The sequence below is a fragment of the Diplotaxodon limnothrissa genome, linkage group LG12 (genome assembly GCF_057381915.1).
Source record: "Diplotaxodon limnothrissa isolate DT_005_m linkage group LG12, D_limnothrissa_male_GT1.1, whole genome shotgun sequence".
Taxonomy (NCBI): Eukaryota; Metazoa; Chordata; class Actinopteri; order Cichliformes; family Cichlidae; genus Diplotaxodon; species Diplotaxodon limnothrissa.
In genome coordinates, this window is record NC_140607.1 from 31,434,117 (window position 1) to 31,503,476 (window position 69,360).

At 40.7% G+C, this 69,360-nt stretch overlaps 4 protein-coding genes and 1 pseudogene across 6 annotated transcripts in view; all 5 read right to left on the bottom strand.

Moving 5' to 3' along the window:
* Positions 1-6,951: 6,951 nt before the first annotated feature.
* On the bottom strand, positions 6,952-25,058 carry LOC146621633 (UDP-glucuronosyltransferase 2A2-like; annotated as a pseudogene). The gene is made up of 6 exons (XR_014906621.1): positions 24,316-25,058; positions 24,012-24,160; positions 23,715-23,867; positions 23,359-23,446; positions 21,678-21,897; positions 6,952-7,422 (listed from the first exon to the last, which is right to left on the bottom strand). The product of XR_014906621.1 is annotated as a UDP-glucuronosyltransferase 2A2-like (transcript).
* A 7,766-nt stretch (positions 25,059-32,824) lies between these two features.
* Positions 32,825-35,487, bottom strand: LOC146621634 (UDP-glucuronosyltransferase 2A2-like). The gene is made up of 6 exons (XM_085367484.1): positions 35,163-35,487; positions 34,855-35,003; positions 34,583-34,714; positions 34,216-34,303; positions 33,533-33,752; positions 32,825-33,110 (listed from the first exon to the last, which is right to left on the bottom strand). The coding sequence occupies exons 1-6, from the start codon at positions 35,470-35,472 to the stop codon at positions 32,825-32,827; spliced, it is 1,185 nt and encodes a 394-aa protein (XP_085223610.1). The 5' UTR covers positions 35,473-35,487.
* A 5,365-nt stretch (positions 35,488-40,852) lies between these two features.
* tal2 (T-cell acute lymphocytic leukemia 2) lies at positions 40,853-41,930 on the bottom strand. Its single transcript, XM_085368681.1, has 2 exons — positions 41,747-41,930; positions 40,853-41,205 (listed from the first exon to the last, which is right to left on the bottom strand). The coding sequence occupies exons 1-2, from the start codon at positions 41,928-41,930 to the stop codon at positions 40,853-40,855; spliced, it is 537 nt and encodes a 178-aa protein (XP_085224807.1).
* Positions 41,931-45,785: 3,855 nt separating this feature from the next.
* Positions 45,786-59,648, bottom strand: shoc1 (shortage in chiasmata 1). The gene is made up of 29 exons (XM_085368557.1): positions 59,626-59,648; positions 59,174-59,249; positions 58,971-59,100; positions 58,510-58,600; positions 58,260-58,429; positions 58,002-58,164; positions 57,805-57,919; positions 57,598-57,739; positions 57,402-57,506; positions 57,113-57,242; positions 56,779-56,873; positions 55,849-56,094; positions 54,823-55,245; positions 54,452-54,487; positions 54,107-54,292; positions 53,504-53,698; positions 53,304-53,396; positions 52,697-52,878; positions 52,509-52,581; positions 52,278-52,341; positions 51,735-51,910; positions 51,551-51,650; positions 50,122-50,233; positions 49,264-49,385; positions 49,008-49,095; positions 48,689-48,820; positions 47,961-48,110; positions 46,886-47,594; positions 45,786-45,871 (listed from the first exon to the last, which is right to left on the bottom strand). Exons 1-29 carry the CDS (start codon positions 59,646-59,648, stop codon positions 45,786-45,788), a joined length of 4,413 nt encoding a protein of 1,470 aa, XP_085224683.1.
* A 6,477-nt stretch (positions 59,649-66,125) lies between these two features.
* The window catches only part of krt1-c5 (keratin, type 1, gene c5), a 9,845-nt gene continuing 6,610 nt past the window's right edge, over positions 66,126-69,360 (bottom strand). Inside the window, exons 6-8 of one of the 2 annotated variants that reach the window (XM_085368684.1) lie at positions 68,924-69,141; positions 67,739-67,770; positions 66,126-66,238 (exon numbers count right to left, since the gene is read on the bottom strand). In XM_085368684.1, coding sequence (XP_085224810.1) covers positions 66,126-66,238; positions 67,739-67,770; positions 68,924-69,141 — 363 coding nt within the window. Of the gene's footprint in view, positions 66,242-67,738; positions 67,771-68,923; positions 69,142-69,360 lie in introns of both variants that reach the window. The other variant, XM_085368682.1, reaches the window with a different exon arrangement.

The window sequence follows — 69,360 nt, forward strand, 5'->3', positions numbered from 1 at the left end:
TAGGGAGCGTGAGGAGTGCATTAAGTAGGTGTCTTGCAAAATAGAGCATGAGGTATCGTCAGCAAAATATGACCTGCAGAAATATGAACATGGTTGCAGTTTACAATACAAAATAGCAAAGAAAAAATCCTAAAGTTAATGCGATAGATATGATAGATAACCTAAATATATAAGAAAATATATAAGAAAAACAGCTTCAGTCGTCTTCTGGCCTGGTCCCAGGTTCGAGAGACACAGAATAAGCGTCGTATGATGACAATGGGCATTTCATTTCCTCCATGATCAGGATGAAATGAGTCTAGCTTTATCAGGTTAGACATCATGTGGTACTTCCGGCTTTCTGTTCCTGCTGGATGTTTGAGTACCTTGTTGTTGTTCTTTCAGGCGTTGTGTGTTAATCAGTGATTGTGTGTGTGTATGTACATTGGATCCTGGCGCTGGCTCGCCGGAGATGTCGTCTACCCGTGTGTTTATTTGCTCTGGTTCCGGGCGTTGGCCCGCCGGAGATGTCATCTGCTTGATCCGACGCCTGAGATGGTCCGATTGGGCTGGTCTTAACCCTGCTGGCATGAATCCACTGAGGTTGTCCGTCTGTGAGGATGCTGGTTCTTCGTCACTGCCAGTACAGTCTGGGGCTGGAACACGCGCGGCCTCCCAGAGTGTCCTTGGTTTTAGCGGCTTCACCAACACGCATCTCCTTGTCTCCACTGGTGGAACTGTGGAGGGGAAAGGCTGAGAGAGACAAACTTTCTGATAGTTATTATTCAGTGTTTCTACCAGATTGTAGACATAGTCGGACAATGCAATATCTACATCACCTTCTGATAGTGGTGCCCCTCTGGAGGCTGACCATGGTGTTGGAAACGGTCTTCCCATGATTATTTCAAATGGAGATAATTTGGTTGCTGCGGATGGAGTCATTCTAATCTCGCAGAGGATTTGAGGAAGTAATTTGACCCAGGTCATTCCTGTTTCTATCATTGCTTTAGTCAGGCGATTTTTTATGGTCCTATTCATTCTTTCTACAACTCCTGAACTCTGAGGGTGGTATGGCACATGATATTTCCAGTCTATTCCTAGGGTTTTGGCACACTTTTGAATTACTTCTGATGTAAATGAAGGTCCTCTATCACTGTTAATTTGGTGAGGTATTCCGAATCTGGGTATTATTTCATTGCTCAACTTTTGACAGACTACTTCTGCAGTTTCTTTTGAGGTTGGATAAGCTTCTACTCATTTACTAAATTGATCCTGGTAGTACTTGATGCTTCCTTGTGCTGGCATGTGTGTAAAATCAATTTGTAATGTATGAAATGGAAAATCTGGTTGTGGTAAATGCTGATGTTTTGCTTTTGGTTTTCCTACATTAGTTCGTGCACATGTTAGACAGGTTGCTAATATGCTTTTTACTGCATGTGATGTTTTTTCAATTACAAATCTTGATTTTATTGCCCCTATTACCCCTCTTTGTCCGACATGACTCACACCGTGAAAATGTCGGACAAGGACTGGCAGCAGGGAAGATGGGAGGGCAATCAAACCCTTAAAATTTTTGTATAGGCCATCTCTGTCATCTAAGGTACAGTCATTATTCTCCCAATAGGTGTAATCAGATGCAGAGGCTTGCTCTTGTATGAATTTTAAATCAACATTTGTGTCTAAATAGTCTGGGAGTGTAACAAGTGGCAGCTGTACGGGCACAGATAATACGTCCTGTGGAGGTGGGAGCTGTGATGCAGCTGCAGCCTTGGCTGTCACGTCTGCTAGGGCATTACCTGTTGCTTCGTCTGTGTCAGCTGTACTGTGTCCTTTCGTTTTCACAACTGCAATGGCCGATGGCAGCTGTATAGCCTGCAAAAGTCTTTGCACAAGATCAGAATTAGCAATCGGTTTTCCATCAGCAGATCTAAATCCTCTTTGTCTCCACAATGTGCCAAAGTCATGTACGACGCCAAATGCATAGCGGCTGTCTGTGTAAATTGTCACACGCCTATCCACATGTAACTCACAGGCGCGTATTAAAGCCATGAGCTCTGCTTTTTGTGCTGAGTGAAATGGTAATGAGTGAGCCTCTAGTATGACGTCAGGCAATGTCACCACTGAATAGCCACAAAGAAATGAGTTGTCATTCGGCCTTGAACAGGACCCGTCCACATAAACTGTGGCTGAGTCTGAGATAGGTGTTTGCTCTAAATCTGGACGTGATGCTGTGGATTCCTGTATACGTGTCATGCAGTCATGATCGTCAAGCCTGTCTTAGCCATCCTGTCGGTCAGAAGAACACAGCATAGGATCAATAAATGTGCTGGCGAATTGGGTGTGCTGCTCGCTTTTATGGTGAGGTTTGCTGTGGAGGTCAGTGTAGCGTCATAACCTGAGCGACGTTGTGCGGTCATGTGTTGTGTAGTTATGTTTGCTAGAATGGTCGTGACCTGGTGATTGGTGTGTAGAATAGTGTCATGTGAGAGTGTGAGCTTCTCGCAGTCCCTTATCATGATAGAGCAAGCTGCTACTGCCCTCAGGCAGGCCGGCATTCCCTGAACAATTCAGGCAGCACCTTTGAGTGGCGGAGGTCAGCACTCCCTTTAATGCATTGAAAGAGGCAGTCATTTCTGTGGACCACAGTATTCGAGGAGGCTTGTCTTTTTTACAACAGTCACGCAGAATGTGGTCATGAAAAGAACAGTCTGGTATCCACTGTCTGCAATAGTTCACCATGCCCAGGAAGGACAACATTTCCTTCTGTGTAGTGGGCCGAGGGACAGAGGTCACAGCTTTGACCCTGTCTGCAGTCATGGAACGTTTTCCGTGAGACAGTGTGAATCCCAAATATTGAACAGAAGTCTGACAGTACTGCATTTTCTTTGCCGATGCTTTGTGGCCAGTCTGTTGGAGGTGCTGGAGAAGCATGTGTGTAGCAGTTTGACATAGTTCCTCACTCGGAGCACAGAGGAGGAGGTCATCCACATGTAGATCAGGGTGCAGCCCTGGAGGAGTGAAGCTGTCCAGGGTAGCACGGACCACCATTGAGAAAGCAGCAGAGCTGTCTATCATGCCTTGGGGCAAACGGGTCCAAGTGTACTGCTTATTTCTATGTGTAAATGCAAATAACGGCTGTGTGTCTTCATGCACAGGCACTACTCCTGTAGTCAATAAATCTCCTATGATGACATCTAGAGCTGCGGCTTTTTCAGCGGAAATGGGACATTGCTTGACATATACTGGCTTGTTGTTTTTCATGAGCTGTGCGTGATTAGGTATAAAGCCAATATAAGGTATAAGGTAGATCTATGTGTCGACATGGTTTAGTTATCGTAACCTATGTCTGAGTTATGTGACAAAATCACTGTTTGACCTTCACTTGTGTGAGCAGTTATCATGTTGTTGAACAGTGTGAGAGAAACAAAAGTGTGGCTTGTTGTATTTGTACACGTTTTTTTTTTTTTTTGGGCACAGTGTGTGACGTGGAATACCAGAAAAAACGATGTTGAGTTCATTCTCTGCTGAGGCGTCCAGCTGACACAGAGTCTGTTCCTTCTCCATCATGTCGATGCAAAGGGCAGAGAAAACATAAGCTGTTATCAGTGTCAGCAAACATTTCACCCTTTATGTTAAATGAAATACACAAATTCATTTTTGCTCTGGGTGTCTGCGGCTGCTGGAAAACTGAGCTAAATTTGCACCTCTAGCTTGTCCAACAGTGCATAAAGCGTTTTATGAATACTAGGATAGATTCATCAGGCTTCTGTTTACACATAGTTACTGCATTTAAGTCAATTTTGTCTCTGGACATTGTTAGCAGGAATTTCTTTAGATTCTTAAAGAAATTGGTGATTTTGTCATTATTTACCCACAAAAACTCTGCAGTTGTGGATGCTTTATCATGCTTTGGATCTAATTCACCTATCTCTCTTATGAGTTGTGACTCGGTTACTCCAGGAATGCATTGACACAATATGTACCTGTAATCCGGACCACCCAAATGGTGATATCTGGTACTTCTCTGTAGTGCAGAGACAAAGGCTGTAGGATTTTTAAGAGGATCGGGAAGCTCTTTAATAGTTGTCACTAATTCTGAGATTTTAGGGGGCTGAATACAACACTGATCTCCTATTATCATAAAGGGGTAAGTGTCATTGACCTCACTAGATTTTGGTTCTGTTTGTTTACTACCGCGAGTGTTGGCGTGAGGACCTTTGTCATTCCGGCTTTGTTTTTCCTTTTAGATAAGTCTTTATTAAAGTTCGGGTAACAGGTATTTCTTTAGCTACCTCTAAACCTCTAGCTACGATATCGTGGCGTTTCATGTGGGTGTCTATCGTGGACACTGCCTGATGCAAAAGTTTTTCTTCATAGTCGTCTAAATTGTTTTTCATAAGTTCCTCACATTCTTCTTTCAAAAGTTTTTCTCTTTTTTTTATGTTCTGCTAATTCTTCCTTGCGGCGTATATATTGTTTTTCCTGATCTTGTTCAATTAGGTGTCTAAGATCCGTTGCATGTGATTCAGATTTTTCGTCACTTTCTTTTGAGCTGGTTGGATCAGAATGCTGACATTGTTTACGTGCAGCTGCTACAGCGACTATTAATTCGGTCTCATCGTAAGGGTGTGGGGCTGTAGGCTGAACGGCTGAACATGCAAGACTAGCTTTTCCTGCGGTAGGTTTATGTTCTTTGCTAGAGCCTGCACTAGTTTTATTTGATGTTAAAGCATCTACACCTGGTTCCGGTCCCTTTTTCCATAGTGGTAACATTTGATGTATCACGTCGCGGCATTCTGTCATATATTTTCTACAGGACTTTTTAAGCAGACTACTTTTCTTATCGCAAATGGTATTCAACATTTCTACTGACCTGGTTTCTGGCGATAATCGTTCGGGATAGGGCTCCGAAAAGAGATTAGAATGCATTGTACTTACAGTCCGTAAGTTGTAAACAAAGTCAGTCACGTAAGTACTTCCGCATGTTCTGGATACGTGATCATGGACGTCTTCACCGATTCGCGGACGTGGGTTACACGTAACCGGAAGTGGGAGGCGCACTGAGCCGTTATTTGTGATTTTATAGTTTATTTTATTATTTTGTTTTACAGTTAATTTCGATTTTTTATCGGACCTGTCTGTGGTCTTTGAATTATTCTGACCCATGTTCAGTGATTTCCAGAGGGGTTTACACGCTTGAAGGATTTATGTTAGTATTTCGCTGCGGCACAGCTGAGGTTACTTTAAATTTATTGCTAGCAATTTTTGTTTGGGTGAGCAACTCTCACTTAACGAGCAACTTCTCACTTAACGAGCAACTTCTCGCAAAACAACAGGCAACTTCCTGTGTCTTTCTGCTTTTAATTTACTGCTTTTAACCCTTGTATGGTAATCGGGTCTGTGAGACCCGTGTTCAGTTTTCTTTTCTTTCGTTTTTTTTTTTTTTTTTTTTTTTTAAAGAAAAGTTAAACAATTAATTATTCTTTCACGTGTAAATGTGTTGTGTCTTTCCACTTGATTATAACTGATTTATTCATAACATTTTATATAAAAGAAAAACGAGAAGCACATTAATTCATAGTAATTTAACATAAAATTGTTTGATAGTGTTAATTTGGAAAGCCACAACTCTAGCGGGTCCACCAACACCACACAAGGGTTAATTTACTTTATTCGGGGACTAAGGAAGTCGTCAGTGTATCTCTCTGGATCACTAAGTGAAACTTCGTCAGCATATCCCGTTTTTTTTATGGATCGATCACTGAGAGAGGTATAATACGGTCTTTATATAAATATGAAAGACGCATATTTACCTTCTGTCAGCCAATCCCACTTCTTGACACCAAATTGAAGAGAAAATCTCCGTCCCGGTTTCCCTCCAAGGCACGAGCACCGATAAGCAGAGTTCTGTCCTTTCTTTATTAGATTCCTAATTATTCAAAGTAACACTCAAGTATGCCGTTCAGCTGGGTTAGTTACAGCGCCGGGAGCAGCTTGGGAGAACAAGGAAACACAGACTGCTTCAGGTTGCCTTCCCAAATCAACTCAAAGGTTTATTTAGTACATAACAGCTTATATAGAGGAAAAAAAGGTTCGTGTGTCAGCAAGTTCTCAGTTCAAACCAGTACAGACCAAATAAGGAAACGTCTTCCTGCCTTGTGAGCAAAGAAGTATCCTTTGTGTAGTTTATCAGTTCAGCTACAATTTATGATCATCCCAGCAAAATACACTCCTAGACATAGAATACAGAGTTCTTTCATTAGTGAATTCTGAAACAAACCACCTGGCCTTTAACGAGCCTTTTTCTAAGAGATAAAGAAGGGAGGATGGGAGTAAGGAAGTGGTCTCGTCTCTGTGGTATTTTCGACCTTGGGGTACCAGCCTGTGAGTCTTACACATCAATTCTTGGGTCAGAGAGAAAGAGAAAAACAACTAGTAAATGGGCCTTATTGAGTAACAGTTTTCACTACAAAGCAATATCCTGTAAATGCTACCATGGTATCAAAATATCACAACACTGTATATAGCCACATTACATTACATCGTGTTCAGGACACCAGGATGTAGTGGTTGCTTTTTCATATTAATTTTTTTATCTTTTCATATTCTGAACTATCGTCAAAAAAAATGGAAAATTGAGTTTTAGGACACCGCAGCACTTTAAGTAAAAACTTATTCCTGTACTTTTCAACATGTTCATACAAAGGAAATGTTTACGAAGTTTTGTCATCCAAATGTATCAGCTTGTATCAACCTCTTTCATAACATGATTTAGTGTTTTTTTTGTTTTTCCTCATAATTCATAATAACATAATTTATGTAAAATTTTAATTTGAACCTTTTATATCTATATAACTGTTGATGGCATGGATGTATGCCTAGATTACTAAAAGAGAAACTTGTGTTACTCAGCTAAAGGCATAGAATGAATTTTCTTTTCTTAAAAAAATATACTCAACAGCCAATCAGCATTTGGTTTTTAATGTGAGATTAAATTCAGGTACATTTATGCAAATTAACACACTTGTAATTAGTTAAAGTAATCAGTGGTGATACATAAAGAATAAGATGGTGGGAAACTAAACATACATGAAAGAAAATCTCATGTAAGTAACAAATACTGCACTGGTCCCACATCTCTGTTTCAGTTCAGTCTGTTATTTAGCCTTCCTTTTCTTTTTTTCTTTCCTGACACAACACCTGTTCAAACAGAAACTGCAGGTCTTGATGAAGATGAATATGAGAAGTAGAACTATAGTGAGGAAGAAGCCCAGGACATCCAGGCTGTGATACTGGTACCAGGTGAGCTCATGGGCCTGGACCCTCAAGTGCTTGGCCCCTTTATTTCTCAGTGTGAATTCAATCCAGAATACTGCCTCTTCCAGAGCACTCATGGGTCTGTCGTGGTGGATGCTGGACAGCTGCATAGCATTTTCTTTGTACCTGTGAATGTGTATATGAATTAAAAAACATAATCTGAATTGTTACATTTTTATTATTTTTTCCTCTTTATTTATAGAATTTTTACATGTAGCTTGACATATCAGGGCTAATAAAATAAGTACCAAATGATACAAAGATATACCTCATTACAGTTCAGGCAATTACAATTTTTGAGAACTAGTGAACAGCTGATAACCAGTCCTGATCCAAACGTCCAATCCAAATAAATAAATAAATAAATAAAAAATAGGCAAGGCTTGAGTGTAACACTCAAAACAGGAGAGAGCAGTGCAAAATAAAAAGTCCTGTATAACTGAAGTGTTGTGCAGGTAAAAAACACATGAGTTAAATACGAGGTGGATGTGTTGCCACTGTTACACAGGTCAGGAATGTCGGGGTATATTTTAGATAGTCTAGATCAGTCTTTCTCAAACTGTGGTATGCGTACCACTAGTAGTACTTGGGTTCTCTCTGGTGGTACATGGGAAAGCTCCAATTTTTTTAAAGATTAAATAATGTGCCATTGTGGAGGCTCCCGACGTTTTCGGGTTGACTCCCGAGGCTCTTCTGTGAGCCGGAGTGAACCAGAAAACGTCTCTCCAACCGCGAGTCCTGTGTGAAGAGCAGCCTGCCAGCGGTCACGGCAACTACAGAGCGCTGGCAGGCTCGTTTCCCTGGGCCTTAAAACTGCAAAGATGGAACGGCACTGATGGTAAAAACACAGCCCTTTTCCGCAGTGCCACAATCCTAGCCACAATCGATGAGTTGGAGAATCCGTGGCGCGGGAGATGCCGTTGGTGAGTCGGGAACTATCACCTGGATGCCGAAGCTCTTGGTAGCCAGGAGAAGGCAACCTGCTTCTTCTGCGAGTGAATGGTAATCCTTTGCGGCCAGCAGTGGGGACTTGGCGAGGTCACCTCGCAACGGAAACTGTCTGAGAAAGAGGAATCCAACGTCATCCGTTCCTAGCAAGGGCAGCATGCCCTCCATGAGCTTGAGAGCTGTACCATCACCCAGGCCTGAGAGAGGGAGTTTATCAGCAAGCTCTGCATCGGAGAGGGAGTAGCACCACAGCAGCAGTGCCTTGAGAGGGGTGTATTTCCCTTGGGTGGGGGGGATCACCATCATCATCATGGAGGGTCATCACACAGCGGGTGGACAGCGGATCCAGCGAGGCCACCACACGATAGTAATTCATGTTGTCAGCTGAAACGTCATGGAGAGCAAACTGAACTTCGATAAGCATGAACCACAAAGGAGGGTCGTGAAGCTATAATTCCGGCAGCTTAACCGCAACAGCAAAAGATAAAATGTACAGCTCTGCTATCACTTCCAACATAAATGAAGACTGAAAAATAAACAGCAGTGGCGTTTGTAGGGTTACTGAAGTTGGGCTAGCTGGTATATAATTATGTGCTGCACGGTGGCTAGCTGCACAGCTATGTTAGCATAACATAAACTCAGTGAAGCTGGAGTATGATAGGTAACTTTTTACAACTCGATAAAAGTTGACGCGAGAGTTCCTGATGATTAGGAACAGATTTAATCGAATAATGGCTGGATGCTGTAAACAGACCAAACTTCAGTCAGGAGAAAAACTGAGATAATCCATCCACAATCCAAGGTTAGTCATTAATATTCTGCTGCATGGGCTGGGGTGTAGTTACATCGTAAGGTTTTAAAAACTGAGCTTTAAAATGATTAGCAGTAATAAAAACCGAGAGAGGCCGACAGTGATCACTGACTGTTTTTAGGGGCTTGTTCAAAATAAATAGAACAAAATAAAAAGCATTAAAACCGCTTTAATAAATGCAGAGTAGTTTGGACCCAGAAGCAGGATTCATCAGGTAATCACTTAAAGATTGGATATCCCACCTGCTGTGAATGTTTTGATGCAGTACAGTTGTTATATTATCACTCGTCACATCTTGTTTATGAAAGTTAAAATAAATAATATTCATATAAGACATAAAATTGTCTTGTGTAAACTGTATGTAGGTGTTAAATAGGCCTATACTACTGTACTTTAATGTCGGTCATAAGCATGCTACTTTAAGAGCCATATATTTTATGAGGTGGTACCCATTGCAAAAAGTTTAGATCTTGAGAAGTGCAATCTGTACACCGTCTTAAACTGAATAAGAGAGAGTCTTGCACATGAGGACGAGGTATGAATTCTGTCAATTACTTTGTCCCAGTAATCTTTCCCAAACTTAAGGCCCAGGTCCTGTTCCCAACTTTTTTTTTTTTTTTTGGGGGGGGTTCAGTAATTGCCCCATGTCTTAATTAAGGTATTTAATAATAATAATAATGGATTGCATTTATATAGCACTTTTCGGGGCCCTCAAAGCGCTGTACAATTCCACTATTCATTTACTCTCACATTCACACACTGGTGGAGGCAAGCTACAGTTGTAGCCACAGCTGCCCTGGGGCAGACTGACAGAGGCGAGGCTGCCATATCGCGCGATGGGCTCCTCTGGCCATCACCAGTAGGCGGTAGGTGAAGTGTCTTGCCCAAGGACACAACGCCGAGACTGTCATAGCCGGGGCTCGAACCGGCAACCTTCCGGTTACAAGACGAAATGCCAACTCTTTGAGCCACGATCGCCCTTTTTTGTGTTATAAGAGCCTTACTGTGAGACTTCAGCTCAAATAATTCTTCCTACCATTGCTTAGGGGGCTGACTTGGAAACTCTGGCAAGATAGAAGATGCACAGTGTCTTATTTGACAATAGCGGAAGAAATGATACAAGTTATAATAATACAAATTATACAAAGAAGACAGGTCACTAAAGCTTAGAATAGTGTTATGTTTAAAAAAAAAAAAATCCTAAAAACATGTAATACCCATCCCTCGTGGACTCCCATATACACGAGTTCACGAGGGATGGTGGCAATAGGTGGTTGTTACAGATTGGGGCCAGAGCAGAGGCAGAGACTGAATTGAAGTGACACTTTTTTTGGATATATGGCGCCCTCCAGTGATTACTTACCTGATGATCTGAGGAAAACTATAGTGAGAGGGGCAGCCCCATTCCAATGGCAGGTTGGGTTTGTCAGGACAAATGTGTAAATGGCTGGTAGACCCAATTATTTACCATACTCCATTAGTTTTCCTTTTACATGTCTCAGACTGCTTATTTGTCATGGTTGACTGTGTGGCAGGCAGGCAGGAGTGGTGGACCCAATACGCAGGACTCTTGGAGACAGGACTTAAACTGAAAACGCAGCTTTATTGCTGGAAAAACTCCTCAAACTATGAGTCACAAAACTGAACAAAAACTTACAAACAGTGGTGCTGGAGAACTGGAACATGACAAACACACAGCATGGAGAAGGTAAGAGGATGAACAGACGTTAACGACACAACACCGAGTAGGGGAAGACACAGACACTAAATACAAGAGGTGAACGGAGCGAAGAGGAAACAGCTGGGAGACACGGCTGACGCTGATTACACTGACGAGACAGGGAGAGCACAAAGCTGAACGCACTGACATAGGACACAGAACTACAAAATAAAACAGGAAGCACACGACAGAGACACAGACGCAGACTCATAAGCAGGCATACCGAATATAACACATAGAACTCAAACAATAATAATCATCATCAACAAAACACCAGAGAAACAAAACGTTCATTCAAAATAGATCAGAACTCAGAATGCTGGGTCAATACTGACCCAGAACCGTGACATTATTGTGTTGTTTTTGTTGTTTGTTGTTGTTTTGTATCAAAAAATTCAAATAAAGAGATACATTTAAAAAAACAACAACTTTGTGGTACTTGAACTTTTATGCTCATTAGACCTTTATTACGGTGGCCCCGGTGTACAAACTCCAAAAACACTTACAAATTCCAAATATCATGCACAAACTCCAAAACACATGCAAAATCCAAAACACTTACAAAATCCGAAACACTTACAAAATCCAAAACACATGCAAAATCCAAAACACTTACAAAATCCAAAACACATGCAAAATCCAAAACACATGCAAAATCCAAAACACTTACAAAATCCAAAACACATGCAAACTCCAAAACACGTACAAAATCCAAAACACGTACAAAATCCAAAACACATGCAAAATCCAAAACACATGCAAAATCCAAAACACGTACAAAATCCAAAACACTTACAAACTCCAAAACACATGCAAACTCCAAAACACGTACAAAATCCAAAACACTAACAAAATCCAAAACACATGCAAAATCCAAAACACTTACAAAATCCAAAACACTTACAAAATCCAAAACACATGCAAACTCCAAAACACGTACAAAATCCAAAACACGTACAAAATCCAAAACACATGCAAAATCCAAAACACATGCAAAATCCAAAACACGTACAAAATCCAAAACACTTACAAACTCCAAAACACTTACAAAATCCAAAACACATGCAAACTCCAAATCACAATGGAAGTGCTCCTGGACGCTAGGGGCAGTGTTGAGCTCGATTTGCAAAATAAACGGCAAGTTTGTTGGGCTGTATGGGACGGTATAGTCTCCGTCACACTGCCCAGGTTGCCTAGCAACCATGATACTAACCGCTGGAAACGTGTTATACAACTTTGTTTGACAGAAATGAAGGAGAACATATTTTGTTCGTTTGTTTGTTTCTGCAAGAGCTTTGTGTGATTTGATAAGTATCTGAGGCTGAGACCACAGGACAGTAAAACATGATTTTTGGGCTTCATTTCTGTACTGAACAGTCATTTAACATTAGTTAGTAAATAACAATTAGCTAATGTTGTTCATGAGACTAAAGTCATATCACTTTGGTAATGTAAATATAATATGGCCAATATTATAGTTATTATATTAATCATTATTAGCTATTACAGCAGTGAACATGAACTCTGTGTCAAATACTGAGCCTCAGTACAGATTCAAGTTGCAGTTATTTATGTCTTATCACCTTAAATCTTCACTCAAAGACAAGTATCTTTGACAGTGCATATATAGGTGTATCATATATGCTTCAGGAAAAACTGCATATATATGCATATATATGCTTCAGGAAAAACTGAACAGGATGGAGGTGGACCCCTGCCTGGTCGCTTGGATCTCCGACTACCTCACCGACAGACCACAGTACGTCAGGCTGAAGGACATCACGTCTGACACAGTGGTCAGCAGCACAGGAGCACCACAGGGAACTGTGCTGTCCCCTCTTCTCTTCACCCTGTACACCTCTGACTTCTGCTACAACTCTGAATTATGCCACATTCAGAAGTTTGCAGACGACACAGCCATCATGGGGTGTATCTGGGATGATCAGGAAGAGGAGTACAGAAGTCTGGTGAGGAACTTTGTCGCATGGAGTCACACAAACCACCTGCAACTCAACACCTCAAAGACTAAGGAACTGGTTGTGGACTTCGGGAGGTCTAGAGCAGGTCCACTGCCGGTTCAGATAGAGGGGGAGGAGGTGGAGGTGGTCAACAAGTACAAGTACCTCGGGCTGTGGGTGGACAATAAACTGGACTGGTCATGCAACACAGAGCACCTGTACAAAAAAGCCCAAAGCCGACTGTACTTCCTCAGGAGGCTGAGGTCTTTTAACATCTGCAGGAAGCTCCTGAGGATGTTTTACCAGTCGGTGGTTGCTGGAGTACTTTTCTATGCTGTGGTGTGCTGGGGGAGCAGCACAGCAAAGAAGGACTCATCCAGGCTGGAAAAACTGATCAGGAGGGCTAGCTCTGTGGTCGGCATGAAGCTGGACACTCTGGTGACAGTGGCAGAGAAAAGGACATTAAAGAAACTGATGGACATTATGGACAATGCCAGGCATCCTCTGCACACGGCCATTAACAACCAGAAGAGTCTGTTCAGTGACAGGTTGCTTCTCCCCAAGACAAGAACCAACAGACTTAAAAACTCCTTTGTCCCACACGCCATCAAACTGTTTAACTCCTCTCTGGAGGGGAGAGGGAGGGGAAACAGGAGGACAAAGGAGGGGGGAACAACTAAGCTGTAGTGCCTCTTCACCTCACTGTGCAATACCTTTTGTGCAATACTTTTGTAAATAGTCAACGGTGCAATAGACTCAATACTTGAAATGTGCAATTCATTCACTTGTATTTTTATTTTTTATTCCTATTTATTCTATTTATCCCCTTCGTATATTTTATTTATATTGTCTCTGTATTTATATATGTGTGTGTGTGTGTGTGTGTGTATATATATATATATATATATATATATATATATATATATCTCACTGAGGGCCTGAACCCCCTCAGTGAGATCATTAACAAGACTGGCTACGGATACCGACTACGGAACGGAGCAGTTGTCAGCCACCTCCTGTACATGGATGACATCAAGCTGTATGCCAAGAGTGAACGAGACATCGATTCACTGATCCACACTACCAGGCTATACAGCAATGACATTGGAATGTCGTTCGGACTGGAGAAGTGTAGTCGGATGGTATCAAAGAGAGGGAAGGTAGTCAGAACTGAGGGGATTGAACTACCAGAAGGCAACATTGCAGACATAGAGGACAGTTACAAGTACCTGGGGATCCCGCAGGCGAATGGGAACCATGAAGAGGCCGCTAGAAAAGCTGCAACCACCAAGTACCTGCAGAGGGTCAGGCAAGTCCTGAGGAGTCAGCTGAATGGTAAGAACAAGATCCGGGCCATCAACACGTACGCCCTGCCCGTGATCAGGTACCCTGCTGGGGTAATAGGCTGGCCAAAGGAGGAGATAGAAGCCACTGACATAAAGACAAGAAAGCTCCTTACCATGCATGGAGGGTTTCACCCCAAGTCCAGCACCCTGAGGCTGTACGCTAAGCGGAAGGAAGGGGGCCGGGGACTGGTGAGTGTCAGCACCACAGTCCAGGATGAGACAACGAACATCCAAGAATACATTGGGAAGATGGCCCCAACTGACCGAGTGCTCAGTGAATACCTCAGGCAACAGAAACCCAAGAAAGAGGAGGGAGACGAGGAACCATCATGGAAGGACAGGCCCCTGCACGGTATGTACCACCGGCAGATAGAGGAGGTGGCTGATATCCAGAAATCCTACCAGTGGCTGGACAAAGCTGGACTGAAAGACAGCACAGAGGCACTAATCATGGCAGCACAAGAACAAGCTCTGAGCACAAGATCCATAGAGGCTGGGGTCTATCACACCAGGCAAGACCCCAGGTGCAGGCTGTGTAAAGATGCCCCAGAGACAATCCAGCACATAACAGCAGGGTGCAAGATGCTAGCAGGCAAGGCATACATGGAACGCCATAACCAAGTGGCCGGCATAGTGTACAGGAACATCTGTGCCGAGTATAACCTGGAAGTCCCGAGGTCAAAATGGGAGATGCCCCCAAGGGTGGTGGAGAATGACCGAGCTAAGATCCTGTGGGACTTCCAGATACAGACGGACAAAATGGTGGTGGCTAACCAACCGGACATAGTGGTGGTAGACAAACAGAAGAAGACGGCCGTAGTGATCGATGTAGCAGTTCCGAATGACAGCAATATCAGGAAGAAGGAACACGAGAAGCTGGAGAAATACCAAGGGCTCAGAGAAGAGCTCGAGAGGATGTGGAGGGTGAAGGTAACGGTGGTCCCCGTGGTAATCGGAGCACTAGGTGCGGTGACTCCCAAGCTAGGCGAGTGGCTCCAGCAGATCCCGGGAACAACATCGGAGATCTCTGTCCAGAAGAGCGCAGTCCTGGGAACAGCTAAGATACTGCGCAGGACCCTCAAGCTCCCAGGCCTCTGGTAGAGGACCCGAGCTTGAAGGATAAAACCGCCCGCATGGGCGTGCTGGGTGTTGTTTTATATATATATATATATATATATATATATATATATATATATAATATTCTGTAACTCTGTAACTTCTGTCGGTGCTGTGCTTTTTTGGAAATCGAATTTCCCAGAGGAACCCACCCGAGGGATTAATAAAGTTCTATCTTATCTAATCTAATCTAATCTAATCTAATCTAATCTAATCTAATCTATATAAGAGACAAATGTTGTTCCTTCAGTATGTTGGCATTACTAAATTTGGCTCATTGTTTACATATATTTATAAAAAGAAAATGTACGAGCTGTGAAAACTGTTTCTGATAGAATGAAGAGTAGACTGACATATTAAATATTCCTTTATGGACCATGACCATGTCATAACTGCTTTAAGTCATACAGAATAGATATCAGAGCCTTAAACAGGCTGACTTCTGCTAAATGGGTCAAACTGGGCAGAAAGTATACAAACACATAACATCCTTATAGAATATGATGTAACAATATAGATCAACTTACCTCAGAATATATAAAGCATATAAACAATTACAGCAATATGATGCAACAAACACAGCAGTACTACTAATCCAAAATACTCAAAGCTTCATAGAACTGGAACAAACATTTGTTTTTAGCTCCATTCTGCTGCAGATACATACTTTAGGTTTCTGAACATTAAACTTGTTGCTGCCTTTCATGGTGTGTAACTTGAAGGCCCTGAGTACTTTCTCCCACACTGAAAACACTGGAATGATAAAATTATTTGAACATAACCTAATAAGACTGATTTAGGACAGACAATTAGTTATGTTAAACTTTTCTAGCAGTCCTTCACAAACAGGGAACAGTCTGTCTATTATCTCCATCTGTCAGCTGCTGCTGGCTCTTCTTCCTCCTCTTCCTCACACACTGCTGAGTTTGTCCTGGTGGATCATCAGGGGTGCAAAGCCTCACAGATGATGTGCAGCAGTGGGTCCCTCAGTCTGTCCTCACTCTGGACACTTGCAGTTGTCACACATGGAAATCAAATGTGTGATAAGCTGCAGGATTCAAACACAAGTGTAACTTATAACTACATGTTCATACTTTTATTACACAACCAGAGAGAAAGAAAAAGAGAGAGAGTGCAGGACGGACAGACAGGTGACAGTCTCAGGTGTATACACTGCTACAAAACAGCACAAGAGAAGGAGGATTTAGTATTTGTGTTATTACAGTGGTAAACAAGAAGAGTTCCCAGATGGTGCAGTGGACACATGTGTGACTCCTGTGATTAAAGCATCTTTCTTTCAGCTTAACGAGTGAACCGTCAGCTCGTTCAAACACACGTTAAAGTGCGTTTGGCTCGACACCACCGAACAGAGGCAGCAATACAACATAGCTAACATTAACAGTGCAGTGAATCCTGCTTGTGCCGTGATATTCAGGACTACAAACCGAGCAGCATCACTGACTTTCAGCTTGTTGTGTTTGTGGATATATGACTGACTTTAATTATCCATAAAATCATCACATTCTCTGTAAGATTAAAGTCAACTATTGAACAGCGTATATTTTGAAGTAAAGGCTTTAAAACCAAGTTAGTACAAACATCGCTAATGTCACATAACTTTCCCGACATGTGGCCAACAGTAATGTTTTAATGTTCTCCATTATAAAAACATTCGCGCATAAATAAGTGACATAATATTCAGTACTTACTTCTGAAAGTTTACTCTTCGGCCGCTCCGCTTCCGCCGTTTTTTTCGACAAAATTATCCACACCGACTGCCACGCTATGAAGTCTGGGATATGTTGGGCCATGAAGGCTACACCAAAATCCTTAAAATTCAGGGAAATGAAGGACGCATTTGAGGGCCGCATTTCGAGCAGCCTTTGAACTGGGACAGCCTTCGTCGTGTCGCTGTGACGTAATCGGCCTTAAAATGCGGCCTTTAAGGCTGCAGACCCTGAATTGGGATACAGCCCAAATCCGGTCATTGGTACTTCCTGGCTTGTGTAGTTACTATCTAGAATATACTAGAATATCTTTTTATTCACTGCAAACCGTTTTATTCTCCGCGGGAGTTTGCTTCATTCATCCTGGCCGCTGTTTACATCCCGCCAGACGCGGATGCGCAAGCAGCTCAGTGCGCACTCGCAGAGCAGATTCTCCACACGGAGCGGACATACCCGGACTCTCTCATCATTGCTCTTGGGGACTTTAACAAAGCCAATCTGAGCCACGAGCTTCCGAAATACAAGCAGTATATTAAATGCCCGACCAGAGAGGAGAGGCCATTGGACCACTGCTACAGCACGATCAGCGGGGCCTATCGCGCGGTGCCGCGCGCTTCACTCGGACTTTCTGACCACGTCATGATCCACCTGATCCCCACGTACAGACAGAGGCTGAAGCTCTCCAAACCTGTCGTGAGGACCAAAAAACTGTGGAGCAACGAGGCTGTGGAGGAGCTTCGCACGTGTTTGGAGACCACAGACTGGGACACAATGAAGGCTGCTTCTAACAGCTTGGACGAGTTTACGGACACCGTCACCTCCTATCTCCACTTCTGTGAGGACAGCATTGTGCCATCACGCACCAGGGTGAGTTATAACAATGACAAACCCTGGTTTACCCCTAAACTCAAAAAGCTGTGGCTGGAAAAGAGTAAGGCGTTCAGAAGCGGAGACAGGGACTGCTACAGAGAGGCCAAGTACAGGTTCACTAAAGAAGTGGACATTGCCAAACATCAGCACTCTGAGAAGATGCAGCAGCAGATCTCAGAGAATGACTCGGCCTCTGTGTGGAAAGGTTTTAGGAATATTACAAACTACAAGCCTAAAACCCCCCACTCCACTGATGACTTGCTCTTAGCCAACACCCTCAACGACTTTTACTGTCGTTTTGACGAGCCATCAGGCAGCCTTCACACCTCCAACGACCCCAACAACAGAGGCACTTTGGACACTCATTCCCCCACCTCTCCCCCCTCCATAGAGCCATCACCACCTTCAAACTGTTCACCTGCAACACCCGCCCCCTCACCCCACACAAAAGAGGATTTCACACCACCTCCTCCGACCACAACTCTTCATATTCATGAAGCAGATGTGAGGAAGCAGTTTAAGAACCTGAATGCTCGGAAAGCTCCCGGCCCAGACGGTGTGTCTCCTGCCACCCTCAGACACTGTGCAAACGAGCTGGCCCCAGTGTTTTCTGGCATCTTCAACTCCTCACTGCAGGCATGTCATGTGCCTGCCTGCTTCAAGTCCTCTACCATAATCCCTGTCCCCAAGAAACCTAGGATCACTGGACTAAATGACTACAGACCCGTGGCTCTGACATCTGTGGTCATGAAGTCATTTGAGCGCCTAGTTCTCTCCCATCTCAAGACCCTCACGGCCCCCCTCCTGGACCCCCTGCAGTTTGCATATAGAGCCAACAGGTCTGTAGACGACGCCATCAACATGGCCCTACACTTCATCCTGCAGCATCTGGACTCCCCAGGAACCTACGCCAGGATCCTGTTTGTGGACTTCAGCTCTGCCTTCAACACCATCCTTCCAGACCATCTCCGAGGCAAGCTTTCCCAGATGAATGTGCCTGATCCCATCTGCCGGTGGATCACTGACTTCCTGACGGACAGGAAGCAGCACGTGAGGCTGGGAAAGAATGTCTCGGACTCCCGGACCATCAGCACCGGCTCCCCTCAGGGCTGTGTTCTTTCTCCTCTGCTCTTCTCCCTGTACACCAACTGCTGCACCTCCACCCACCAGTCTGTCAAGCTAATCAAGTTCGCAGATGACACCACCGTCATTGGGCTCATCTCGGACGGGGACGAGTCTGCCTACAGGAGGGAGGTTGAACATCTGGTGTCTTGGTGCAGCCACAACAACCTGGTGCTGAATGCCCAGAAGACAGTGGAGATTATTGTGGACTTCAGGAAGCACACAGCCCCACTCCCCCCCATCATCCTGACTGACACCCCCATCACCTCTGTGGACTCATTCCGCTTCCTGGGTACCACCATCACCCAGGACCTGAAGTGGGAGCCCACCATCACCTCCGTCATCAAGAAAGCCCAGCAGAGGATGTACTTCCTGAGGCAGCTGAAGAAATTCAACCTGCCAACACGGACGATGATGCAATTCTACACTGCAATCATCGAGTCCATCCTCACCTCCTCCATCACCGTGTGGTACGCTGGAGCCACTATCAGGGACAAACAGAGACTGCAGCGTGTTGTGCGCTCTGCTGAGAAGGTGATTGGCTGCAGACTCCCATCTCTGCAGGACCTGTACACCTCCAGGACACTGCGGCGTGCAGCCCGGATCTCAGCTGACCCTTCTCACCCTGGACACAGTCTGTTTGACCTGCTCCCCTCAGGCAGGAGGCTCCGGTCCATTCGCACCAGAACCTCTCGCCACAAGAACAGTTTCTTCCCCTCTGCTGTTGGACACATGAACAATAACCACATGACTGTCCCCGCCACTAACACATGACCCTACGCTGTGTCACTGCATCATTTCATGTTTGGCACTGATCACCACCTGCACTCATGTATATATCTTTCTACGTAGCACTCATAATTCTTATTCTCATGTATATATCTCATGTATATCTCATGCACATATCTTTCTTTCTACATAGCACTTTAATTCTTATTGTCTGCACTGAAGCACCGCAGCAATTTCCTAATGTTGTAAACCTCAACATCTGGCAATAAACCCATTCTGATTCTGATTCTGATTCTGATTCTGATTCTACTAGGTAAAAGAAAGCTCAACACTGCCCCTAGCGTCCTGGAGCATTTCCGTTGTGTTTTGGAATTTGCATGTGTTTTGGATTTTGTAAGTGTTTTGGATTTTGTACGTGCTTTGTCTCTAGGGGCCACCGTACCTTTATGATATGCTGTAAATCTGTCTTTTGAATTCTCCTATGAAGCAGAAAAACAATAGTTTGTACATAAAATATAGAAGTTGGCACTGTGACATCAACCACTGATTAGTGAAATCTTGTTTTGAAGTGTGAACCTGAGCATGGCCCTGAGAACCCAAGGGCATGTACATTCAGTGACTTGTGATTACTGTCTTTATCATCTTTCTATGTAAAGCTCTCAATTTCAGGCTCTGTGTGCGCTCACACAAAAAGAGGTGTTTTATGGGACATGTGACTCTGCTTCTGTATGAAATGATCCCTTTCATTGCCACCTAGTCCAGTCAGAGATGCTATCAGATGATGATAAAATTCTTAAAATTAATCTCTAAAGAACATAAAACTGCAAGAATAAACAGTTAAATGAGGCGAGAGATTAATGGTACAGAAAATCATTAATCTTGAAATTTATTGTAAAGAGCCCTCAACTCCAGTTAATAATTTAATCACTTTGTGCAGTCTCGGTGCTGCTGTTTATTTCTAAGGAGATGGCTGCACGTTAGAGCTTAAACTCCAAACGTTAAATGTCATGGTCTCAAAGCCTAATAAGAGACATGGAAATAACTTTAGTTTGTTGCAGATTTAAGTGAAACGAATTTGATTGTGTGAATGGGTATTCTTGGTGTGTGTTCTACTATTCCATCACTGTAAAAGAGGTTTAACAGCAAATTAAAACAAAGTACAAAAGGGTTGCTAAAACTTTTTAACACGACCAGCGTATAAGTACCCTGCACTTATGTGCAATTTGCAGGCAACAATTTAGGTTTTTGCAAGAAACAATAAAACAAGTACAATGGAAATATCCTGTGCTTTCTGGGGCATGGGTTGTGTTATGGTGTAACTAAAAAATGTTGCACAAAAAATTGCACTTAATTACAGGGTACTTGTAGTCTAACAATGTAATTATTTTATTATTTCCTGCAAAAACCTGACTTGGTACAAAACATTACATGTAATTAAAGGCTACTTGTGCCTTAGTTGTGGGTGCTACATTCATTGTAATTGTTTCATTGTTTCGCTGGTGACTCCATAATATGGTTTGCATTCCAGAAAGTACAGGGTACTTACAGTGTACTTCTTTCATTATATCCTGCAAAAACCTGACTTGACACAAAATGCACGTAAGTACAGCGTACTTGCACCATATTTGTAGTTTGTGTTATAAAGTGTTGCCAGAACATTTAAACCTTTTTTTTGTCTTGCTAAATTAATACATGCACATTCCAGTGACAATAAAGGGCTCAGTGGTTTTAGTAAGGTACAGCATAACAACTTACATTTATGAAAAAAAAAAAGCCTCGCAAAGGCTCTGTAAAGCACCCCAAAACATGCTGCAAATCAATAAAAAAAAATAAATAAACGAATGAGAAACCAAGACCAGATTGTGTTCAGTGTAGGTTGATCACTGTGACTTGAAATTGCAAATAATTCTGGTTTAAGGTATGTTATGCTTGGCCTTCATACTTTTCATACTCTTGAGCCCACACTCATCTTTGCTATAAAATCTATACTTTCAAATCCTAATCCAAAGTATACAGATAGTTCAAAGAACTCACGATTTGTAGTTGATGACTGTGTTGATTGCGTCTCTAAGACCTTCAGACGTCATGAAGTTCAAGTTGAGAATAACTGCAGCTCCTTTTTCTTTCATATGGACCATGTTGTCTGGCTGGTCAGCAAACATGGGGATGCCCACAATGGGAACGCCATGGTAGATGGCTTCATAAATCCCGTTTGTGCCTCCATGGGTGATGAAAGCTCTAGCTTTAGGGTGACCTAAGACATGTCAAATAACCATGAAACATCTGGAGTAAGTTTTTCACACTTGGACAGCAAAAAGGTTTCACTAAACCTGGACAAGTACTTAGCTTTAGTTTTAAGGTGACATAAGACATGCCAAATAAGATAAGATAAGATAAGATAGAACTTTATTAATCCCTCGGGTGGGTTCCTCTGGGAAATTCAACTTCCAAAAAAAGCACAGCAACGACCAAAGTTACAGTTACAGAACTGTTATATATATATATACACACACACACACACATATATAAATACAGAGACAAATATAAATAAAATATACAAAGGGGATAAATAGAATAAATAGGAATAAAAAATAAAAATACAAGTGAATTGCACATTTCAAGTATTGAGTCTATTGCACTGTTGACTATTTACAAAAAGTATTGCACAAGGTATTGTACAGTGAGGTGCAGAGGCACTACAGCTTAGTTGTTCCCCCCTCCTTTGTCCTCCTGTTTCCCCTCCCTCTCCCCTCCAGAGAGGAGTTAAACAGTCTGATGGCGTGTGGGACAAAGGAGTTTTTAAGTCTGTTAGTTCTTGTCTTGGGGAGAAGCAACCTGTCACTGAACAGACTCTTCTGGTTGTTTATGGCCGTGTGCAGAGGATGCCCAGCATTGTCCATAATGTCCATCAGTTTCTTTAATGTCCTTTTCTCTGCCACTGTCACCAGAGTGTCCAGCTTCATGCCGACCACAGAGCTAGCCCTCCTGATCAGTTTCTCCAGCCTGGATGAGTCCCTCTTTGCTGTGCTGCTCCCCCAGCACACCACAGCATAGAAAAGTACTCCAGCAACCACTGACTGGTAAAACATCCTCAGGAGCTTCCTGCAGATGTTAAAAGACCTCAGCCTCCTGAGGAAGTACAGTCGGCTTTGGGCTTTTTTATACAGGTGCTCTGTGTTGCATGACCAGTCCAGTTTATTGTCCACCCACAGCCCGAGGTACTTGTACTTGTTGTACTTAAATAACCATTAAACAAACCATTAAACATTTAATTACTTATTACACACTTGGACTACTTGGGAATGTCAATATATGTGAAGAAGTGATTTAAGTTGAAATTTAACTTGCATGTCCAGACATCTGTTAAAGTGGAACAGCTTTGAGAAAATGAACTAAACAAAGTAGTTTAGCGCAGCGTGCAACTTGTAATCATGATTTCATCTGTGAGAAAATCATATTTCATTCAGTTCTCCTTGTTTTTAATATAACAAATGCTCACAGCCTCCAATAAAACATTTAGTGTTGAATGTGGCAAAATAAGCTCTAGGCTTTTAAAAACTTTTGTAGAAAAAATTATGTTCAGTGTGCAGTGAAAATTTGCCATCGTTGTGGAATCTGTTTTCACTAAGATAAGTTTTGATGGAATCAATGTTTCTATACTGCCCATCATCTATTGATCCGTTATTCATCTGTGATTGGTACCCACATTACTTACCCAGGAGGTCATTCTGAGGGATCCAGTCATATATTTTAGTGTTGCCACCCAAAGTTTCTGGCTTTTCTCCTCTATATCTCCACAGCACCTATAAACAGTAAGATATTTGCTAACATGATTGGGGGGGTTTTGTATGCTAGTTTTATATTGTAATGCAATTTTTCAAGACTTGAAGGGTAGGGGACATCTCAAGACTTGTCATTAGAAATCATCAGACAAACAACAGACAAACAGACAAAATCTGACTTTTCGCAGGAAAAACTGAGTGATGTAAAATTTGAGATGGTAGAAATGGTAGTTTTGGTAGTCCTAGTAGTCTAAGGTGACCATATTTTGATTTCCAAAAAAGAGGACACTTGTCCTTAAAGAAAACTTAACTTTTGTGGGATCTGAGCGAGGCCTGAAGCTATCATGTTTGCCTTCTCCTTGGTGACGTTGTTGATCATGGATCCTAAAGTGAAGATCACAATGCCATCATCTCCAGAACTCTGCACAAATTCCTCCAGATCCTGTAACAAGTCAAATATTATCCCACCACCAGCCAACCAGCTGTTTTCTCATTTTTGTTCAACATTTTGATGGCTTCACTGCTCCTGGCAGGAATATTCTGTGATGTAATGATTAATCAGATGGTAATAGTTGAGTGTCCTTACCTCTGGTAAAGGTTTAGCAGGTCTGCAGTGGATCCCACCAACATATTTGAAGTTGGGGAGGAAAGGACGAGGGAATTCAAAATCCCAGTAGGTTCGGATTAACCAGATGTCTGCTTTACTCATCAACTCACAGGCACTGGTGGGAGTTCCTGTTGCAATGCATAAGTAAAGGACATATCACCAATAGTTCATACAAGGCATATTTTCTTAATCAGATCTGATGGGATATTTAAAAAACTGCGTTTAAATCTTTAGCAAGTTTTAAATAGTTTTATAAATCAGTGCTTTACGCCTATTTGCTCACCTTTGACATCAGAGTAATATCTGTCTAATACGTTCCAAAAAGTGTGATCAATCATGATGTCTTGGAGAGTGTAGAAGAGAAAGTTCCACACTCTCTCTGAGAAGTCCATCTTATCTGTGAGTTTGCTCATAGCACCGGGAACAAAGGATGGTGGAGCAGGCATCTGACCACAATGCCTCTCCCAGTTATTAGCTAAGGAGAAGCGCAAGGAGAAGACGAGTGGGATCCCCAAAATATCTGCTACCAAGTCACTGCCAGGGTAGAGGGGGTCAGCCAAGAGAAGGTCGTACTTTCCTTCTTTCAATTTCTTCATGGCGGCTTCTGATTTCACCACACCGTCCAAATACTGGATAGAAAACTGCAGGTCAGTTTTCATTATGTCAATGAATCTGATGTAGAGCTCCAAGTAGTTCATATAATCAATCTCGTATATGGAGAATCGGAGGAACTCTTCTAGAAACTCTTCCATAGCCTCCAATGAGAAAGAGACGTTGAAGGGCTCATAGTGAAAGCGGGAAGGTTCATTGGTGTTCATGTATACTGACGAGCTCGGGGTCAGTACAGTCACCTGGTGTCCCCTGTCAACCAGCAGCTCCAGAACAGGCTTCATGTTTATCCAGTGGCTGCCTTCGGTGTACCACACCAAAATGTTCCCTCCGTTTGCACTCCATGTCGCACAAAGTACCATCAGGACGCAGGCAGTGAGACGCAGATCCATGGTGTCTGAATGTCAGCAGGAAAACCAGCTGTGGTCTGATCCTTTGTAGAAGTATCACAGGAAAGATAATTATTAACTCAAAGTTAAACTCTGACTCACTTCTTCTGTACAGTATTGCTCATTTCACAATGGGTTAAAAGTTAATGGGAATAAAGTTGACAGTACTGAAAAAAGCAGGACTGATCCGGTATGAGAAATCCACTAAGAAATTAGTAAAAATGTCAGAGCTCGACGTTGTTGTTAGTCGGGTAGAGACGGAGTGAAGTAATGTAAAACAATGGTCATTTCAACTGTATAGGCTTGGACACTGTTGCATAATCTGAGGAAGTTGTGGGTGCCTGTGCAACTGTTTCCATGCATGCCACTGAAACACAAAGGAGTCAGGATTGTTAGAATTCAAACAAGCTGTAACCCCATTGATGATTTGACTCTGCCAGTGTTGAGGTTCAAGGTTAAGCCAATATTTAAAAGGTGATGGAGAGTTATCATTCAAGACATATCTGGTAAAATAAAGGAATTAATAAAAAGTTTTTTATACAGTCTGTGTGATGATCTCTCCAGATTTTTTGAGGAGAATGTGAAGAATGAAGTTGAAGTGCCCTGAGGCAACTGCTGTTGTGATTTGGCACTATTTAAATAAAACTGAATTCAACTGAACTCACTTTAATAAGAGAGGTCCAAAAGATCCTGTTGAGTTTCATGAGTCCTGACTCCATTCTAACTGGATACAGCCTTAAAACATACTTGTGTTTAATCAAATTTACCTTTCAGCTTCTTTTTTATATTTATTAATACACAGCCATTTTCACATCTGTCAGTTACAATCCTCACTAAACTCTGATACACAAGAAAAAGATACGAAACCACCTGGATATTTGAAACCACAAGCATGCACGTTTGTCACATCTGAAGACGGCACTCTGAGTGCTTGTCAATGAAATTCCCCCCCTGACCTCACCTTTTATATAAGGTGATAAGATACAAGATACAACATGCCAAACACAATTACCTGACTGAGAGAAACAGATATTGAAACGGCATCATGCTCATGTGGTCTTGTCCCGCAGAGTCGGAATTAATTGATTATGAGTCGTTTCTGGGCAGAAGTGTAAAAATATACAGTAATGTTTGAGACAAAAGTGATTTGGCAAGAACATGCATACAAAAGTAATCTCACTTTATATCTCTCAGTCTTGACAAATTTCAATTCAACAATCTTAACTCTACTATTTGTAATGTGCCTAACCAAAGTTTGCCTACAACTTTGACCACCACATGGCAACTGGAAAAAGTCTTGATGTAGCTACTCGCACTTTTCTTGGAGTAGTAACAAATATTAAAGGATTTGCAACTAAGATAATCAAATAGCTTAATCATATTTTTTATATGAAAGATCTCTCAAAAACATTTTGAAACATGTTTGGACTGTTATTAACACTTACATATTCATAGATATCAGCCTCTTCTATCAGTCTACAAGAATGTTATTAATCATTGATTTATTTTACTCTTGAAGAGCTATCGTGTTTGGGTTTTTTGTTTTTTGATAGGAAATGAGCATGGTGTCTTTCTGGGAGACTCTAGTGGTGATGAGGGTCTCCTTCAAGGTTTTCATTCATTGCATGCTGTCCCATTGACTACAACACTGGTACTTCCTCTGCCTCTCCATTGTATTTCCTACATCTTCCAGGGCAGAGTTAATGCTGTATCTACTCACAAGTTGTGAAAGTACTGCTGGCTCTATTTCACATTAAATTGACACATCTATTGCATAAATGTTTTGGACAGTAAAATGTAGGTTGCTTTTTTTGTAACCAGTAAGAAAATCTTCAGATGTCTTCCTGTTTACTACAGCTGCTCCATGGGATGGTGATGGATACATCAGTGGTTAAAAGCTAACCCGCAACAAGCTCACAGCTGAATACATCATAATGATCCATTCAAGAGAGTGATGGGTCACCACCATGCAAATGTTTTATTTGTTATTACAAAATCCTTACAGAGTATCATCTCATTGTTGAGTTAATTTGATCCACATAAAGATAAATCATTATCATACAGTGAAATCTGACTTTAAATTCCACAGAATCATGATCCAGATATCAGATTTATTGATGAAGATGTTGATTGTCACAGTTCCTAGATTGAAGTTGTAAAAAAAAAAAAAAAAAAAAGTAAATAGTAAATACTAATATAAGATAAGATAAGATAAGATAACCTTTATTAGTCCCACACGTGGGAAATTTGTTTTGTTATATATATATATATATATATATATATATATATATATATATATATATATATTAGTATATTAGCAGTGTCCCCACTGCTGTTCTCCCCCTCAGTGAGATCATTAACAAGACTGGCTACGGATACCGACTATGGAACGGAGCAGTTGTCAGCCACCTCCTGTACATGGATGACATCAAGCTGTATGCCAAGAGTGAACGAGACATCGATTCACTGATCCACACTACCAGGCTATACAGCAATGACATTGGAATGTCGTTCGGACTGGAGAAGTGTAGTCGGATGGTAACAAAGAGAGGGAAGGTAGTCAGAACTGAGGGGATTGAACTACCAGAAGGCAACATTGCAGACATAGAGGACAGTTACAAGTACCTGGGGATCCCGCAGGCGAATGGGAACCATGAAGAGGCCGCTAGAAAAGCTGCAACCACCAAGTACCTGCAGAGGGTCAGGCAAGTCCTGAGGAGTCAGCTGAATGGTAAGAACAAGATCCGGGCCATCAACACGTACGCCCTGCCCGTGATCAGGTACCCTGCTGGGGTAATAGGCTGGCCAAAGGAGGAGATAGAAGCCACTGACATAAAGACAAGAAAGCTCCTTACCATGCATGGAGGGTTTCACCCCAAGTCCAGCACCCTGAGGCTGTACGCTAAGTGGAAGGAAGGGGGCCGGGGACTGGTGAGTGTCAGCACCACAGTCCAGGATGAGACAACGAACATCCAAGAATACATTGGGAAGATGGCCCCAACTGACCTAGTGCTCAGTGAATACCTCAGGCAGCAGAAACCCAAGAAAGAGGAGGGAGACGAGGAACCATCATGGAAGGACAGGCCCCTGCACGGTATGTACCACCGGCAGATAGAGGAGGTGGCTGATATCCAGAAATCCTACCAGTGGCTGGACAAAGCTGGACTGAAAGACAGCACAGAGGCACTAATCATGGCAGCACAAGAACAAGCTCTGAGCACAAGATCCATAGAGGCTGGGGTCTATCACACCAGGCAAGACCCCAGGTGCAGGCTGTGTAAAGATGCCCAAGAGACAATCCAGCACATAGGCATAGTGTACAGGAACATCTGTGCCGAGTATAACCTGGAAGTCCCGAGGTCAAAATGGGAGATGCCCCCAAGGGTGGTGGAGAATGACCGAGCTAAGATCCTGTGGGACTTCCAGATACAGACGGACAAAATGGTGGTGGCTAACCAACCGGACATAGTGGTGGTAGACAAACAGAAGAAGACAGCCGTAGTGATCGATGTAGCGGTTCCGAATGACAGCAATATCAGGAAGAAGGAACACGAGAAGCTGGAGAAATACCAAGGGCTCAGAGAAGAGCTCGAGAGGATGTGGAGGGTGAAGGTAACGGTGGTCCCCGTGGTAATCGGAGCACTAGGTGCGGTGACTCCCAAGCTAGGCGAGTGGCTCCAGCAGATCCCGGGAACAACATCGGAGATCTCTGTCCAGAGGAGCGCAGTCCTGGGAACAGCTAAGATACTGCGCAGGACCCTCAAGCTCCCAGGCCTCTGGTAGAGGACCCGAGCTTGAAGGATAAACCGCCCGCAGGGGCGTGCTGGGTGTTTTTTATATATATATATACACATGTATATATATACACATGTGTGTGTATATATATATATATATATATATATATATATATATATATATATATATATATATATATATATATATATATATATATATATATATATAGCCTAGCGCCCCAGGGTGGCTGTGGCTACAATGTAGCTTGCCATCACCAGTGTGTGAATGTGTGTGTGAATGGGTGGATGACTGGATATGTAAAGCGCTTTGGGGTCCTTAGGGACGAGTAAAGCGCTATATAAATACAGGCCATTTACCATTTACCATGTTTAGCCGTTTTCCACTTTTTCTTTGGTCATTTTAGCCTTTTTTGCCTGGATCAAGAGAGTATCTGCCATCAAACAAGAAGACAGCCGCATGTAACTACGATGGTGTTTACTAGTTCACCTTACGTGCATTAATTTAATAACATGGTTAGCCTACTCAACATAAATTACACTCGAACAACATTAAGCTACTTGCACAGAGGAGAACGGCTGCTGCTGCCATCATCATCCGTCATCATTTCTGTTACACTGGCAGGGCTAGGGGCCAGGACTCTCCTCTTCGGGTTCTTGGGGGATGTTGCTAACTCCGGGTCCGATAACAGGCAACCCACCCACACTCGGTGTGAGGTCTTGCAGCAAGCTATCAAATACGGCGCATTTCTAGGCTCTTAAAAAAACGCTATGCGTCGCCAGGTGTTTCATCAGATTCGAGGTGTTACCTCCTTTGCACAGTATCACCTTAAAGCACTTGTTGTAGGCTGCTGAGTTTGCATCTTTTGCTGTGAAGTACAGCCAGACTTTTGACCGCTTCACCTTGGGCATTTTTAATCTGTAGCTCTGCTCTAAAAGAACGTACGTACCTGGGCCCGCCTACTATCCTTGTAAAGGTAAAATGATTGGCTAGAATCCAAAATGTATGACATCTCAGTTAAAAAAAGCACAGAAATAAAGCACTGAAATGTGTGCTGCTTTTCGGTCTGGTTACTACCGTTTATGTCAGAACCACCCATCCCTAGTAGTGAGAGGTAAAACATCTATAATAATTGTAAAAAAAATAAAGTTGGCTCCTTCGCGGATTTCACCTATCGCAGGTTATTTTTGGAACGTAACTCCTGCGATAAACGAAGAACCACTGTAATCCATATTTATGTTTTGCTTGGCCTTCATACTTTTTGAGCCCACATTCATCTTTGCTATAAAATTTATACTTTCAAATCCTAATCCAAAGTACAGATAGTTCAAAGAACTCACGATTTGTCATTGATGACTGTGTTGACTGCATCTCTAAGATCTTCAGTTGTCATGAAATTCACATTGAGAATAACTGCAGCTCCTTTCCCACACAGAGATTTTAAGATTTAGGTATATGAATGGCTGTTAGCCCCATTTTGCACAACATGGGCAAAATGTCTATAAGCGCAACAATGACAAGCTGGCTTGTCATCGTTGTCACTGTAGTGATAGTCCACTAAATCACTTCCCAAGACTGCAGTTAGACAGCCCACATTATCACCCTTATATTGACTGCAGCTAGATCTGGTTCTGCCCAAGAGATCTAATGGGAACTGAAATTCCATTACCCAAAAAAGAGCGCCAAGTCGCCTGCCTTCGACATGGTGATGAAATGCCAAAATAGCTGCCCCCCAAAAACCTTAAGATTTGAAGCACCCCGACGTTTTCAAAAAGATGTGCCACAGTGCCTGCAATGAACAGGAGACTGGGTCCAAAAAACTGACCCTGCGCCATGAAGAGTGAGATGTCACTAAAGTTCATATACATTTGAAGGCAGATGGGAAATAATGCAAATACATTTGGCAAGCTAGAGTATCTTAATTGTGCTATTTGTATCTTGGTGCATGCTCAAGCATGCAGGTAAGTAAATTCCAAAAGGTTGATTCTGTTCATCTGGACGTGTCATTTTCAGTGGGAGAAACGTTTCGTCACTCATCCAAGTGATTTCTTCAGTCTCAGTTGACAGCAGGTTTCCCCGATCTTATAAACAGTACATTTGCACAATGACTGAAATCAAGGAAAAGTGTCTGAACTTCTTTAAGTTTCCTTGAAGATGTTTCATCTCTCATCCAAGAAGCTTCTTCAGTTGTAAGAACAATTGGTGGAGAGTCCCAGATTTTAAGCCCTGTGGGAGTGTCCCCTAGAGGGTCATGGGCACCCTATTGATCCTCTAATGACCATTGACCAATGGCCAAGAGTACCATTCACAGAGAGTTGGGGATTGGCTACAGTGGGAGGTTGTTTGGTTTCTCTGGTGTATAAATCCTGGCAATCCTACTGGCACTTAACAGCATACACTACATTACTCTGTTTGTGTCGGGGGACCCAATCCTTGGGTGGACCAATCTTTTGGCGCAGTGTGTTTTGGGGTTTAAAAGCCACAGAGATGCAGCGTTTAGAAAAAAAAATTGCATCTCAACTGTTCCAATACTCCTGACACATAAGGGATCACTAAGGGTTTTTGCTTAGGCGGCAGTTGACCATCTCTCCTTTATTGGCTGGAGCTTTCTTGAGGCGCCTTCCCAGCTTTGAGAAATGCCCAGCTGGGATAACCACATTTACTCAGGGTCTTCTTGATGTGATGTTCTTCTGCTTCCCTGGCTGCTGTGTCTGTGGGGATGGTGTTTGCTCTGTGTTGTACCGTCCTAATGACACCCAGTTTATGCTCCAATGGATGATGAGCGTCAAAGCTTAAATACTGATCAGTATGGATAGGTTTATGGTACACATCGACTTTTCAATGCCCCCCATTACTGATGGAAATCTCACAGTCTAGGAAGGCTAACCTGCTACTTTTCATATCCTACCTGGTGAATTTTCAATGTTGGTCCACCGAGTTAATGTGATCAGTGAATTGTGGTAAGTCCTGAGATTTGATTTTCACCAGGTGTCATCCAGATCCACATAACTGAACCAATGTGGGTGCTATTTGTAATTACCGTCAGCAAAAATGAACCTAAAACTTTCACCACCAGGTGGCAACACTTTCATGAAATAGAAACAAATTCACAGTTTGCTCTGACATAATTAAGCTAATCATGAATAGCAATTGTGTTTGTATGAAACCGTTTCACAAAAAGCTATCTTAGCAAATGTATTTGAACTGTCAGTAACAGATTGCTATTCCTACGTGTCATCATAGGCAACAACATTTCTTATCTTATCAGTTCACAAGAAATGGTGTTAATTGAGTATCATTGATTCATTTTACTCTTGAAGAGCTGTAAGCTGCTCCAATGTTATTTTCTTTGGAAGTGAGCATGTTATCTTCTGGGAGGATCTGGTAGTGATGAGAGCCATGTTCAAGGTGTTCAAGTCACTGTTTGCTGTCCCATTGACTAGGACACCAGTGCTTTGCATTGTATTGCCTACATCTTTCAGGGCAGAGAACATGCTACATTGACTCAGTGCACCATTTAAGTGGTATTACATGACAATAAAGCCACATTAAATCAGATATTTTGGAAATAAAATTATAGCAGTTGTGTATTTTGGTGTGACCAGATATCTTCCAATTTACTGCAGCTGCTTCACAGGATGGTGGTTGACATGTGAGTTGCCTAAAAAAGAAACCTTTTTCTATTCTAGAAAGTGGCCATTACACTGCAGTAGATGGTACAGTATTTATAGAGCTGATGCTGGGGAAGTTCAAAGAAGATGGGAAAAAATGACTGGGATAATATAATTCCTAAACTGTTTATAAATAAGAAGAAACATAGATAATAGATGTTATTCAAATGTATATGCTTGTGTAAACCTCTTTTTAATGTCAGATCAACTTCAGGTACACTTCTGCAAATTGGTGCATCTGTTAATGTAGCTAGTGGTGATACATAAAGGAGAAGATGATGGGAAATTCAACATATATGAAAGAAAGTTTCATGCAGGTAACAAATATTGCCCCAGTCCAACATTCACAGCACCGTTTCTGTTCAGTCTGTTATTCAGCCTTCTTTTTTGTCTTTCCTTTCCTGACACAACACCTGTTCAAACACAAACTGCAGGTCTTGATGAAGATGAATATGATGAGTAGAACTATAGTGAGGAAGAAGCCCAGGACATCCAGGCTGTGATACTGGTACCAGGTGAGTTCATGGGCCTGGACCCTCAAGTGCTTGGCTCCTTTGTTTCTCAGTGTGAACTCGATCCAGAATACTGCCTCTTCCAGAGCACTGATGGGTCTGTCGTGGTGGATGCTGGACAGCCTCATAGCATTTTCTTTGTACCTGTGAATGTGGATAGGTTTTTGAAAAAAGAAAAAAAATCAGCTTCAATCATTTACTGTACATAAAAAAATAAAATTGCCCATATGACAAATAACAGATTAGTGAAATCCTATTTTGAAGCCTTGACTTGAGCATGACTAACTGAGAATCTGAGGTTACTGCACATTCATAGGGTAATGACGCAAAGTAGCCATGTCCTAAAGTGTTGACATCTGTTTTATTTTAAATGTGACCATAATTTAGGAGCGTTTTGTGTTGAAAGAGCTATAGGGTTGTATATCCTCTTGTATGGATTTCTGCAGAGGCAGACTTCACTTTTCAGACTCTGAACCTACATTCATCCTTTCTTTGAATGCTTTTTTTGTTTTACAGTCTATGCTTTCAGTACTTAATCCAAAGTGCAGATAGTTCAGAGAACTCACGATTTGTCATTGATGACTGTGTTGATTGCGTCTCTAAGCGCTTCCGTTGTTATGAAGTTCAAATTGAGAATAACTGCAGCTCCTTTAGCCTTCATATGGACCATGTTGTCTGGCTGGTCACCGAACATTGGGATGCCCACCATGGGAACTCCGTGGTAGATGGCTTCGTAAATCCCATTTGTGCCTCCATGAGTGATGAAAGCTCTAGTTTTAGGGTGACCTAACACATGCCAAATAACCATGTGACATTGAAAGTTAGTTTTTTACATTTGGACAACAGGAGCATTTTAATAATCCGGAACAGGGGATTTTAGCACTGTAGTACTCTATAGTGCAACAGAAGAAGAGAGAGAGAGAGAGAGAGAGAGAAAATCACAACCTAATCAACATAGCAGGTTTGCACAAGAAGTAATAAGTTATCAGGATAGTATGTCAGAAAATTCTCAGTCTTTAAATTGTTTCCTTGTGTTATAAAAAGTGCTCACAGCTTCCAAAAACACATTTAATGTTGTGAAATAAGCCTCAAGTGGCTTTAAGAATTAAAATTAAGTAAAGGTTTTGAGAAAAAAAAAGAATTTGGTTGGCAGTGGTACTGTTAAATTTGCAATCTTTCCAGCATCTCATTTCACTAGTACAATTTCTGCCCACCCAAGCCCATATCCATGAGTACCAACTTTACTTACCCAGGAGGTCATTCTGAGGGATCCAGTCATATATTCGAGTGTTGGCACCCAAAGTTGCTGGTTTTTCTCCCCTGTATCTCCACAGCACCTGTAAATGGTAAAACATTTCTAAGCTTACACTGTGTTGTTGGTGTACTGTGGTGTTTTTGTTGGTGTATCACAGTGTATCAAGTTGGTGACAAAGAATTTGCACACTCTGAATTTAAAAAAACAAAACAAACTTAAGTTGGCATGTTCCCATAAGGGAGGGGAACTTGAAACGTCCAATCTGTAATGTCATTAATTAATGCAGTTATCTGAAACATTAAAAAACTACTCCATACTTTACACAAATTGATTACAGCTGAAACAAAGATTATCCTCTGACCTTTTGTGGGATCTGAGCGAGGCCTGAGGCTATCATGTTTGCCTTCTCCTTGGTGACGTTGTTGATCATGGATCCTAAAGTGAAGATCACAATGCCATCATCTCCAGAACTCTGCACAAATTCCTCCAGATCCTGTAACAAGTCGAATATTATCCCACCAACAGCCAACTGTTTTTGCATTTTTGTTCAAAATTTTGATGGCTTCACTGCTCCTGGCAGGAATATTCTGTGATGTAATGATTAATCAGATGGTAATAGTTGAGTGTCCTTACCTCTGGTAAAGGTTTAGCAGGTCTGCAGTGGATCCCACCAACATATTTGAAGTTGGGGAGGAAAGGACGAGGGAATTCAAAATCCCAGTAGGTTCGAATTAACCAGATGTCTGCTTTACTCATCAACTCACAGGCACTGGTGGGAGTTCCTGTTGCAATGCATAAGTAATGGACATCAATGTATCACCAATATTTCATTGAAGACATATTTTCTTAATCAGATCTGATGAGATATAAAACACTGTATTTATAGTATTAGCAGATTTCAATTTTTTTTTTTTATCAGTGCTTAGTGCCTATTTGCTCACCTTTGACATCAGAGTAATATCTGTCTACTTTTCCAAAAATGTGACTCATTGCAATGTCTTGGAGAGCATAGAAGAGATAGTTCCACACTCTCTCTGAGAAGTCCATCTTATCTGTGAGTTTGCTCATGGCACCGGGAACAAAGGATGGTGGAGCAGGCATCTGACCACAATGCCTCTCCCAGTTATTAGCTAAGGAGAAGCGCAAAGAGAAAACGAGCGGGATCCCCAAAATATCTGCTACCAAGTCACTGCCACGATAGATTGGATCAGCGAAGAGAAGGTCGTAATTTCCCTCTTTCAACTTCTTCATGACGACTTCTGATTTCACCACACCGTCCAAATACTGGATAGAAAACTACATTTGAGTCTTGATTATTTCACTGAATCTGATGTAGATCTCCCAGTAGTTCATATAATCAATTTCATACATGGAGAATCGAAGGAATTCTTCTAAAAAATCTTGCAGGGCATCTTTTGAGAAAGATACGTTGAAGGGCTCGTAGTGAAAGCGGGATGGCTCATTGGTGTTCATGTATAATGACGAGCTCGGGACCAGTACAGTCACCTGGTGTCCCCTGTCAACCAGCGTCTCCAGAACAGGCTTCATGTTTATCCAGTGGCTGCCATCAGTGTACCACACCAAAATGTTCCCTCCGTTTGCACTCCATGTCGCACAAAGTACCAGCAGGATGCAGGCAGAGAGACGCAGATCCATGGTGTCTGAATGTCAGCAGGAAAACCAGCTGTGGTCTGATCCTTTTTTAAAAGTATATAAGAAAAGATGATTATTAAGTAAATAAATCTGAACCTTGACTCACTTCCTTTTTATGAACCATGTCTTATTTCACCATGCGTTAAAACATAATAACCGTAAATTTGACAGTGCTGGAAAAAATAAAACAAATAAATAGGAGAAATACACTAGGAAATGATAAAAGTTTTCAGAGCACCAGTTTGTGGTTGTTAGTATAGTAGAGGTAGAGTGAATTGGAAATTTCAGTAGAAATTTCAGTTATATAGGCTTATACATAACTCCCACACCTTATGTGGAACTTGAGTTAGTAATATGATTACTCATACTGATCGCTTCCCTTTTTAAAAAAGCCTCCTGCGTCACATAAAGTCTCTGCACAGCCTTCTTCACTACTTACTGCTACATCTACGATGTAAATCTGGATTATGGAAGCTAGAGTTTAATATCTGCCCTAGGAAAATGTTGCATCGGTGCATCCCTAGCTTAAAACTAGTGGTTAGTTCCAGCATCTCTGCAAGTTTGTGTGTTCTTTGTTTAGTGACTCCAAATTAACCCCATCATTGCCTGTGACCTGTCCAGGTTACATCCTGCCTCTCTCCAAACGTCAGTTGGGGGACGGTCCAGGCTACCAACACAACAAGTAGTTAAGAAAATAGGTAAAGTTTTAGCTCTCCAAGAACTAACTCAGATCCTTATATTATTATGTTTGAGTTTCAACTTTGGTTTTTGACCAAATACTTTCTGATCTGACAATATTCACTTGTGCCTCCAGTCCATATTTGGATAAGAGGCACGTGTGCATGTCAACATGATACACTACGACAATGAATTTTATACCATTAGCACTTAGCTGAAAGTACTACAGTGTATAACTACACGTCTCCCAACATTTTAAAGACTCGTAGTAGAAAGATATCCAGGAGCAGAAAGAGGCAGCTGATTTCAGAAACCTGCTGAGGCCAGAAGGGTCGCAAGAGTTGTCAGCCACGCCTTCAGGAATCGTTGTTGTTCTTGGGAAATGTCACCGCTGACTGTTTGGGCGTGTAAATCTTAACTCTGGGTACTTTGTCCCCCTCATTAACATTGTAGATTCCTTTTGACGCTGGATTCAGGAGCGTCTGGAAAAACAATAAGCATTTGAATATTGGATTCAATGCCCTGCTGAGGCAGTCACTGGCCATTCAGTGTGCGAGTGTGTACTGTTTTCAACCTTAGACCTCCCCTGGTGGTGCAGTGGATGTGTGAGAGTGAGTGATCAATGAGTGATTAACCAGCAGAATCACTGAGCCCCTAACTGTGCTTTTGCCTTCATATTTAATTTTCTCTGGAACTCAACAATCTACCATTTCCTGTTTGCATTCCTACTGCTTCCACTTCTTCCTTCCTTGCTCTGTCTTCCCACCACAGGGTAAGGGGTTACAGCGCAATGCTTTTTGAAGTAGACATTTGCATAATCAGATTAGGATGTGTGATTGTCAGTGGGCTCCCCCATCAGAGGGTGCTCCAGAGGAGAGAGGGTGCTGTCCAGCCCAACAATGGAAGACTCCCCTCCTCTCACTATCCAACCAGCCCTGCACCTGCATCCCACCCAGCCACCCACCCGTGCTGCAGGTCGGCAGCTTCGCAATTCTATGCTTGGACTCGGAAGGGTAAGAGAGAGAGCGAGAGGAAGGTGCAGGGGGAGGAGGAGGGGTTCGAGTGCGTGATGGGAGTGGGAGGGCAGGGGTTGAGCTGAGATATTTAAACATGCAGAGTGTGAATTGGCTTTAAGGGGATAAAGAGCTCAGGGCCTATCGGTTGGCACCCAACTCCAGAAATTCTTTTTCATGGGCGCCTCAGCCGAGAGAGCGAGGGGCTGCCTGCACTGATCTGGCCCATTGTGATAACGGATTCAGACAGTGTGCTAGACGCTGATAAGGAAATGTGCTCTCAATAGACGATTGCCCACATACTTGGGAGAGAATAGTCAATCAGGCAAATATACTTGGTGGAGGGAATGAGAAGCGTACAGATTTGTTATTATTTCTCAGTGCATGGTTTCATAATCCTTGTGGAAAGTTGAGGTCAGAGTTATGCTCACACTGCTTAGGCGTTTTCTGTAAATAAGGTGGTTCAACAAAATGCTTTTTCACAGCCTTACAGCCTGTACGGAAAAGGCTTCACACACCTTCCTCCAGTGTCAGATGACTGAATTATGAAACATCATGATGATTTTCACCAAAAAGTTCAGCCCACTGAGGAGTCCCCTGTTATTTTAATCTTTTTTGCATTTTACCAGAAAGTTTCTCAATTTCCTGTTAAATTGCTCAAGCAGTAAACACTTCCTAAATTCATGTTATAGATGAGCCATAATGTTTGATTGAAATATTTGTCATTCTGCCTCTACCATAGAATTCATTTAGTATTACTGCAGCATCACAAAGAGTCACCTGTCACTTCCCACAGGCCTGCAGTCACTGTGTCCAGCTGCCCTCTGCTCCGTTTACACACCATTAGCCGGAGTTTAACAGCCGGGGTGAAAGCGCCTAAAACCGACTCAGTGTTTACTCTGCAGCTCAGTTAGTTGCTGCCTCTTGCCTGAAAACGGGGCCCATTTTCTGTAGTCACAATAGGCGATTAGACATGTAAATGTCTGACCTCAGTTTAAGCGGCTGCCAAACAAGAAGACTGTTGATATTGTAGCTAGAGGTGAAAGAAATAATCCATTAATAGGTTTGCTGACTAAAAATTGATCTGCAGCTATTCTGATAATTTAAAAAAGGCCTAATTATTAATTGGCAGCAGTAAAAATAAGGGCTGCTAAATACCTTATGAAGCAACAGAGTGATGCTATCCTTTAAAAAAATAAGAGAGAGCGAGCAAGAGCGGAATTTGCACTCTGGTCATCTCGACAGTGGTTGACTCCAGAGCGACCTCTGACCTCAGGGGTTGCAAGTTAAGCGGTCACATAGAGCACTCATCCCTCAGGCCTCTGGTCAGTAGACAGAGAGCAGAGGTCAGTTTTGTGTCCACACGGTCATCACGGGCGCTGCTGAAAGCAAATGTCTCTGGGCTTACTGAGCAAGAACAAAGAGCAGCAGATTTGCTCTTAATTTCCCATCAGCTGTGTTTCTGACATAGCGTGAAACAACTTAACTATTCCACTCCACATGTCACTATTTACTGTGCATTGTATGAGTTTGTTCCATTCACAGCAACTCTGAAAAGGCAACTTACATTGTAAAAAACTATATATCTATCTATATGAAATTATATATAGTATATTTATTGGTTATTGTTAACTATAGGTTATTTTTTGGGTTTTTTGAGTGTTTGGGTGTTTATTTTTTATGTTTATTTATTTATTTATTTTTTACCTCAACCCACAAATTGACCTTTTTGTAGGAGTGTCCACTTTCCTGCTTCCTCTACCAGTTTAGAATAGTGATTACCAAGCAGGGTTACAAATATCCCAGAGATTACTTAATATTAGCATGAATAAAACAAAAAAGGAAACAAAATGTAAAAACAAAAATTACTGATAGCTAAAAGAAGTGCATAAATCATTTAAACACGGAGGGTGGATGGGTGAAACAACTAGCTTTGAAAATAAAACTGTTAGATAAAAAAAAAAACAAAAGTTTGAAATGGCAAAGTAAATTAGTTAAAAGATGTAGTTTATTATCTAAAAGTATGCAATTAAATTTTTGGTTAGCTGCATTGATACACACCTGGGGAAAGATGGGCAGAAGTGTGGATAATCTTTGTAACTCCTCTGAGCAGTTCATTTGTTGCATTATCTGAATAAACTTAAATTTCAGTGGTCACACAGACGACGCTACAATTTAAAAACTACTTTTCAACCAGGATTGTTGTTTTTACTGAACCATCCTGAAAGATTAGATTTCATATCAGCACCTGGAGTAAATGTCAGACTGAAACTATCGTCCAGATCCCCTTTTCTATAATAGGTTAAAATGATAAAATGTATCTATGTCTATGTGATTCAATATTTGCTTACTGGGGGCTTTGAAACACTTTAGTGAAACAATTACTCATACTTAACAATTCAGAAGGTAACAAATCATTTATTAAATAAATAGTTCAAATAAATAACATACCTTATATTCACAAACAAACCAAAATAACTTACAAAAGAGGTATCAGAAGATCATCGGCACACTCTTAACAGGAGACAATCAACTTATTATTATTATTATCATCATCTTTGGCTATATGACATGCGTATTGTACAAAAAATGACCAAGTGAAAACACAGCGAAGAGATTTGTGTACAGTTACTGAAAGAAGATTGTCAGTTTTGCCAAAATCCAACCTGACTAGTAACAAATACTGACGCTGTTGTGTGAAAGGGATGAGAAAAGGGGGGGAAGGCTTTCTTAGGATTGAGTTTTGTGAAGTGGTATAACCTTGATAATTGAAAAGAAAGGTCACATGTAGTCTTCTCTCGGAGGACGGGGGTAGCATGTCGACTAGTGGGGAAAAAGTGCCCTTGGTTATTTTGAGATTATTTGCAGTCTTGGCTGAACCATTATCTATTCAAATTCCTTATTCAATCTTTTGCTCGGAATGAGAAATTCCTTAATCCCTTCCATTTTTCCTCGTTGGCAAAACACCCCGATACTGCAAAACGAAATTAGTTCAAGGCGGGCCGGCAACAAGGAATATTAACATAAAGACACGAGAGGAATAGTACATCCAGGTTTTTACACACCCATGCAGAACACAAATCAATTTCACCTGCAAATTATATTTCATAACTTCAACACAGAGACGGTGCTCACTTTTCAGCCACGTTTGACTATCACACACTCTGCCCTGAAGGCAGACACACAACAGTCTTTACAGAGGACCAGATCAGAGCAGAAACCCCGGGGAAGAAAGAAAGGGTCCAAAAGTTCACTCCAGAGTTGCTTCTGTTAGATGAGCTGTGGCTCTACCAGGCCTCAGAGCTGTCACAGCTGGATCCGGGCGACGGAGCCTCCGTGTCACTGGTCAGGGCCCAGGGGTGAGGAGGGGAGTGCAGCTGCTCCATGTTGCCTCTGAGAAAGGTGAGCAGGGCGGTGGGGGAGTGGCCGGCCGGCTGGCCGCTCTGGCTCTCCAGCAGCTGGACTAGGAAGTTGATGTAGCGCATGGCCAGGCGCAGGATCTCGTTCTTGCTCAGCTTCTTCTCCGGAGGATGGGTGGGGATGAGCTTGCGGAGCTCGGCAAAGGCAGTGTTGACGTTGTGCTGGCGCCAACGCTCCCTCGTGTTGGTGAACACCTTTCTGGTCATGGTGCTGAGCTCAGCTGCAACAAGTGACACAATGTTAGGCCACTTAATACAAGATATGAGAGTAATTTGTGTTTATTTTGAGTTTTTGATTCCAAACTCAATGCAAAACAGAAAAAAGCTTTAAAATAAATAAAGAAATCATCAGCGCTGGGGAGTGATAGGAGGAAGGTGGAGGCACCAGGAGCATGGTGAAATTTGCAAACTGTTTTAAACCCCCCAAAAGCATTTATCATAATTGATTCATTTGCTACCTATTTCTGCAATACGCAGCCTTTGTGTTTTTCTTCATATTTAAAGGCATATTCAAGAGTATATCAAGTTCTTCTGCAGTGTTTACCATTTGCAAGTGATGAAGCCTTTAAATCATTAACAGATGGTATTTTAAGCTACATTAGAATCTATTTATTAAACTTCTTTTGCACTTAATATTTTGATAACAAATATCTGCAGCTATCAACTATAAATTACAGCACATTAAACATCTACTATGCTACTATAATTGGAAATATTGCCTCGGAGGAGGGAAAATCCTAGAGAATGAAGTAAATGTCTCACCTGTACCTGTGTGTGGGAAATGTGCAGAAATCTCAGAGGCAGAGGTTCCTTTGTCATTGACGTGTCCTGGAGACCAGTGTGAAGGTCCACTTAGACGCGTCTCCTCATGCTCACTGAGCTCCAAGTGAGGAGAGGGGAGAGCCACAGAGAAGGAGGGAGGGATGAGAGTGCCGAGTGCTCGCATCCCACATTTTTATAGCAGCGCAAGCTCCATTGTCTGACGTGTGCTGTCGTGGAGCCGCTGCGTGCATTGTGTGAGGTTGGTGTGATTGTTAAAACACGTAACTCCTCCTTTTTCTGTCACTTGGAACAAGTGTGTGTGTGTGTTTATGATGCTGCTGTGTTTAAATGATTTGTCTTTTTTGTGGGGGCCTTTCTGCCGCTTTTATGATTTAACAGCTCTTTAAATGACTATTTGTGCTGCTTTTATGATTCATTGCTCATTTAATCCTTGAAGGTTAGCGCTAAAGGTGACAAATAAATTCCTATTGAAGTGAAACTGAGACGTTCATCTCTCTGATCCTTCTCTTACTGCTGTGGACACTTATTCCTTTCTGCTTCTCTGACATTAGGCATGGACAACCCACCGTCCCCTCCACCGAGGAAAAGACCTTGATATCAGTGGCTGCTCTGCTTTGAATCCGGCCTGATTGGGCCACAAAAGGTAAAAATACCATATCCAGATTGACAGTCGGACAATATGGGTTTTGTTATGACTACGGTAATCTTGTTGAGCCATTCCAAGGGGCCACACATAAATTAGAGCGGAAACACGGAGAGCACAGCGTCTAACTCACCTCTCTGCAGCCACTCCTCACTCCCCCATCTCACCCCCTTCCTCTGCCTCCCACTTTCAACCTTCGTTCAGACAGAAAAACACATCTAGTTTAACCAATTGTCACTGTTCTTTTTACACCCTTCAAGTGTTGTTTCAAAGACGCAGCCTTCCATAAAAGTCTCTGTGTGGAGTAGGAATTTACATAATCCGATTAGGGGCCGGGATTAGCCCCGGGCCTGGAGAACAGGCCCGATGGGGGCCGTTTTCTGAATCGGGCATTCATGAGACCCCGCTGCACGTCCAAGAGGCTGCACCTGCAGGCCAGGCGCCGCTGCTCGCTGCCTCCGTCCAGCCTCCACTCCAGGTCTGCAGACTCACTTCTCTGTGTGGTGGTTTGATGGCGGAGTGTACCTGCTGTAAATCATCATCATCTGGGAGCAGAATGAGGGCAAACTCGTAAAATAAATTCAACTGAATGAAGCAGCATCTTGTGTTTTTTCAGGGGGTTCTGCAGAGAAAATCTAAGCCAGAAGTCACTGCAGAATTCATATAAAAACAAATGTTGTAAATGGTAAATGACCTGTATTTGTATAGCGTCTCACTACTCCCTAAGGACCCCAAACACTGGATCTTTTTTTAGGAGTAGACCAAATTGCATTACTTCTTCCTACACTGTTACAACACTGCCAAAGTTCGGAGAAATTACAGTAAATTAAGTCTGAGCTGTTTGGATACTTAACATTTTTAACTACATGTATACTAGTATATATAACGTAATACGTCCTGCTGATGCCGTCGTTCAAACAGCTGACAAAAACCACATAATCAGGCGTTTTATTTTTGGAGTTTGTCCCTTGCAAGTTGATGCACTGTTCCTTTTAATTTTACCTGAGCACCATCTCATTTCGACAGTTGGTACCATGTGAGGGGTTTTCATCAGAAATGTAAAACAAAGCAAACTTTAAGTAGCCTTGTTGATTGGGGCTTAGTTTTGCTTAGCCTTAAATACATTTTTGTTAATCATCAGGAGGCATATAGTGGTAAACTTTATCATTTTTTATCAACTAAAGCAACCCATTCTACCTGGAAAGGTCCATTTTTGTGGGACAACACCCTGAAAACTGAAGGACTGGAACCACATTTTGTACAGATGGACATTCATGTAGCATTTTGGTTATTCTCTACAGCACCATCATTAGTTTAAACAATTTAGATCGTTCAGTATAAGCTAACATTCATACAATGTTATCTTATACAATTATAATTTTAGCACAACTGTGACACCATGTGTGCAGTGGATTGCTAAGTCAATGATTCAAGGTTTGTCAAAGTGTGACTTGACTTGAACTGACACATGACTAAATTGTTATCTTGATGATCACTGACTGACTAGTTATTATTTCACGAACTGTTTCCCGGAGGCAGTTTTTTTTAAATTAAAAAAAAAAAAAAATCCTAATCTTAAATTCACTTTATTTTCAAATGTATTTGCCTTAAAAAATTATGTTATAAGAACCCTGTGCAAAACTCAGCACCGGCTTTTTAGATTGTGTTTTTTTTTTTTTTTTTTTAAGAACAGGAATCCCAGAATATAATGAAAATGTAATAAACCTTATATATTAAAACTAGAACCAGGTGATAAACTACAAGATAAATCTACATTTGGATTATCAAATACCAACACATTACTTATACTTCAGAAAATTTTATTCTTACCATGCGAATCATTATTTGTTGATTTGTTTCATGGCGCTTGTGTCATTTTCATTTTACTCAGCATTTTGAGGTGCTGCTTTTTGTGCCCAAAAGCCCCCCGACCTTATCTGTAATCACTATCCAACTATAAAGGTGCTTCTGCTGGGGCTTCATCTCTTCTTTAAAACCGAAAACTCACAGGTGACTCTTAATTGCAGGCTGTGATTAAAGATAACAGTGTGACCTTTACAGCTGAAGCCAAAATAGGAGCCAGACTAAAGGATGCTTTGGTTTAAACAGCCTGCTCCTTCCCACAATATATCTCCTGTCCCATTCAGTGCAGGGCTCCAGTGTAGTCAGGGACCATTACTGCACCATTAGGCTACTGTTTGCCTCGCCTTCATAGGGGGACTCCTTTGACCACCCTGCTGACTGCTTTTGTTCCTGTGCCATTAAAAAAACAAACCATTTCTCTCTTTGTTTGTCCACTGCTTCTAAGCAGGCAGCAGCCAGGGAGACGGACACGTAGGGAGAGGGATACATTTAAAAAAAAAAAAAAGAAAGTGGTGGGTTATTGATGGTGGTAGTCAGTGCTTGATATGGCTGTCCAGAGGCAGGGAGGCTTGGAGTCGATGTCCCTGGGGTCGTCTTTGTCTGGGGATCATTCCTGAGGGAGCTGGCTTCACTCTGCTGGCTCGTGAAGATAAGCACTCTCTCCACATGCTGAGAGAGCATGATAAGGGGATTGCTTCACTAAATTATATATATAAAAAAAGAAGCCCCGCCATTGGAGCTGCTAAAAAGAGACTTTATCAGGTTAACTGGGAAACACCCTCCATCCCATTCCTCCAGCCATAAATCACAATTTGTTTTTCCTCAATTGAGCATGCTCAGTATGGGGAGGGGGCACAGCAAACATGTGCAGATAATTATAATTATGCTTAATCTTGTTTTGTAAGAAGAACCTGCCAACACCTTCTCCTTGTTACTTAGCAGTATTTAAACATATAATCATTTATAACACATTATAATGTAGTTGTAAGCAGATTTAAGGCGTTAATCAATTTAAAATGCTACCATGTTATTAGTACTAATCATTGTCTGTTTCTATACCAGCCTGGGAAACTTCAGGGACACTTACAAAAAAATCATCAAACAAATTTTGAATTTTGATAAATTACAAATAGATAATTATAAATAGAAAAGGAGCAGCGTGTCCTGTAAAACAGCTTAAAATAGTTAATACTATAACATGAAAAAGTGCAAAACAAATTTATACAATAAACAATAGTTTAGATTGAAATAATACAAAAATCATATGATATTGCTTTGAACTTTAATAAAATTAACTGTTCCTCCTTTTTTAAACATTAACAGTATTTTCGGTGACAAAAAAGGAATTCAGAAAATCACAATTGCTTATAAACATTTAAAATGTAGACTTTTAGGTGAAAAACTAAAAATGTAATCTGAGAAGAAAAACCCCCCCACCGCAAACTATGCCATGACTGAACTTTTAATGTTTTAATGCATTTTAATATTTTTTATTCCTTCTCCCATTCTTTTCTAAAACAATCTAAGCCTCGTCTGTCCATCACCTCTGCCGGGCACCCTCTCATAGCTCAGCCTTCCCTTCTTCGATGGTGACAACACTGCAAATGTAAAAAAAACAACAACAAAAAAAATAAAGTAAGAACAAATGGGCTATGTTAGCACCTAAACGTTTACCTGCAAAATAAGAAAAAGGAGACTATAATGTGCATTTCCAACCACAAACTCTGTTCAGGATCATTTTCTCGTGCAGCTCTGAACATGGGATCTATAAATTAGATCACCCAACACAACTCCTGTTATGCGCACTTATACTTGTTTGCTGGTTCTCGTGTGACTAGTCAACTAAATTTTTAATTATAAGATGTAGATAAAGGACCTGGGAGGAAAATCGAGAAAGTTTAAATTGCTGAATGTTTATTCTCAGAGACTTGGGGATGTCACAGCAGAACTCCACGCTGACAGTCTCACCGGGAGTAGCACGGCATTATGAACGTTGCCATAGTTTGTCATGATTTAGAGGGGTCTTGTTTTTCTGTATATAGTGGACTTTTTTTGTTGTTGCTTTAGTTGTAAAGCAACAACAACAAAAAAGGTTAAAAAAAAAAAGATTCTGAGCATGCTCCTCGTCTTGCTCCTCACCTGATGTGCTGTCTTCAGGCTTGGAAACTATTGACTCTTGAAGTAAAAGTGACTCAGCTCACATCACCAGCATAAAATTCAGGTTAGTATGCCAGACAATAAAAGTTGTTTGTTCTCTGTGCAAGTTTGAGGACCATGGTGTAGAATGCACAATGTACTTTATACTTTGTTGCATTTTCCTGCCATTGTAAACTTGTGAATGGTCAACTATACAAACTACATTCACTTTCAAAGTAAAAGCTCCACCTTTTTGAAACAACTTTTACTCTGAAGGCAAATGGTCTCCATTTGCGGCTTGTGTTGCACTTTTCAGTTTTACTGCTGCTCAGAGAGATTTTGATGAGTATTTACAGACATAGACATCTTCCACAAAAACTACAGGGAACCATGGCAACGTAAGTATAGAATCAAAGGTTGTGTCAACAGCTAGTATTGTGCTAGAGACCTGAACAGCTTCTATTTCTATTTTTCACCTGATCCAATCAAGCCTGCAGCCTCTCTGTTCCTCTTCCTCTCCTCTCCTGCCCAGCATCTGGAGCCGTAGTTGGCTGAAAGTGATGTCATCCCTCCCCCAACGTGATCATGACCCCACAGGATACCTGTAGGTGTGCTAAGACTGTAGGTGATGTGCTGACTGGGAGGATTAAAGTCCTTGTAGAGTGTAGGGTATGTGGACGTTTGGGGGCTGGCTGGCTGCTGCAGGTTGGTACTGTAACTGAAGGTAGAGTCCAGTTTGAGTGGGCTGTCAGCAGGGTGTGAAGAAGTGGTGTAATCGTTTACCGGAGTCTTGCGTGTCCACTCATTGACTGATCTTTCAACAACCCTCCCCACTGCTCCAGCTATGCTCCTCCAGCCAGAGATCTTCCCATCCTCTCTCCATGGATCATTGATGTTCCAGCTTCCCTGGAAACAAACATCTGAACTGCCAAAAGTATCACTCAGGTCAAGTTTGAAATCTGAGTTGCCATCCTCGAATATTGGGTAGAAGCTCTCCTGTGGAATCTCGAACAGGAAGCTGGTGTTCTGGTTGCTACAGAGAAGGTCTGGATGGGGGGACTTCATGCATTCATAATCCCCAGTGTGAGTCTGTGGGCTGCTTTGTTGGTTTGTCTCAGTGGTCAAAGTTTGACGGTCTTTTGGATCTGCTGCCAGTGGATACAGGGAGGTCGTGTCACTGAAGAGCTAAACTCGGAAGAGAAGGAGGGAAAAAATAAAATTTAATTTCTTAACAACTCGGTTTTTTTATGCATTTATTTTCTAAATATTTTGGGGACTTTTTCAGCTTTATTTGATAGACACAGTGAAGAAAGGACAGGAAAGCGGGGGCAGAGAGAGGGGAAGACATGCAGCAAAGGGCCGCGGGTCGGACTCAAACCCGGGTCGGCTGCTCTTAGCCGTATGGCATATGGTCACCTGCTCAACGCATTGAGCTAAACCGGCGCCCGGAACTCTGTTTATTTTTATTTGTAATTTGTACTTCTGTGTAAAGTAATAAGCTTTTGTAAAACAAGTGTTCCAAATACAAACATATTTACAGCACATGATCACCTTTAGCACTTTATGTGGCACCTCAGGAAGCAGCTCCTTCAGCTGACACAATGAGGCCCCCAGGAGCCACTCAAAGGATGGCACTCTGCTCAGCATCAGCTGTCCAACCAGGGGGTTAATGCAAGGGAACTGTGACAAACATTCTTCTTCCTGGAGGAAGCAAATGGGAAAAAAAAGAAATGCAATCAATGACAAGACATGTAATAGATTTTGATTCATAAAAAAATAAAATCACACAGCAGACATAAGACAGTTGTAAAAGGTGCATTTAGTTTTTGTCTCTTTGAAACTTCACAACCATTTATGGAATAATTTCTGTTTCAAACCTATGAGGTCCTGACTGGTCTCTCAGTATAAGTAGTTAATGAAAAAAAATTCTGTTTACTGTGAATTTCTGTCTATGTAGATGGCATTTTTCCCTGATTTATCAGTATTAATTATCACAGTTAATAATAAAATATCTTGGTCTCCAACCACTGTTTTCTGCAATGTGACTACAGAAATACAAAAACAAATCTACACAGAACCTGTATTTTCTAACTGTATGCTGTCCAGTTATCCCTCTTGATTACAACTGGACCAGCTTATAATTAACCATAGAAAAAAAATATATCCACATGCTCTTAAGAATAGAGTCAAAACACTGCTTTAATTCATCACTGAAAACAGTGCAATTTATTCTAGACCTTTCTGTATGAATAGCTTTGATTTGGGGATATGAGTTTCACCTGTGAGGGCATCACAGTCAGCCAGTCTCTGTTCAAGAAGCTGACAGGGTCTCTGTCACTGGACATCAGGCTGTGGAAGCAGATCTGACTGATGGACTTTGCCATTTCCAATACATCTGACACTAACAGCACCTGCAAGACGATGTACAGAAATGCCTGTATCCTACTGTTGTTTATTCTTTTTTATTACTTTTGGTCTTTTTGTTTAAAATATTGGTGAAATGTCTTCAATATCCTGAAAGGATATTAATTTGACTTGAATGAAGATGATAATCATAATAATGATCTGTTACAGAGAGGGGCACCACTTATGTTCTACCTTCACATCCAAATCCTCAGACTTCATTCTCAATAGCACCAGAGATGAATAGACTAGCACCAAGTTGCTGAAGGCCTCACTGGAAAATCTGCACACACACAAAATCAAGCCTTCTCATATACTACTACTGTTTAGGGGAGATAAATAAGGACCCTTTTGGAAGACAAAATCATCAGGTTTTAGGGTCAATACTTGGTTCAAAGTTAAATACACTCTCCAAGTGAGGGTGTAGGGTTAAGTATATGTGGACACCCACCTTCCTCCCTGACCTTCTGGACAATGAAGGATGAGCCAGCAGCAGCTGTACTGAAGAGAGAGAGCAGTCAGCCTCATCACCACTCCCTCACTGGCTCGCTCTTGACATAGTTCATCCTGCTCCTACACACACACACACACACACACACACACAGCAAAAAAGTGTGTGTTTTTCTTTAAGTAGTTGCAGAGTTTATTGGTCAGCATTTTCACTTAAGAGACTCATTAGAGCATTGGGACTAAACGCAGAGGAAATCCGCCCCCATAACAAGTCTAACTGTGTATATTGTCTTTATGAGGACTGATTGGACTGAAATGAAAGTTACATAATGCTTCAAAATAACTGCCCAGAAGTGTATCAAGATGGTCGTCAAGTGGTGAGAGTGGGATCTAAAACAAATTGGCTAAAACCAAGATGTTTAAAAAGCTGAAACCATAAAACTAAGTATGGAAGCACACTTTTATCACTGATTTTGTCTGTAAGTCAAAAATTTGAGTTATGCATGTTGAAATTTCAACTTAAAAACTCAAAATTTTGAGTTAAGTATCTCAAAGATTTCATCACAATAACTTACCAGTTTAAATTCCATGTACATTTTTTCTCAGCATTAGAAAAAAGCTTCCATACCTAAGTGAAACACATGTTACCAGTTCCCTTAAAAACACTGTCAGACATCGGATTTTTATTTTATCACAGACATTTACAAACCATGAAGAGCCTGAGATGTGTAAAGAAAAATGTTTCCTTTCCCACATTTGTGGAGTCTACTGTTATTAGATGTGCTTCAAAATTTACAGCTACCACCGTATTACGTGAAGTTTCCTCACAAAGATGAAGTGTTTATGTGTTTCCTGATACCTGAATTATGATGGCGGTGCTTTCATCCACTGTGATGAGAGTGTAATTGTGGATCCCTCCGAGCCTCTTCAGGGAGGGACAGTGGCTCCTCTCCAGCACCATCACATTAAACCTGTGACAGACATGTTTCACCAAATGATCAAACAGTGCTCGTCAGGACTGGGAGGTCAGGTAAAAATGCTAAAAAAAAAAAAAAATGCTAACAAAAAAAAAAAAAAAAAGCCTTTGCTGTCTGAAGGTCAGGAAAGTCCAAGGCAGAGGCAGCATATTGATTGATTGATTTTTAGCTGTCAGAGTTATAATTATCTGTTAAAATGTCAAAAGTGATACAGCAGAACTAGAAAATAAGTTTCCTCCATCCATGATATGAGTAAACTCTGTGATGACTACAACAGCACTCAGACTGCAGGCTTACTTACAAGGATATTTAAAAGTACAATTGGAGGCAGAGTCTTCATTTTTCCGTGGGGCCAGCTCCTACTTTCAAGATTAGGCTTAAAGCATATAGTTATAGGCTTGATCAGGTGACTCTGAGTCCTCCTTTAACCCTTTAAAACCGGTTGGAGCAGGCACGTTCCGTTTTGCTTAACTATTTTTAAATCCCTGTAGAACCGGAACCACGTAAGCTACCGCAATAATTTTTTTTGCATATGAAACCGGAGGAGTTGTACTTACATCTTATGCCATCAGCTTGCCCTGGGTCATGGTTTCCTTCCACATATAGCTTTGCAAAAATTTGGATTATAATATTTATTTTCATTTTTCCTGCAGTATATAAAAATTGACTATGACTGAATTTAATTTCCTGTTGTTGGAAACTATTTTGTGCAACTTTTTTGTATTTACAGTTGTGAGGGATAAACCTCTTAAATTTCTTTAACTAGAAATATATGTAAAAAACCAAAAACAATTTTCAATTTTTTGTAGTTTATTGCATTTTTTTGCAATTTATGTAGTTACTATGGACTTAATGCATACATATTATTACAATTTGGGCTATAACGGTTGTATTGATGTATAGCAACTTGAAATGCTCTCAAAAATGGCACTACTGCGTGTAAAAATATAAAGATAAGCTCTGGCAGACTTGGTTCTATGGTAGGTCTTAAAGGGTTAATTACCCTACAATGGATTTAGGCTGATGGGGCTTTGCCATGATGCACTGTTCCTTTTTCATTCATGCGCTTACATACTACTCTGCATTAACTGTTATTAAAATCTGGCTGTAGTTTTCTGTTTAACTTTAAATTAAAACTTCTTATATTAGATTATGTGATATGTAACCTGATGTTAGTTATTTTTACTATTTTTTCATCTCAGCTACTCAGATGTAAAACATTTAAAAATTATTCTGATGTAAAGGCTGGTCATAATACTCGATACTTGAACACAGTTGTTTTTACTTGTCTGGATGAGGAGGAAAACTCACTCTGACTCAAGCATTTGCAGTAGCAGCGGATAGTTAATAAGTCCCTCCGTCACAAACAACACATACGGCACGTTGTCCTCCAGGCACCACAAGATATTCTCTTTAGGGAAACAAGCACATTTAAAAGCATTTAAGCGAACATATCAACAATAATATGAATACGTGGAATTTGGTGGCAGCTGACCTGCATCAGAGACGGTGGTGTTGAACGTTAGGTGGCTGATGCTCCTCTCCCTACAGATTGCAGACCATGGAGACTGGCCCGGATGGTCGTACTCCACGACTAGAGAGAAACAGGTCCAAGGGAAGTCGGGGCCAATATCCTGTTCATACACCACCACGCACACACTATCATGCATGCTGTAAAAAGGATAGAGGTGTGACAACAATGTGTTTACTTATACTCAAGACAGTGTGATGAATGGCTCCTAATCTGAAAATATAGCTATGAGATGTATACATTTTGCTATTGCCAAAATATAAAATAATAAAATAGATATTATTTACCATTTGAAACTGAAAATACGCTTTTCAAATCTTTCAGAAACAATAAAATAAAATAAAGAATGTATGTTAATTAAAAAAAATAACTTGGAAAGCAGGGGATGGGACCTCAAGCACAGCTTTATTGTGTCTCTACAATATCATGTAATTATATATGACTTCATATCTCTATATACCAATGTATCACACAGGCCTAGATGAATGAATTATGATACACTTTTACCTGCTGACTACACTTGCACCATTGAGCTTTATCTTGTCCTGCTCTGGACAAACTGCAGTTGCGCCTCAAACAACAACAAAAAAAACACAAATATAATTAACTCTATGACACAATGACAGTCACCTGTTTGTCTTATTTCTGCATGTTTTGCAGCATTTAATTTTTCTTTGAATATTTTTTAGTTTAATAACCTTTGACTGAAATGACTGAAATGATCAGTGAGCTGCTTACCTGTCACCTGGTTCAAGCTGTTGATTATTGTTGATCTGCTGCTATCACAGTGAACTGATACGATAACAAGAATCTGCACAAAGGTAAATAAGCAACTCTTATCAAGTGTTTTTCACATAAGGATTTATGACTTTAACGAATATCATATTTAGCTTATAGAAGTATATGATTGATTACACAATACTGACTTTATCTGTGCTGTTCTGTCCTTTACTGCTGTTCAGCCACTCAGCCACCAGGTGCTGGAGCTCCTGCAGTTTGAGGCTGGACTCCTGGTTTTTCTGAGTGAGGTAGAGGATGATGTGCAGCCTCTTCAGCAGCTGCTGCAGACTCTGCTCTGCACATCCCTTAGCTGCCTTTGTCAGGTACTCTGTTGTCCAAGAACACCAGGTTAAAAATCTCACAACATGGCATCTGTTTGGTTAAAACCTCAGTGTAGACACTGAAACTAAAGTTAAGATTTTGGAAATTCCAGCTTCCAGTTTTGAGTGATGGGATCCCACATGATTGCATAATTTCTATCGTACTGTTTTAGAATATTTACAGGGGATATTTCTGTATCTTACCCAGGTTCTCTCCTACTGGCTCGACAAAGTCGTTACTTATATGAAAGTAAAAACAATATCATACTACGTTATAATAAAAATAGCACAATTATAAAATTTACTTTCAGTTAACTGTTTGAACTTTTAATTTATTACAATTAGATTTTTCCCACCTTTACAACTGCAGCATTTTGAACTAACTTAATAAACTTTAAAGGTTGGGTGCTTGTGTGACAGTAGTTCATCTCACCCAAACCCGTACTGAGGTCGCACTTCAGCAGCAGCTCCTTAAATGTCACCAGCACATGAATCAGAGCTGCAAGGTTGAAAAGCGCTTCCTGATCTGCAACACAGTGGGAGAGGGAGTAGATAATTTACTTCTGTCAAATCTAGGTTTAATACATTAATACAACAACATGCAAATTAAAACATTAACATGGCATTTCCTACCTTTGATCAGTTCTGCAGTCTGTGCAGGGGCCCTGCAGAGTGCCCTCTCCTGTTGTTTGAGAAGGAAGTGAGTTTGGTCTGGTGCCAGGCTGCTGAAGTCTCCACACCCTGGGAAGTTGAGCCCCAGCTGTCTGGCAGAGCTCAGACAAGGCTGAGCGAAGGCCAGCAGCTCACAGTAGGCTCGCTGCTGGCTGTCTGCACAGGGTTTAAAACACTAATTTAAAACACCATCTGAACCACCATGCTTTCCAAACAGACCCTACTACAGTCTGGTCAATGGGACATGCAGTCAAGCAGCCTGACTCCCAAACTTTGCTGGCCCCCCATGTGGTCCCTCCTGTCAAGACCTGTCTCTTTTTGTCATATTTTTCAAGTAACCTATATTGGAAATTCTGTTTTTGGTCTGTGACCCCAATATTTTTAGTAGCCCCAATAGGGCCACCCCTATGAAAAAATTATGGAGGCGCCTGGCTTTCAGGTCTCCATTAAATTGCTGCTAATGATACATTTGTAAAAGTGTGGAATTACTTGACTGAAACTCAAATGTGAACGTAAGGTGTGGATATTTGTAACTTTACTTCACTCTGATAACTTGTGTCGCACCTGTAGGTTTGATCTTAACTACTTTGCTGTCCCGTCTTTGCTGTGATTTTCCACTGAGTTGACCCATCCACTGATTAGCAGGTTCTTCCTCTCTGTTTGAATTTCCTGGCCTCACGTCCAGTGTTTGACTCTGCACTGGAGAAGGCTGCAGCTCTGATAATAGTGCTTGGTGGTTCACCTCATGTGCTGATAAATAAAAGGATGAGCTTAGGTAAAACATGTTTTTATTAGGCTACATTAGTTTTTACAGGCGTACATCTGGAGTCATAGCAAGAAAGTTCAGGTCAAGGGTAAATTTATTGGATCTGTTAGGGTTTTTAACTATTAAAAAAAAAATCAGCTTACCTGAGAGCTTTAGAGCCTTCTTAGAAACAATGCCCTCTTTATGTGAGTTGGATGAGCAGAAGTTTATAAACTTATCGGGATTAAAAGATTAGCTGAAGAAATTATGATGATTACTGAGGAATCTAACATGAAGAATCTAAGAGCTTTACAGTGCATTCATGCGTTTTGTTTTCTTTTGTGGGAAGTGTAGGGATCTGTGGCTACACACGGTTTTCCTGTGGAGACTTTGACTATAATACTTCATTTACATTTTTCACATAATAGATACAAACATTCTGGTCTTAAGTTCAGAGAACAATGTTTGAAAATAAAGCTGCAAAAGCATAAATCACCTTCAGACTATGCAAGAACAGATAGTAAGCATAGTGTACCTGCAGTGCTGCCTGAGCTCTGAGGTGATGCAGAAACAGGAGCGATCTGCTGAGACCTAAGCATCATGAAGGTGGCCAGGGGGTCAAGGTCCAGCTCTGGTGGATTTCTTGCCAACAGCAAACCTCTGTCATCATCTCTAGTATTCAGTGTGGAGGCGACAGCCTCCTCAGAAATCTTTGCACTCAGCTCCATCTGACAGTCATGTCCTTGTCTGCTGATGCCTTTTTCATGAGCTGAAGACCAGCTTGCAACTTCTGAAAACTTCTTGCCACCAATATCATATTTGGTGGTGACAGGAGCTGGTTTGACATCTTTATTCACTGTGTTGAACGCAGGCATCTGGGAGGCATTCAGAGATGAATCATCAGTGGGTTTCTTTTGGAGAAGAGTTTCAGCTGTGGTGCTCAATAGAAAGGAGTCAACTGAAACCAGAATAGAAGGAAAATAGATGAGATCTGATGATACTTAATATAAATAATTTTTGCACTTCAACTAAAAAAAAAACCAAAACACCTGAAACAATTAACCTGGTTTTGACTGGCATTTCGGCATTTAAACCAGCTCCAGGTGAGCTGCCAAAAAACAGTGATGGACAAAAACTATCATGCAAACCACCAACCACCACAGAGTGGATAATTCCTAAAGGGGTCTGAGCCCCACCTGAGACTGATTACTGCTCTGCATCAAAAGGAGCAAGCAGAGGAGGTTCTGGCATAGAATCCTTTCAGGATACCACCTAGATGAGATATTTCGGGCATGTTTAGCCAGCAAATGCCCAAGCAGACCCAGTACATGTGGAGACATTACGTCTCTCAGCTAGATGGGAACATTTTGGTGTGTCCTTGAAAGAGATGGAGGAGGTGGCTGGGGAGAGTGAAGTCTGGGTATCTCTACTCAGACTGCTGCTTCCAAGAAATGGATGCGGAAAAGTGTCAGTAAACCGATAGCTTAGTAATTAATTATCTACATATGTTTAATACAGCTACACATGGACTCATGCACATCTAAAAACCAAAAACACTCACCCTCCACATGTTCAGGTGGCAGTTTACTTAAGTCTTCTCCAGTTTCCTCTCTGATGGAGGGAAGATCAGACTTCATATTCTCTGTGAAGTCGCAGCAGCAGCACAAAGATAACTGCGGGACTTCCGTCTCCATCTCGGACTGCAGTTTGTCAGCAGCGCTTATGAAACTTTCTTTCTCTAGTTTGATAACTTTTAAGGCTTCCCACAGAGGCTGGAAGTCAACAGCTGGTTCATACATTTGAGGCTCTGTAGGAAATACAGCAATTTAGTGACACAGTTCAGAGATTTCTGTGTTCAGTACGTCTGTAAATGTGATAGATTAGAAACAAAAAAACAAAACAAAAAAAATCTCACTTTAAGTCCAATCATGACACAAAAACATGCACCCCAGAGTTTTCATGATAGCAACATTCATTTGAATTGACTTTCTCTGCATGGTAAACAGTCACATTTTGTCAACCCCTGTCCCTAGATTGTGATACATTACGTTTTAAGTCTCTACATCCAATTTGAGACTCCATTTAGAGCTGCAAACCCATCAGAAATGTTTAAGTAGATGGGTGGTTGAAGACCAAGATGTTTTGGGGCCACAGTGACATCTTGTGGTCTCCAAAAACATCAGCCTTTTAACTATTGATGCCAAAGCACTGCAGCACCTCAGTGAGTTTTAAAGTCCTCTTAGTCAGAAGTGCTGCAGCAGATTCACCCCAAATTTTGCATAATAAAAACAAAATGTGTACTCATATGATTTAAACTTAATGGCTTTTGTTCCCCCTGCTGATTCCCCCAAAGTCACTTTAGCAAAACTGTCACAGTGAACAAAGTGGTTTCTAAAGAGCCAGTGGAGGCTTTGGCACTTTTCCACTGTTAATCAGTGTTGAGTATTTAATGTGGAAAATTTGTGGAGTCTTCCTTTAATTACAAAATTACCTGACAACAGAAAGCCGACCACAAAGTTCAGGTGCTTCTCTGCCTTCCAAAGCACCGCCTTCATCTCTTTCTGAGCTCTCGGCGACACCAAAGATCTAGATGAAAATCATTATTGTTTCAAAAGCTTCTCCAATTACCATAAAATGGGAATCACTCATATTTTCTCATCATGCTGTAGCAGTTTATAAGAATGTTAATCCAGATGACTTACAGATGACATCTCTATGTGTGCATCATGCTTGTTCAGTTAATGTGAAATCAGTGAAAGTAAACAAACAAACAAAAAAAACCTATCAGAACTGTTTAGTTAGCAGCTCAACCTGACATTACTCACATTCTGCAACAAGGAGACATCTCTTCCTTCTTGAGCTCAGAGGTGGACAGACAGATGTCAGTTTGACTTTTCAGGGGAGTCGGGTTGAGAGTCAACTCCAGCTCCATTTCAGTGGGAAGCACCGCACATCCTTAAAGACACAGTAAACTAAAACTTACATTGAAAGAGAATTAGACACCTCAAACAATCGAAGAGACATGGTGTGCCTGATGTAGCCTCTGTATATTTCTCTATTATTGGATGAAAAGTATAACCAACAAGTTACAGTTTTTATCCAAGCTCTCTGTACCTGCAAAATCTGACTCAATCAGGCCTCCATTCATCTTGGTTTCTTCACTGGCTTCATCTGGTACATCAAACTTGGAAATATCCACTGAAGGATTTGAAAGGGAAGCTGAAGAAAAGTCAAATATATCAGTTTATCTTTTAATAGTGTTTAAAAAAATATGTTTTATTTCATCTTAAAGGATTTTGGTCTTTGTCACCTTTTCGAAGCACATCTAGGACTGGAATCTCCTCGTCCATCAGCTCAGTGGAAACATTCACATGACTGTAGATGTTTGAAAACCTTGTGAACTTTTCTGTGCTCAGCTGAAGAGTCTCCACTACAGCAGGCAACAGCAGCAACTACAGAGAAAAAACTATTAACAATAAACTGAGCAAATAGTCTCATGTTTATAAGGATTAGTTACCTCTCCGTTCGTGAGTGGCTGTTTAACAAACTCCTCTTGAATGTCTACGCATGTCTGAACATTAGTGGTGTCCACATCTGCCGGTTTTTCATAAGATGCACAGTGCTTGAAACAGCTACAATCCAACAGGTTTAACATGATGGTTAGTGGGGCCATAAACACACAAAGGTTGTTCATTTGCAGGTTTTAAAATGCACCTGAACATGTTGTCTTCTGAGATGGAATTTCCTGATGAGCTCAGCAGCGGGTCAGCTACAGGAAGCATCCTCAATCTGGACAACTTGACTCTCAGTGTAGGCAAATGTCTCTTAAACTCTGCCAGGTGATCGACTGGAATGAGCTCTTCTGGCAAGAAGAGGTCTTTCACAGAACACAAACATGTTTTACTAAACATAACTGATTTCCTTAAGAAGATTAGAATTACAACTTTATTGTAGTATACAGAAATGGTTCACCTTCACTCTTATCCGTGATCGCGTCAGGTGTCTGCTTAAAAAACGATTCCTGACATGGACCATCAGTCTGTGAGTCTTTTAAAAGGGAACCATACAAATCTTCATCTAAATCCTGAAGTGAGTCAGGATTAGAGCTGGGTATCACCTCCACCTCATCTTTCACATCAAATCTGAAAAGTAACAAGTATTTATGATATCTCTCCACAAATACAAAATTCAGTGAATGGATTGTGTTTTTAAACAGGAGAACCTTTCTGTTGAATTTACTGGTGGATTTTTTTCTCTCAGATTATCAAGGACAGAGCCACCGACATTAAGTCTGCAAGTGGAGATCACCTGTCCTGTCAAGGGAATAAATATATAAGCAAATTAACTCATATGGCAGGCATGTGAAGATTACCTGTATCATCAACACACTATTACTGGTTTTTTATGATTGCTTAAGTACTTTCAAAATTACTTTAGTAATTTTACACGTTGATTTATTACAAAGCCCAAAGAGTCATGCTGACAGATTTCTTTCATTAACTATGGCAGCATTTCTTTATCATATATAAAAACTGAAATGTACTATTGAAGTTGCACATCTTTTTCTTATATTAGGATTAAATATGCAGTCAAACTTCTTTGCACTAACAGAAATGAGATTTTCACTAGTCTGGTCCACTTACATCCCCGCTCTACAAACTTAAGTTGTTGTTTTTTTAATACCTCTGACCCACGGTTTCCTGTAGGTGTCTTCAAGCAGCTTTCCACTATGTGGATACAGGTCACTGGCACCTGTCAGGTAAGGTGTTGGCAGAGCCAGCAGGTTCATCATGACTTTCAGACTGGTGCTGGCCTGAAATACACACACAAAGAATCAGAACAACAAGCTTTTAGAGAAATACTCCGGGTAAAATGAACAAGCTCACCTCAAAAACATAGTCAAGAGCTTTAAATCTGATAGCAGGGAAGACTTCAGTCTGGGGAGAGTTGTCCTTTTCTGGCCTGTGCACACAAAGAAGCGGAGTTACAGGTAACATGTCTGTACCTCGGTATCTTACATCACACCAACTAACTTAATGTCTCGTGCTATAAACAAATAGATTTATGTAAACGGATAAAAATAACTTTCACGTGGAAATCTTTCAAGTTTATTAGCTTGCTTAGCTAGCAAGTGTCGTACTATAGCTAGGTAACTTTTTTTTTTTTTACACATTTTTACTCTAAATTTAAAGCTTTAAATATGGAAAGCTGACAAAAAAAAAGTAAATAAGAGCACTGTGTGTTTCAGTAACAGCAAACTTACATGATGCAATTAAGTTTTAGTGTTGCGCGGCTGTAGTGTCCAAGATTGTTTTTTCAGGATGCATTAACAGGTCACCAAAAGGTGAAACCGTCACGCATGCGCTCTGAGGCATATGACCAGTAAAGCTAGGATCAGCCTTTGAAAAAAAAAATATCTGGATAGTATTTGCCTAAAAAAAATTAGAAAACCTAAAATATTTCTGGGACCCCAACAAGCTCTTTGTAAATCCTGGAAAGGCCTCCACTGAAGTTATAGACCCATGGACACAAATATTTAATGGACGCTGGCCAACGTTTTTTTCTGTGGTTGTGTGGATGGCAATGTTAATACCTAACATAGGCCATCAGAGGCGCTAGAATAAATGTTTTTGGTCTGGTAAGGAACTCGTTTCTGCAGTTCAATGGTCCACGAGTCCTTCCTTTCTTCTTGGTGACGAAGCATTTCTATGTCAGGATGTCACCAGATTTCAGTTTGGGTCAGTGCCTACAGGTCTCATTATGCCAGAAACACACATTTATGTGTCAAAACGCCCCTTTAAATTCCCCAATGGACTGAACAAAATAAAAGGCAAATTTAAAAGTCATACATTATTTATTCCTATATAAAGCCAGTCCACCACGGATAACATCAACTAAGATGTTGACTATGGACTGATTTTAATCACTTAAATCACAGATAACCATAAATAAAGCTCACTGTAATACATATTTCTTAGCTATTTATTCATTATTTTCCCGACACAGTATTTGTGTTAATGTGCCATATTGTGGCACAATGCAAATTGTTTCTATATTAAATATGGAAAAACTGGGTTGCAATTTCCCATACAAATCAACACAATAATAGTTATAGTGTAATAATGAACTAAATGGCTTCTGTGTTTTCTGCTTTTCAATTGCATGTACACTCTACTTTTCACCACAGGAGGGCGCTCTTCAACAGCAACATCATTCAAGGAAGTACAATTACCAATCCAATTCTTCTATATGCCTACAAGATATGGGCCCTCCGGTTTTCACTTTCCAAACATGTGATGATTTTCAATCATACAGAAAAGAAAAGAAAGAGAAGAAAAGAAAAGAAAGTGAAACAAACAGCGAGGTGTTTCCATCCTCTCTATTATCTTTCCCCTCATTAAAAAAAATGGGTGTTGACAGTTTTATCTTTGTGTTGTCTCTTCTGTGACCCTGTAATTCTTCTGTGTATCCTGATTGGATGAACTAAAAGTTATTAAACGCTTAAAGGTCTATGTCTGGAGTTCACTAGTTTCTCATCAAGGTGACAAAATACCAGCATGCTTTACAGGCTTCGCTTTAAGACAGCAGATTCTGCCGATGTGTGCTTTCTCACAGGAGTGATAACATACAGAAAATTCACACTGACATGAAACTGCACTAAATGTGAGCTGGAGTTTGTCTCGATTTCTGGATTACTGCCTCAGGTATTCACAGAATGAACTGAATGTTCTTCCATGATTTAAAACATACAATATAAACAGATGAATATAAACAACCTTAATATAAGGCACAAGTATTTATATAATTTCTAGTTAGAGTCAACTGTATTATAATTATAGAAACTAGTAAATATCATAGCTTTTGAACTTACAGTAGGTTGTGTGTTATGCAGTGTGGCTCCATGTGGTGACAAGCTGCCTGAACAAGGAAGACATTAGACTGTGAGACTTCATGACGATGTGAGAGGGAGCATGAGTGTCACAGGGCTGCTGAACAGACATTCAAACAGCTGCAGCAGACTTCAGGACAGTAGCTGACATCTCCACAGGCCTGTCAGACTGATTCATCATAAACACAACTCTTATTCTGATGTTTTATTTTCATGTAGAGGATGTTTTTCATCCAGTCACACTGTCAGTGTTTAGCTCAGTTTGGTCTCAGCTACTTTATTCATAGTATATCATAGTATATAATTATATGTTTTAACGTTTGTCCATTATCTTCAGCTTTTTCAGCAATATACACAACATATTATGACTCTTTAGCTCTTTTATTAAATACTTATAACTTTATAACTATATTTACTTACATGGATATTTATTCCAGATAGCTAATTGTTATTATATGTATTTAAACTTATAAAAATATTGCCACATTTATGTAACTATTTAGTTTTATTCTTTTACTTAGAACTACTTTTGCATTATACAACAAACTTATTTGTACTTATTATACAATCTTTTATGGTTTATCCATACTTTGAAATACATAACCTATTCATATTCACTAAGTCCTCTAATTATATTGTAAGTAAGGATTTGTTTAGTTAGTTGAGTGATATTAACCTGCTTACTCTATCACTGGGTTAGGAAGTAAAATGGCAGCCATATTATCAATGACACTCAGTTTAACTAACTATTTACATAGCCTTACATTGAAAACAAGTTAAATTGCTTATGACTTGGTAAAGATTATCTGTCATGCCCAGACAGTGTGGAGAGAAGAAAACAGAGAATGTATTTAGATCAGGTGAAGTTCAGTGTTGTGTCTCTACAAGACCACAGGACTGTCAAGGCTGTGTGAGGGTTTTATGGGCGATGCCTGGGTGAATAAGAATGCTCCCAACACTGAATTAAAAGATGACTCCTGCTCTCCAGAAGCTTGACAGGAGAGGAATTAGATGAGGATGCCAAACACACTGCAACAATCACATCCAGTGGTTTTTATAGGAGAGCTGGTGGTTTATTTTCTTTGACTGGAATTCTAGAACCCCCTCTGTCATAGAGCAGCTGTGAATAATCATCTAAAGGACAGAAGAAATCTCTACATTTTAACAAAAGAACACTGGTCCATCCAAAACATGTCATTAAAAATAAAGGAAAACTGAGGACAGTCCATATGTAGAACATAGAGCAGAGGTGTCACAGCAGGTTTTAATTAAAAGTTTTTTTTCAGTCTGGGGAGCTTTAAGGGGGCTGCTTCAATGTTCTGGACTGAATCCCATTTAACACATCACCTCTACCCACACAAAACCCACACCACACACTGAGCCACAACAGTCAATGTGGGTTAAATAACTCACTATTTACAAGACAAGAAGACAGACACTGCCCCTGTGGGAAGCCAACTCAGTCCCCAGAGTTCTTGGTCATAACAGAGCTATTTAAGCAGTTTGAATTTGAGTTTTTATGTCCAAGAAATGCTCAGCTAGACTGCAAAAATACAAAATGAAAACAGAAATGGTTACACCGAACAAACCAGGTACAGAAGGGAGCAGCCTCCAGGCAAAAATGTGTTGACATGTGAGTGGAGGCAAGTGGAAATTATGGGTGAGATCAAAAGGTTCCCCATCAAAAAAAATGATTGTTCTCCTCAGTGAATGGTTGTAAATGTATACAATAACACTGAATGAGCTGAATACTATTGGTTAATTATTCAAACTGTTCAAACAAATTCATTTTTTTAAAGTGGGCTCTGCCTCATGGTTTGGTCCACAGCCTACTCCTCCTCCCCTCCTTTACTTTGCAAACGGTAAGACATTATTAACACTCAGTAAGTTAAGCGGCCTGACTAGTAAAGCCTTTACTAGTCCCTAAGGACCCCAAAGTGCTTTACACAACCAGTCATCCACCCACTCACACTGGTGACGGCAAGCTACATTGTAGCCACAGCCACCCTGGGGCACACTGACAGAGGCAAGGCTGCCGGACACTGGCGCAACTGGGCCCTCTGACCACCACCAGTAGGCAATGGGTGAAGGACACAACGACTGAGACTGTCCAAGCCGGGGCTCGAACCGGCAACCTTCCGATTACAGGGCGACCACCCAACTCTTGAGCCACGATCGCCTCTAACATCAGAATAAGTTAATCACATTTACTGTTCTAACCAGGCTGCATTTTAGCTTTGATAGGTCTCCATTAAATGTTGTGCTTCGGTTTAGGTGCCATGTTAATCTTAATGCACGTTTATGGCAGCAGTTGGTGTGTGCAAATACAACTCACTGAACTGATTTTATTTGGTTTTAACAGTTTCCTCAATGTCCCCCACGCCAGCCTTTTTTTAACAAGCCTGGAAACACCCCTGCTGCACACCTGCCAGCAATCCTGACTATTCATTACTTTGTGTCCCAACTGCCTGGTCCTCAGTGTTCCTATATTAGAGTCATCCCAAGAACACACATTTTTGAAATGTATTCAGTATTTAAATGAAGCCTCCTCCCTCAACACACAAACACCTCTAAGAAAGATAAAATCCTTCAGCGACCAGACAACAAAAACTCAAAGTGGCTGAAATCCCCAAATGACATCCTGACTGCACACGGAGCACTTTGTTTTCACAAGGAAACAAAAGGAGGAACATTTCCCAGTAAAAAAAACCACACAAAAACAAAGACGAATCCTCTGGGTAGACACCCAAGTATCTTTTACTCGAGTCGCACATACAGCAAAAAAGCCCAAAACAAACTCTGATACGATTCTTACCTGTTCCACCTGTTGCACTTTGACTGTAGGCTCTTTGTTTCTGCATTGACATCTGACTTTTTCATACACCACCACAGCAGACCACATTAAACACTGCAGGAGCTTGCTCTGCCATCTTTTTTGTAAATTTTCACTTTAATGTGAACACAAACTCACAGAAACACACACACAAAGGTTGTTACCCGACACTGCTGGATTCAGGTTTGGTAGTTTCTGCTCTGTAGGTGCAGAATCACATTTCGTTTTTGTTCTCTGAGTATGAGTCAAGGTTTCTGTTTGAAACAAACCCAGAACACAAAACACATTTTAATCACTGAGTTTTATTGGCACTGTAAAGCCGCTTTGGTTAAAATGTTTATTTGGATATTAAAAGTACATAACAATACTTTCAGTAGTTTTTCACAGTGAAACTATCACACAATAACAGAGTTGGTACAGTCACTTTATGAATGACATTATTGGCACAGTTAAGACAAATATTTAAACACATTTAGCCTCCAGTGATGATCAAAAGAAAGGATTTAAAGTTTAGGAAATACTTTCATTTTCACTTTTCACATATATTAAACCTTTAAAATATTGGAAACCGCAAAAATACATGATCATGTTTTTTCCTGGATGTTTCATTTTAATGCAATTTGAGCAAAGTCATCTATGACAGCATAACGGGAATAACATGCTGTGGCAGATAATTTCAAAAGAAACTTTTCTAACAGCTCAACAAATATCAACACAAACTGTTTGCGGGCAGTGTGTGTGCTAGCTAAAGCTGCCCAGAGATGGAGAACGACGTAAGAAAGACAGGACAGAAGAGGAAGAACAGGGGTTATATTTAAAGGTAAGGACTGCTCAGTGATATTTGAAAATTGTAAACTGTTACTATCATGTTTTATAGTATCATTTTTAATCAAACAGTGGGTCTGTTTATGATGTGTTCTGATAAATTATACACTTTCATATTTTTTGAAACATCCTGCGAAACACACTGAGGTAAACTAACTAATTCAGATTTTTCAGTGTTACGCTGATGGATTTACAGTGAGGCAGTGTGTTGGACCAGTGTTGGACTGTTGTGTTCATGGTCAAATTGGGTTACATCCAGTGTAGCAAATTTGATTTTAGGCAGATGATGATGTGTCCTACATAACAGATTCAAGCTGACTACATTCATTAGAATTGGAATACAGATTGGAATTTTGTTTGTAGTCTCACATACTAACATAATTTTATGATGATGATGATTATTATTACTACAAGCTTCAGTTAGCTTTGCACAAAAATCGCTGGTAGAAATATCCTCTAAAAGTACTTTTAGTACATCTCAGAGCCTGCACTTTTACCGGAGTACTTTTTAAACACAGGTTTCTGTACTTCTATTTACATAAAGAATACTTTTGCCACCTGTGATGATACTGGAAAAAGAACATTTTATGTATATTATTTGCATAACTGGGTCTTAATTAATAATTTCTAAAAATATGTGAAAATCTTTCATGCTGCAGAACTAGGATATATCAGTAATTCCATTTTATTTTAGAAAATAGTGACGAGAAGTTGCATTAAAAATGGGTTGACCTTTTCAAAGACATTTTAAGAAAATTAAACTTCATGGATTTGATTTAAAGACTGAAAAGCACAACAAAGACCATCACAGTGCATCATTTTCTAAACTGACTGTAACCCTCAGAAGTGTGGAAGCAATTATAAATCTTTAGTCAGACTTATTTTAGTATTGAAGAAGAAGAATCTGGTCAGCCTTGTTCCAATACACTGACAATAACATGTGATAATCTTGTGATGTCTTATTCATCACTGCTGATCACCACAACCCTAACCCTACGGTAGAAGAATATGCCATTTTTGCTTCTTTTTTCATATTCTTTGCAATCGTGGGAACAAAAAAGTAATTTTAAGTGATGTGTATAAACTATTTATTTAAGACTATTATATAGGAAAGAAGATCTTTTTATATATCTCCAAAATACAGCTGTATGGTCACAGCTGGAGCCATTATTTAAACCTCACAGGGCTAAAATTAGCTGTGATTAAATAAAGTAAATAAAGAAAACAATAATTTGATCCACAGTCAGCTAATGCTTTATGAAACATTGCTTCCGTACTGATGCACTTTGGTTCATTTTTTGCGTTCCTCGATCTCCTCCACCTCGCTGGACTCATCGACTACTTTGCCATTGATCATTGTTTGAGTGACGACTTTCACAATCTTCCTAGTCCTCACATCGGGGTCTTCTGTAACACAGGAGCGAACAATGGTTAGTCACACTAATGCTGCTAATCTAAAGCCACAGAAAGTGTCATTAACAGTGTAACAACAGTGCTATACTCAGATAAGAAGTTTATATTGAGGCTACGAAGCCACACTGACCCCGAGAAAAGGGATTCCTACTTTCCCCGAGTGAGTCATGTACTATTTTGATTTTTTTATGATCCCGTGTGAGTATCAAGTGAACACATGTTCACAAAAGAGTTTGAATAGCAAAGGAAAGGATCAGATTTTCCTGCATTGTTGGCCTACTGGAAGAATTTAAGATGACTAAAATTACCCAGCTTTACAAGAGAAGACTGTAACAGACATAAAGGACAACAGCACTCAAGTTCTTTTTATACTGACTTCCTATAGAAGCCTGTACTGAAACATGGGACCCTTTTGCAGTAGTGATGAATTCTGGCCTCTGGTATGACACTGGATACCATTCAACAATGGTTTTCAAACTTTTTTTTGCCCAGAGCGCACCAAAGTTTCGAGGCACACCTGTATTCAAGTGTGTAAAAATAGATTCTGTGGCCTCGATCATGCCTGCTTGAGGATAAGCTGCAGAAACTGCTGATGAGTAAGCCTTCCTTTTTTACATTGGTTGCATTTGAGTGATGTACATTTCATCACCAATGAGGTGAAAACGAAGCTCCGAACTCTAATTATTTGTCCAAGCAAAGCTTTACTAAAATTTTACCAAATAAGAGTGTGTTGCTCAGAGGGACTCCATAATAGTGACAAGACGTCCCACCTCTGCAAGCGATAATATCCAGTTAAGTTGGCCTTAAAATGCATTGCGATTGGTGGATTGTAGTGTGACATTGTGCCGCAGTGAGTCACAAAACATTTTCAGAAACCCGAACATCTGCATCGAGCCTTGAATTTATGTCACTCTGTCCCAAGTCGCTTAAATTCTCAAATGTTTGGAGCACAGACAGCAGCAGACACCGTGGATAAATATCTATTCTATTCTCTTGTAAAGTTCTCTAGAGTTCTCTTGTAGATCACATTTTTAGTTGGTGCGTTGTATTAAATGGCTGACAAGTGGACATCTGCAACGAGTGTCACGATCACTGTCTCGTGACAAGTGACATCCCCCTGACCCAAGCAGACCTTAGCACACCTCTGAATGCAAAAACTATAATTATAAAAACCATAACTGTAAGATTAAGGTACTTTTAGTAACTTATTGGTGCCATCCGCCTGTAGTATGATACCCACAATATTGTATTTATAACGGTTTCTTTTGCTCTACTAGCAAATAACTTCTGTTATGAAAGAATTTAACACAAACCGTCGACAGCCTTTATATCTCTGGTTTAAATTCAGCAGTTTTAAAGCATGTCAACTCTGGCTCGGAAAACTTGTTGGATTTCAAGTGCTTCTCCCAGACTAGCATTATCCAACCTAAACTTACAGATGACACGCTCAGATTTGCAACAGATTTGTTACATTTAATAATCTGAACTTACTTTTAAGAGGTGGAGGGGGAGTTTCTTTCACCCTGTAGGACAAAATTATAATCAGTGAAGGCAAAGCAGAAAGCACGTTCAAACAAATACAGTTCTGCATTGTGGGAAAAAACACTTTGTTCTCATGTTTTCTTTTGTCTAATTATTTATTGTATTTTATATCTATTCTTTTTTTCACTGTAGTTATGGGTATCATTTATTACACCTTGTCACTAATATTCATACCATTTAAGGTCATTAAGCTTGTTTATTAAAAAGTAAAGTACAAACTAAAAGTAAAAACATTTTAGTTAATGATTACATTTTTTTTAACTAACTGAAACATTTATGCTTAGTGTAGTAAAAATGTTATTACACCTTGCTTGATGAGGCATTGATGAACATTTTTATTGAGAGTCTGACCATCGGTCAGTTGCTTTTAAAAAGTTATGTGTTTTTATTAAATTACCTGCACTGATTTTTCTAAATTTGGTCTCAGAGACATGCCCTCCATACAGTAATTAAAAAGACTAAAACAAAACAATGAAACTAATAACAACTAAACAAAAACTAAACATTTTCAAATTCTGAAAACTAAACTGAAAATAAGTAAATCAACTCTGAAAACAAACTAAGAAGAAACTAGTTTAAAAACAAAAACTCAAATATGAAATAAAAATACTAACTAGAAAGCACAAAGCTATAATAACTCTGATATGAACAATCATAGTGAACTGAATATGATGCTACAGTTGCTTCTGGGTAGCTTAATTTTAACTCTGTCCAAAGTTTAGTCTATACAAACGTATGTGCAAAAGTAAATAACCAAATAAAATATAAGGTGTTAATAAACTTGAGATTCCTGGTACGCTGATTTTTCCGTGTAAATGCGACCCCTGTTTCTAATCTATGCTCATCTAAAACAAACTGTGGTTAAATTTACTGGACGGACATGATAATCTTATTTCTGCTAAAAACAAAATGCACATATGTCCCAAAATGGAGAACAAGTCCTTTAATTCGAAGACTAATAAATGTACAAATGCCTCCTTCTTGTAGAAAGTATGAATAACTACAAGAGTCATTTGTTTTTTTGATAATATTCAAGTAAAAAAATATGCATTTGAAAAGGAACTGGTCCTGTGACTGTTGTTATTTTGGGACTGTGCATCCCTTAGGCTTAGATTTGTTTTTCTACTTGCTTACATGTCCTCTCCTTCCAGCAGCCTCCTGTAGGTGGCGATCTCCATCTCCAGGTTCTGCTTGATGCGTAGTAGCTGCTCGTAGTCAGTCTTGTTGCGCTGCATGTCCAAACGCAGCTGAGACAGCTCATCCTCCAGCTGTGTCAGAATGGCCTGAAGACGGTCCATGTCCACAGAGTACTTGTGTCCCGATTCTCCGAGATTTCCCTCTAACACGCTAACCTGTAAACACAGCATACTGATGCTGAATAGCCACAACAGATAACATATTCTCCTCTGTGTTACATAATTACTAAAGCTGGCTTGAATATTCAGACAGGTCGCCTCCTTCGCTATATGTCATCAAGAACTGCGTTTAAGGAACAGCTTCATCCTGAGAAGCACAGATAACAGTCTGAGCATGCATGGTTAAAAACACATAATGTCTTTGGGAACAATAAT

Bases quoted from the DNA above. Each gene is read 5' to 3' on its own strand.
- shoc1 (XM_085368557.1), bottom strand. From the start codon at position 59,648: ATGCGTGACGGTTTCACCTTTTG. The intron at 50,234-51,550 runs GTGAGTTTTCCT...TGTCTGTCACAG, and splicing joins CTGCAAATGCTTGAGTCAGA to GTTTAATGTGATGGTGCTGG. The intron at 47,595-47,960 runs GTGATCATGTGC...TTCCGAGTTTAG, and splicing joins TGCCACATAAAGTGCTAAAG to CTCTTCAGTGACACGACCTC.
- tal2 (XM_085368681.1), bottom strand. From the start codon at position 41,930: ATGCGAGCACTCGGCACTCTCATCCCTCCCTCCTTCTCTGTGGCTCTC. The intron at 41,206-41,746 runs GTGAGACATTTA...CACTTGTTGCAG, and splicing joins TTTCCCACACACAGGTACAG to CTGAGCTCAGCACCATGACC.
- LOC146621634 (XM_085367484.1), bottom strand. From the start codon at position 35,472: ATGAAGAAGTTGAAAGAGGGAAATTACGACCTTCTCTTCGCTGATCCA. The intron at 34,715-34,854 runs GTAAGGACACTC...GACTTGTTACAG, and splicing joins CTGCTAAACCTTTACCAGAG to GATCTGGAGGAATTTGTGCA. The intron at 33,111-33,532 runs GTGAGTTCTCTG...CCACATTCACAG, and splicing joins ACAGTCATCAATGACAAATC to GTACAAAGAAAATGCTATGA.